At 47.3% G+C, this 65,000-nt stretch overlaps 3 protein-coding genes across 5 annotated transcripts in view; 1 reads left to right on the top strand and 2 right to left on the bottom strand.

The window, feature by feature from the left end:
- The window catches only part of bcl11bb (BCL11 transcription factor B b), a 36,616-nt gene extending 35,459 nt beyond the window's left edge, over positions 1–1,157 (bottom strand). Inside the window, exon 1 of the mRNA XM_056410984.1 lies at positions 621–1,157. Coding sequence (XP_056266959.1) covers positions 621–684 — 64 coding nt within the window. The 5' untranslated portion in view covers positions 685–1,157. The remainder of the gene's footprint in view (positions 1–620) is intronic.
- An 8,667-nt stretch (positions 1,158–9,824) lies between these two features.
- ccnk (cyclin K) lies at positions 9,825–15,105 on the top strand. 3 transcript variants are annotated; one of them, XM_056410987.1, is made up of 11 exons: positions 9,826–9,940; positions 11,913–12,142; positions 12,211–12,292; positions 12,554–12,685; positions 12,763–12,868; positions 12,953–13,010; positions 13,084–13,253; positions 13,320–13,540; positions 13,624–13,654; positions 13,779–13,856; positions 14,238–15,105. In XM_056410987.1, exons 1-11 carry the CDS (start codon positions 9,932–9,934, stop codon positions 14,750–14,752), a joined length of 1,632 nt encoding a protein of 543 aa, XP_056266962.1. In that variant the 5' UTR covers positions 9,826–9,931; the 3' UTR covers positions 14,753–15,105. The 3 variants fall into 3 exon arrangements, with proteins under 3 accessions (XP_056266961.1, XP_056266962.1, XP_056266960.1); XM_056410986.1 differs by having other exon boundaries at positions 9,825–9,940; positions 11,952–12,142; positions 13,084–13,540; XM_056410985.1 differs by having other exon boundaries at positions 13,084–13,540.
- A 4,565-nt stretch (positions 15,106–19,670) lies between these two features.
- LOC130191283 (coiled-coil domain-containing protein 85C-B-like) lies at positions 19,671–43,483 on the bottom strand. Its single transcript, XM_056410988.1, has 4 exons — positions 43,382–43,483; positions 41,709–41,801; positions 25,327–25,425; positions 19,671–21,492 (listed from the first exon to the last, which is right to left on the bottom strand). Exons 1-4 carry the CDS (start codon positions 43,445–43,447, stop codon positions 21,403–21,405), a joined length of 348 nt encoding a protein of 115 aa, XP_056266963.1. The 5' UTR covers positions 43,448–43,483; the 3' UTR covers positions 19,671–21,402.
- Positions 43,484–65,000: the final 21,517 nt, after the last annotated feature.

Below are 65,000 nucleotides of genomic sequence, written 5' to 3'. Positions count from 1 at the left end.
CTGCGCGTGCGGAAGAGAAGGAGATGTTTTGAATTAAGAACACAAGTCAGCGCGAGCGAAGAGTCTCAGAACAAATAAATAGAAAATTAAATGTGAATAAAAAACTGTTTCAATTGTTCTACATTAATCTGGAGCGACGCGCGCGCGCCGCCACATGTTGAGACACCGGGACGCGCGAGCTGTGATGAAATGTTGTATGCTTCCACATGTACTCACACACACATACACTCACCCACACGCACACACACACACAAACATACACTCACATACACACACAAACACACATTCACACACGCATCCCGACAGTGCCCTGTGTAAATCATAAGATCACCTCGAAGTGTTATTATACACAAAGTGAATTGTGTTGCTCGTCTTTAAAGGTTTAAATTTCATCTCAGATCTGTTCTCCCCGGTAAATATATAAATGTTGTTAACGGTAAATTGTGATTGGATCTGTTGTTCGGCTCATTTTATAACACGCGCACACACACACACACACACACACACACACACACACACACACACACACACACACACACTGCATGGAGCTAAACCCAAATACTCAGATTGTATTTTTCCCGGTAAATTCTAGAGAATGAAACGTGTTTCCGTGAACTCACCGCGGACCGCCTCCTGGTGCGCGCACGATAAGTGCTGCGGGTTCACCTGCTTGCGGCGGGACATGGCCCGGGCATCTACTCTGGCATCGCCCGGGAAACGGCACTTGGAGTCGGCTTGGACCGTGGTGCCGGTGGTGCCGGTGGTGCCGGTGGTGTCGGTGGTGCCGGTGCTCTCGGGCTCGCAGGTGACCGACTCCCCCGCTCCTAAATTCCTCTACTGTTCCTCCGCGCGCTGCGCGCGGAGGGTGAGGCGCCTCCCGGAGCTCCTCGGACCGGGCAGCACCGGAGTGAGGAGTGAGGAGGCCACGGCGGACTTTTAGGGAGCTGCGCGTGGCCGAGGGAACGAGCCGTGGGTTCGATTACCGATCACCGGTTAGATCAATAACAATCCTGGACTGCGCTCCACGGAGCTGACGGGGAGACCTCCACCGGGATGCGCGGGCTGCGCTCCTCGGTGTTAATGATGTGCTGATGTCTCATAGGGGGTCACGCGGCTCCCGGTGCTCCCGGTGCTCCCAAAGTCCCTACAGTCCTCAGTGTCAGCAGCGGAAATTACCCTTTGGCACCGACTCCTGCTGCGCGTTTTGGCATCGGCGCGCGGAACGGCAACTCTTGGCTCTGGTGGCAGAAGCCTCGCGGATAGAGGGGGGGGGGTGGTGGAGAGAGAGAGAGAGAGAGAGAGAGAGAGAGAGAGAGAGAGAGAGAGAGAGAGAGAGAGAGAGAGAGCAGGCGGGCAGACAAGACACCTCCTCCTCCTCATCTCGTCCTACAAGCAGGTCCGAGTGTTCACAGCGAGGAGACACGAGGAGCCGCGCCGGGGCGTCTGTGTGTGTGTGTGTGTGTGTGTGTGTGTGTGTGTGTGTGTGTGTGTGTGTGTGTGTGTGTGTGTGTGTGTGTGTGTGTGTGTGTGTGTGTGTGTGGCGGGGGTTGCCTCTGTGTCGTGGAACGGGATTCAAGTTCAAGTGCGACTAGTGGACGCGCCCGCTCCGCGCGGCTGGCAGCGCGCTGCATGCAGACTGATTAATACGTTGTTACAAATCAATCAATTAATCAATCAATCAATATCTTCGTTTTGAATCAGTCCCAGTCCTCCGTTATTTCCCCTTCACGTGACGTCAGAGCATCTCATCCCGTTTATTGTTTTGTGTTTTCTTCCTTCACGTTTCCAGAAAGACATTTTAAATATGAGCTGGAACACAACCTGCTGCTCCTGACCTCTCACATGACCCCTCATGACTGAGGCAGGAGGTCAAGGGTCACGGGTCAAGGGTCAAACACACGGACAACAATAACAGACCGTTCATGAACCGAGTGGAACTCAGTTTCATGATCGTTTAGTGACAGAATAAATCATGAGAAACATCAGGGGAACGGACATTAAACCACTAGATCACTAGACCACCAGATCACTAGATCACTAGACAACCAGACCACTAGATCACTAGACCACCAGATCACTAGATCACTAGACAACCAGACCACTAGATCACCAGACCACTAGATTACTAGATCACTAGATCACCAGATCACTAGACCACCAAATCACTAGATCACTAGACCACCAGATCACTAGACCACTAGATCACTTGATCACTAGACCATTAGATCACCAGACCACTAGATCACTAGACCACCAGATCACTAGACCACTAGATCACTAGACCACCAGACCACTAGACCACCAGATCACTAGATCACTAGACCACCAGATCACCAGACCACTAGATCACTTGATCACTAGACCACTAGATCACTAGACCACCAGACCACTAGATCACCAGATCACTAGACCACCAGATCACTAGATCACTAGAACACTAGACCACCAGACCACTAGATCACTAGACCACCAGACCACTAGATCACTAGATCACTTGATCACTATAACACTAGACCACCAGACCACTAGATCACTAGACCACCAGACCACTAGATCACTAGATCACTAGACCACTAGATGCCTAGATCCCTATATCACTAGACCACCAGACCACAATATCACTAGATCACCAGATCACTAGACCACTAGATCACTAGACCACCAGACCACTAGATCACTAGATCACTAGATTACTAGACCACTAGACCACTAGATCACTAGACCACTAGACCACTAGACAACTAGACCACTAGATCACTATACAACTAGATCACTAGACCACTAGATCACTAGATCACTAGACAACTAGATCACTAGACCACTAGATCACTAGACCACTAGACCACCAGACCACTAGATCACTAGATCACTAGACCACCAGATCACTAGATTACTAGACCACTAGACAACTAGATCACTAGATCACTAGATTACTAGACCACTAGATCACTAGACCACTAGACAACTAGACAACTAGATCACTAGATTACTAGACCACTAGATCACTAGACCACTAGACAACTAGATCACTAGATCACTAGATCACTAGACAACTAGACAACTAGATCACTAGATCACTAGATTACTAGACCACTAGATCACTAGACAACTAGATCACTAGATCACTAGATCACTAGACCACTAGATCACTAGACCACTAGACAACTAGATCACTAGACCACTAGATCACTAGACCACTAGACAACTAGATCACTAGACCACTAGAAAACTAGATCACTAGATTACTAGACCACTAGATCACTAGACCACTAGACAACTAGATCACTAGATCACTAGACCACTAGACAACTAGATCACTAGACCACTAGACAACTAGATCACTAGACCACTAGACCACGAGACAACTAGATCACTAGACCACTAGACAACTAGATCACTAGACCACTAGACCACGAGACAACTAGATCACTAGACCACTAGATCACTAGACCACTAGATCACTCTCACCACACCAGGCCCTCAGTCTGGGGTCAGAGGTCACCGCTAATTCAAATGTGTGTTTATGTTATTCGGACATTATTGAATAACATGACTGTAAAGATGACGCACCTCTTGTCTTTCAATAGGGGGGCGGGGCATACAGGCACGCTGCGAGGCAACAGCGCCCTCTGCTGGCCCAGAGGTGTATGAAACATGGCGTTGAGGAGGTGACGTGTGTGTGGTGTGTGTGTGTGTGTGGTGTGTGTGTGTGTGTGGTGTGTGTGTGTGTGTATGATACCTGTGAACATGGAGCGGTGGAGGTGGTTCTGGTTCTGGGCGGGTCCGGTCGTGCATTTCACATTCCTTCATTAATAAAACATGGAGGACATTTTCAGAGCATTACTTCGTTTCTCAATTCAAAGAACACGAGTCCAGACCTCCCGTCCTCCGGAGTCTGGACTTGGGAGTCCAGACTCCGGAGGACGGGAGGAGGTCTTTCTGCGATTGGAACAGCAGCTGACTTGATGACGTCACCACATCAGCTGTTCTTGCTCCTGAGTTTTACTCTAATTGTTCACTGTACATTATTTTTTACAGTCAAATAAACAAAACATCCTCACATCACATTCCTGACTCAACAACAGTAGTATTTATAAAAAGTCAACTGTCAGTAGTTTATTTTCTCCTCCGCTACTGTTTCCGGTTGATGGTGAAATGCATTCTGGGATATCTGCTGGCCAGAGTACGCACAAGTCTCCTCTGATGCATTCTGGGTAAAGTGGGAGGATCAAGTCACATCCTGGCATTTTGACCGTGCTTTGAGAGAAGAGAACTTTGAATGTGAACATGTCCTCAGAGACTGTGACGAGACACGAGTCACGAGGAGAGGAAAGTACACACAAGAACGCTGATTGAGAAACGCGTTAGAGTCTGATCGCTCGGGGGAGTGGCCTCAGGGGGGGAGGGGCCACGGGGGGGGGGCACTAATTATTAATATCAATGAAATGTCGTCTCAGCTCGAGTCGGGATGAACTCCACCGACATGGAGGGCTGGTTTGCGGGCCGAGCACCACCACCAGCACCACCAGCACCAGCACCACCACCAGCACCACCACCATCAGCACCATCAGCACCAGCACCACCACCAGCACCACCACCATCAGCACCAGCACCACCACCAGCACCACCAGCACCAGCACCACCACCAGCACCACCACCATCAGCACCACCACCATCAGCACCATCAGCACCACCACCATCAGCACCACCACCAGCAGCACCATCACCACCACCACCACCATCAGCACCACCACCATCAGCACCACCACCACCATCAGCACCACCACCATCAGCACCACCACCACCATCAGCAGCACCACCACCATCACCACCACCACCACCATCAGCACCACCACCATCAGCACCACCACCACCACCACCATCAGCACCACCACCATCACCACCACCACCACCATCAGCACCACCACCATCACCACCACCATCAGCACCACCACCATCACCACCACCACCACCATCACCACCACAACCACCATCAGCACCACCACCATCACCAGCACCACCACCACCACCATCAGCACCACCATCACCACCACCACCATCAGCACCACCACCAGCAGCACCATCACCACCACCACCACCATCAGCACCACCATCACCACCACCACCACCATCAGCACCACCATCAGCACCACCACCACCACCACCATCAGCACCATCACCACCACCACCATCAGCACCACCACCACCATCAGCACCACCAGCACCACCACCACCATCAGCACCACCACCATCACCACCACCACCACCACCACCATCACCACCATCACCACCACCACCATCAGCACCATCACCACCACCACCACCATCAGCACCACCACCATCAGCACCACCACAATCACCACCATTTTTGTCATCTGATGTACTGTCCATTCATCTGGGCAGTGGCTGCTAAGAAGGACATACACAAACTACAAATGGTTCAAAACAGAGCTGCCAGATTAGCACTCCAGTGTTCAATTAGAACTAATACTGCATATATGCATCTCGCCTGTCATGGTTCTCAGTTGAAACTCAACTTCACTTTTGTCTTCTCATGTTTTTCAGGAAAGTAGTATTTAATCAGACACCGGTATATTTCTTCAATCAGTTACAACACACATTTAACAGACATAACCATAACACTAGGAATGCTAGTTTAGGTCAATTGATACCGCCAACCCCAAGAACTAACCTCCTCAAACGTACTGTGATCTATCGTGCAATTACCGCTTGGAACCTACTGCCTCCTCGTTTAACTCACATGAGTAACAATTTATCATTCAAAAAACAATTAAAGGCGCACCTAAGAACATTCACCACTTGACGTATTCTATTGCTTTTTAGTCATCTGATTTTCCTTTTCTTATTCTTTGTATGACTTAAGTTGATCTGCACAACATAACATATATATTATCCTTTAACTGTACTGAGCATCTGACTGCACTATTTTTTCTTTTTCTTTTACTTTGTTGTACTATTTTTAACTGTTGGATTCACGATATGTTTTGTATGTTTTTGTATGTATTGTATTTTGTCCTTTCTGTGGACCCCAGGAAGATTAGCGGTCGCTAAGGCGTCAGCTAATGGAGATCCAATAAATAAACAAATAAACCACCACCACCACCATCACCACCACCACCACCATCAGCACCACCATCAGCACCACCACCATCACCACCACCACCACCATCAGCACCACCATCAGCACCACCACCACCACCATCAGCACCACCACCATCACCACCACCACCACCATCAGCACTACCACCATCACCACCATCAGCACCACCACCATCAGCACCACCACCATCACCACCACCATCAGCACCACCACCATCAGCACTACCACCATCACCACCACCACCATCAGCACCACCCCACTATCAGCACCACCATCACCACCACCACCACCATCAGCACTACCACCATCACCACCATCAGCACCACCACCATCACCACCACCACCACCATCAGCACCACCACCATCACCACCACCATCAGCACCACCACCACCATCAGCACCACCACCACCACCATCAGCACTACCACCATCAGCACCACCATCACCACCACCACCATCAGCACTACCACCATCACCACCACCACCATCAGCACCACCACCACCATCAGCACCACCATCACCACCACCACCACCATCAGCACCAGCACCACCATCAGCACCACCACCACCAGCACCGGCAGCCTCCGGTGTTGCTCATGGGCTCCTCAATAATACATCACGGCTCGTAGCGGCGGCCCCCGGCTCCGGCTGGTGACACAGGGCCGCACGGGGCCAACGCCCCGCGATGCCTTGCTCATGGACACGGGAAAGGTTTTAAGACCAAGCCTCTGAGGAGACGAGGAGACGAGGAGACAAGGAGACATGTATCCCGTGTGCTAAGTGCCATCAGACACACCTACACACTGCAGGGAGACACACATACACACACATATATACACACACAGATACCACACACAAACACACACACACCACACACACACACACACATACACACACACCACAAACACACACGCGGGGGAGGACCGGCTGCATGAGAGTTGTTCCCGTGACACGGGACTCAGGACTCATAATAATAATGATCTAATGTAATTTATGTAAACAATAAGCAGGAGGCCTGTAGGTCTCGTCACAGCCCCGCCCCCCTGGCCCCCCGGCCCCCCCGGGGTCTGACAATAGGAGAACACACCCAGGAGAACAATGCACTGAGCACAATAGAGTGTGTGACAATAGAGTGGTGATGAAGTGTTGAGGTGAAGAGCAGAGAGGGCCATGAGCGCCATTATGCAACGTTAATATTCATACAGAAGGATTCATTATTCATACGCTGATTTACTGTTGGTGTGTGTGTGTGTGTGTGTGTGTGTGTGTGTGTGTGTGTGTGTGTGTGTGTGTGTGTGTGTGTGTGTGTGTGTGTGTGTGTGTGTGTGTGTGTGTGTGTGTGTGTGTGTGTGTGTGTGTGTGTGTGTGTGTCTTGGGGCAATACGAGATGAGTATCTCACTTTTTCTCCAGGACGCATCCTGACAAATCCTCCCACATTTGGACGATTTGTTCCGAGCGCTCCTGAATATATGATGAGTCGACTCTTTTTCCTGAGAAAGCTTCGATCCTTCAACGTGTGCAGCAAGATGCTGGAGTTATTCTACCAGTCGGTTGTCGCCAGTGTGCTGCACTTTGCCATTGTCTGCTGGGGGAGCAGCATCGGAGCCGGTGACACCAGCCGTCTTAACAAACTGGTTAGGAAGGCTGGCTCCATCATCGGCTGCCAGCTGGAGCACCTGGAACAGGTGGTGGAGAGGAGGTCGTTGAAGAAACTGGTGTCCATATTGGACAACCCGGACCACCCTCTCCACCACCTCCTACAGGGACAGAGGAGTACTTTCTCCAGACGTCTCCTCACGCTCCGCTGCCACAAGGAGAGATACAGGAGAACATTCCTGCCGACGGCTATGAGGCTCTACAACAGTTCACCTCTTGCCAGATCACCCTAACCCTTCTTATATTTGTGTTTTGTTTTTTTATTCTTGTGTGTTGCTGCTACTGACTCGACAAATTTCCCCTTGGGGATTAATAAAGTATATATCTATCTATCTATCTATCTATATATATATATGTGTATATACATATATATGTATATATATATACACATATATATATATATGTGTATATATATACACATATATATATATGTGTGTGTATATATAATATATAGATATTTAATTCAAGCGGATTCCACATATATATGTATATATATATACACATATATATATATGTGTATATATATATACACATATATATATATATATATATATATGTGTGTGTATATATAATATATAGATATTTAATTCAAGCGGATTCCACATATATATGTATATATATAATATATACATATATATATGTGTGTATATATACAATATGTAGATATTTAATTCAAACGAATTCCACATTTTAATTGCAGGCAGTAAATGATTTAAATGATTTAAATGAATTAAATTATTTAAATGATTTAAATGATTTAATGTTCCTCAGGAGTGAAGCTTGATACTTTAAAATCCTCTCCAACTAAAGTCAAGATGAATAATTACCTCTGAGCTCTCCTTCATGTCCAATAATAAGTAATAATAGTAATAATATGTTTTCTTATTTCTCATAAAAGGCAATCATTAAATCCATATTCCAGGAGGAGTCACGGTGTTTAACTTTATAGGTTTGATGCATTTCACTTGTATTTAAAGAATGTTGATTTGACAGATGAATAAAATCCTATAATAATGTTTTAACAACTCAAAGCTACTCGTTTTATTTAAAGGTCAGTAATAACTTGTAAAACAAGGCAACACTTTGTGGAATTCCTTTTATGTAAAACTCTCATTTAAATTCATCACATTTCTGTAATAAGACAAATTAAAATGTGTGAACATTAATAACCCTGTTGTTGCATCATCTCAGAAATGTCCGATGTATTTAATTTCTAAATATAATAAGGTTGTTTATGTTCTGTAAACACGCAACCGAAAGAGGGAAGTTGCATTTAAAGAGCTAACTTGATCACATCTCAAATGATATCTGGTCTCCATTATACCATTTAAATATAAGACAAATACGTATTTAGTAGCAGATTTTATTTCCTTTTTGTGATGCTGCTTTTAATATTTCATTATTATCCCTCATGCTTTTCATCATGTTTTTTCTTCAGACTTCCACAAATGACTTGCACTGCGGCATATGTGTATTAATTATATGTTTCTTTATATTGTTACCTGCTCAAACCAATTAAGTGAAGTCTTTTTAAACATGTGACAAAGGAGGCATCAGATCAATCATTCAATATATTATCTTTACGTTGTCATATAATAATAATAATAATTAAAACTTATATAGCGCTATTCTAAATACACAAAGACGCTTTACATGGGGACAAGAGACAGTGAATTAATATATAATATACAATAAAATTGTCTCGATGTTTTTTATGTATGTATAAATGTGTTATATTTGTCAAAGACATTGTAGTTATTGTTGAATCGGGTCCAATCATAGCCTGTCAAATCTGTTGTGCCCAAATCTAAGAGTGGTTCATTGTCTCCCTCTAGTGGACACTTTGGGGATAACACATTAAAAATATACTTAAAAGAAAACGTGAATTATTCACACGTATAATGTAGTTCGCGGTACCCCAGCAGCATAACTGTCACAATGAAGCGTTTAATTAATCAATTAATTAATTCAGAAGAGGAAAGATAAACGCGAACACAGCGAACATCGGAATCAGACGTCGTGCGTGATGACGTCAGCAAGAAGTCTGTGACGTCGTCCATAATGGCGGCGCGCTCGTGTGTCGCTCGTTAGCGTGAAGAGCTGCGGACTCATCTCACGGCCGCTTGTTCCCGGCGGCTCACTCTGGCGCCTCCATGTTAAAGGTGAGACGTGTGTGCGTCATTACGAACAGTTAGCCCACCCTGCAGCGGGATTATGGGATGTTCTGACGGCGCGAGACTCCCGCCTCGAGAGAAGCTGCTACCTTAGCGTTAGCTGCTCGACTAGCATCACCCAGTTGGCTAGTTGACGTCATAACGTTTGTCTCTGCGCGTGTTTAACGGACCTGATCGGCGTGACGTCACCTCCCGGTCCATACAGAACCACTCGGTCCTCTCCGGTACCGGCTCGGTACCGTTTAGCTCAACGAAGCGAACTTGTAGGTTCACATTCTCGCTAGCTCGGCTAACACTCCTGAATGCTAGCTAGGACTTAGCAATATGCTAATGTGGGGAAGTTCTCCCCTCGTTGAGTTTCATCAGTTATTTAAAGACACGTGTTTTAAAGTCTTACTCTAAATGTTGACTGTAGACCCGTCTGTAGATCCGTCTGTGGATCCGTCTGTAGATCGTCTGTAGATCCGTCTGTAGATCCGTCTGTAGATCCGTCTGTAGACCCGTCTGTGGACCCGTCTAGATCCGTCTGTAGACCCGTCTGTGGATCCGTCTGTAGACCCGTCTGTGGACCCGTCTGTAGATCTGTCTGTAGACCCGTCTGTAGATCTGTCTGTAGACCCGTCTGTAGATCTGTCTGTGGATCCGTCTGTAGATCCGTCTGTAGATCGTCTGTGGACCCGTCTGTAGATCCGTCTGTAGATCCGTCTGTAGACCCGTCTGTAGACCCGTCTGTGGACCCGTCTAGATCCGTCTGTAGACCCGTCTGTGGACCCGTCTGTGGATCCGTCTGTAGACCCGTCTGTAGATCCGTCTGTAGATCTGTCTGTAGACCCGTCTGTAGATCTGTCTGTGGATCCGTCTGTAGATCCGTCTGTAGATCGTCTGTAGATCGTCTGTGGATCTGTCTGTGGACCCGTCTGTGGATCTGTCTGTAGACCCGTCTGTAGATCCGTCTGTGACCCGTCTGTGACCCGTATGTGACCCGTCTGTGACCCGTCTGTGACCCGTCTGTGACCCGTCTAGATCCGTCTGTAGACCCGTCTGTGGACCCGTCTGTGGACCCGTCTGTAGACCCGTCTGTAGATCCGTCTGTAGACCCGTCTGTGGACCCGTCTGTGGACCCGTCTGTAGATCCGTCTGTAGATCCGTCTGTAGATCCGTCTGTAGACCCGTCTGTAGATCCGTCTGTGGACCCGTCTGTGGATCCGTCTGTGGATCCGTCTGTAGACCCGTCTGTGGACCCGTCTGTAGACCCGTCTGTGGATCCGTCTGTAGACCCGTCTGTGGACCCGTCTGTAGATCCGTCTGTAGATCTGTCTGTAGATCCGTCTGTAGACCCGTCTGTAGATCCGTCTGTAGACCCGTCTGTAGATCCGTCTGTAGATCCGTCTGTAGACCCGTCTGTAGACCCGTCTGTGGACCCGTCTGTAGATCCGTCTGTAGATCTGTCTGTAGACCCGTCTGTAGATCTGTCTGTAGACCCGTCTGTAGATCCGTCTGTAGATCGTCTGTTCGTCTGTAGATCGTCTGTGGATCTGTCTGTGGACCCGTCTGTGGATCTGTCTGTAGACCCGTCTGTAGACCCGTCTGTGGACCCGTCTGTAGATCCGTCTGTAGACCCGTCTGTGGACCCGTCTGTAGACCCGTCTGTGGACCCGTCTAGATCCGTCTGTAGACCCGTCTGTGGACCCGTCTGTAGACCCGTCTGTGGACCCGTCTAGATCCGTCTGTAGACCCGTCTGTGGACCCGTCTGTAGACCCGTCTGTGGACCCGTCTGTGGACCCGTCTGTAGGACCGTCTGTGGACCCGTCTGTGGACCCGTCTGTGGACCCGTCTGTGGACCCGTCTGTGGACCCGTCTGTGGACCCGTCTGTGGTCCCGCCTGTGGACCCGTCTGTAGACCCGCCTGTAGGACCGTCTGTGGACCCGTCTGTGGACCCTTTGTGTCTGTGCCTCCAGTCCGGCGCAGCGGGTCCATCCACCGTTGCTTCTCTTCAGCCGATGAAGGAGTTCAAGGAGAACTTCTCTGGCCAGGTGATCCTGGACCACATCAAGCCGTGCTGGTACTGGGACAAGAAGGACCTGGCCCACACGCCGTCGCAGTCCGAGGGCCTGGACCCCGGCACGGAGGCCCGGTACCGGAGGGAAGGAGCCCGCTTCATCTTCGACGTGGGCACCAGGCTGGGCCTGTATCCTCTGAAGCTGAGCGGTGGATGACTGTGCAGAGAGGTTCTGTTTGTTTCTTGACGGTCCCCAGACACTACGACACGCTGGCCACCGGCATCATCTACTTCCACCGCTTCTACATGTTCCACTCCTTCAAGCAGTTTCCCCGATACGTACGTTGAGTTGTTCCTCTTCTTAAAAACACTATTTAAATGTGTAATAACCCAACCGGCCTCATGCGTGACGTGTTCTTATGTCTGTGATTCAAACACACGACCTGCCTCCTGGAAGTGTTTCCTTTTCTTTCCTGTATTGTTTCTTTGTTGTTCTCAAGCGCTGACTGAGCCCTGCTCTCGGTGGCCAGCGGGTCTGGACCGTCTGTAGAACCCTGAACCCGGGTCTAGGTGTGTTCATGTCGAGGCGTGTCCCAACAGGTGACGGGCGCCTGCTGTCTGTTCCTGGCAGGGAAGGTGGAGGAAACCCCGAAGAAGTGTAAAGACATCATCAAGACGGCCCGCAGCCTCCTGAACGACGTGCAGTTCGCCCAGTTTGGAGACGACCCCAAGGTGCTCCTCTAATCTGACGGTCCTGAGTCACATGCGGGGGTCACCCCCTGGTTCTCACCAGCAGGCTGTGTCTGCAGGAGGAGGTGATGGTGCTGGAGAGGATCCTGCTTCAGACCATCAAGTTCGACCTGCAGGTGGAGCACCCGTACATGTTCCTGCTGCGCTACGTCAAGCAACTCAAAGGTGAGCGGTGCGCGCCCTACAGGCGGCTTGGTGTACTGCTCCGTCAGTGCAGGCGGCTTATGACTCGCCTTCTGCTCGTTGAAGGCGACAAGAACAAAGTGTGCAAGGTGCTCCAGATGGCGTGGACCTTCGTCAACGACAGGTGAGCCGTGAGCCTTCCTCCGTGGACTCTGGTATGAAGAGGCCCGTGACCCCGTGACCCCGTGCCCCCGCAGCCTGTGCACCATGCTGTCTCTGCAGTGGGAACCGGAGATCATCGCCGTGGCCGTCATGTACCTCGCCGGCCGCCTCTGTAAGTTCGACATTCAGGAGTGGACGGCCAAGCAGTCGTCTCGCCGCTGGTGGGAGCAGTTCGTCCAGGACGTCCCGGTGGAGTTGCTCGAAGGTACGGGTCAGACGGCCGCGCCCGCCTCCACGTCTTCAGCTCGCGTGACACTTCCTCTTTGTCCAGACATCTGCCACCAGATCCTGGACCTGTACTCGCAGGGGAACAAGCCCATCCCCCAGCAGATCCAGGAGAAGGAACGCGCCGCTCCCCAGGCGCCCGTTCCCCAGGCGCCCATTCCCCCGATGCCTCAGGGACTACCGCCGGCACCCACCCCCCCGCCCCCCCCGCCCAAGAAGACCTCCCCCCAGGGGGGCAGCCCCGCCCGCCTGGTCAAACGCTCGCATGTGAGTACGCTTACCGACATGAGGCCTTCATTCAGGCTCCTCCCCTCAAAGATGGAACTGAGTATTCCTGTTTCTTCTTCCAGACATCCCCCAAAGAGGAACCCAAGGCTCCAGGTACGACGGCGGCTCTCTCATGATGTGTGGAGAGCTGCTGAGGATGATGAGCTGCTATGAATATTCAAGCAGCAAAGTCCACGACGTCATCCACGGGACTGAAACGACTGTTCTCTCGTTTCAGTCACAGAACAAGTGGGAGCCAAGATCCCCCGACTGGAGAGCCCCATGCCCCCTCTGCCCACATCGCTGCCTCCCCCAGGTAAGAGAGGCCGGGACTCAGAGGGAACAGCTCGAGGAAGAGGAGGGGACAGGTAGAGGAGGAAGAGGAGGGTACGTGTAGAGGAAGAGGAGGGGACAGGTAGAGGAGGAAGAGGAGGGTACAGGAAGAGGAGGCTACGTGTAGAGGAAGAGGAGGGTATGACTCCTCCAGTCCCATAATGAGCAGGTCTTGGGTCTTACTTGTAATCCAGTCGTCGTCTCGTGTGATGACATCATCAGCAGCTCGTCTCCTCAGACCAATCAGATTAGTGCTTGAGCTCATAATGAGACCTCCTGTGGGAACGGAGCCTAGGGGGCGGAGCCTAGGGGGCGGAGCTTCGTGGCCTCACAGGAGATGCTGACGTGTTGTTTACCTCCTCAGAGCGCAAGGCCCCGGCTCCGCCCACGGAGGCCGAGCCGTTCACTGAAGCCGCCCCTCCTCCGCCGCCACACGCGCCCCCCCCCCTGCCCCACCGCCCTCCTCCCCCGCCGCCCTCCAACTACATCATGTCCACCACCAGCTCCTACATGTCGGGCGAAGGCTACCAGAGCCTGCAGTCGCTCATGAAGACGGAGGGTCCCTCCTACGCCCCGATGCCCCCCAGCTACGCCCCCCCGTTGCCGCCGTACCACCCCCACGTCTACCCGCCGCCTGCGGCGCCCCCTCCTGGCCCGCCGCCGCCTCCTTCCAGCTACCCGCCGCCCAACTTGGCGCCCGCGTACCCGCCGCCGGGCTACAACAGCTACCCGCCGCCGCCGCGCATGCCGCCGGGCCACGCGCCCCCTCCGGTCATCGGCCTCCCGCCCGGGGGGTACCCCCCCCCCCCAGGACAGTCCCAGGTGCCCCTCCCCCCTCCGCCCGGCATGCCGATGAACCACGGCGGGTGGATGAGATGAGGAGGGTCTCACCAGGAAGTAGACCGGACTATGAGGCCCTGCTGGTGGTCAGGTGACCAACACGGCCACTTCTGATTGGTCGTCACATGTCGGCGTAATACATGTAGTTTAGTGACTGAAGACGAAGAGGAAGAGCAGCTCCACACGTCACCTGGGACCTCTGGTCTCTGGTCTCTGGTCCTGGTCTCTAGTCCCTGGTCCTGGTCTCTGGTTCTGGTCTCTGGTCTCTAGTCCCTGGTCTCTGGTTCTGGCCTCTCCTCTCTCCTCTCTGTACATACATGTTCTTCTTTAGTTCCTCGTGGAGCTTCTTTCTGTCTGTTCAGTCGCCCGTGAATAAAGACTTTCTGCTTTGAGCTGCTGTGTTCACTGGTTACCTCCCTCCTCTTCCTCAGGGACAGGGTCCTCCTGCAGCTCCTCAGGAGGAGGTGTCACATGACCTCATGAGGTCTCCTCCCAGACGTGGTCCCTCCAGGGGGTCCTGGTCTGAACCACATGTAAATGGTTTGATACTAAATAAGATATATTTCTCCATCCTCTGAAGCCCGTCTACGGATGTTTTACATTAAAATAAGTTAATTTAAAGTTACTGTGAGGAAGTTTAACTCGTGAAACAACTTAATGCTGAAGATGTGAAGAAGACTTCTTTTAAGTTAACTGGCCGGCCGGCGTTTCTGAGCTTGGAGTGAGACACGGAGAACACTGACATCGGTACAGTCAGGATGAAGCGACAGAAGGAGCTGTTTGCTTAGCATAACAACTAATAACACATAAACAACCCGCGCCCACTTCCAAGTTGTTTCTTGGTGTAAAACATAAGAACGATGAAGCTTCAGTAAGCTCGCGAAGAGGCGGGAGAAACAGCTGTAGAGAAGGTAAGTAACGTCCGCTCGCTTTGGGGTGCTGTGTGTTGATAGAAGTGTGTCGGAGTTAAAGAGAAAACAGTTCATGAAGGCTCGCGCCGTTTAGCTGGCGGACAAGACATTCTCCGTGACGTCACTGAGTCACCATGGAAACATTGTCTGCGCTTTGATGTCGTGACGTCACGGAGCAGAGTTAGTATATAGCCGTGATTCCCAGCAGAGCAGCACCGTGATGTGAGCCTCAGGAGGAGTGGGGGGGTGGTCCCCTCGTCCCAGGCGGAGTTGACTCCTTAAGTCTTGTGGCGTTTCGCTGAGTCACCTCGTGTGATTCTCCTACATTAGCTGCATCCCTCGGGTGGGGGGGATCCTGGCGGCCTCACAGAAAGCGGTGGGATTGACTTGTGGATCCCACAGAAGGAGCGGGGGGGGGTCGGCCCCCCTCCCGGGATGGGGCGGTTTGGTGGGAGTCACCTCGTGTGGTTCTCCTACACCTCATCCCGGGGTGGGGTGGGGTTCACAGAAGGGCGGATCGGCTCGGAGAGCCGGTCATTCAACAAAAGCAGCCTGAACTCAGATTATATATATAATATATATATGTGTATATATATATATATATATAATGGGCTGTGTGTGTGTTTCAGTGTTTCAAAGCCAAGGGGGTTTCACCTCAAACACACATCTGTAAAGTTATGTAACTCTATAATTGCTCACACTGAATTCTGGTCTCGTGGTAGTATCATGATATGGCAGGTATTGTCTCACAGATCGTGACAACCAGGTAGAGGAGAACAGACTCCAGGCTCACAGCACAAGACTTGAAGACTTGTTCAGGCCAAGAAGTTGGTTCATGAATGACCATATTATATATCATGACAGTTTATATTTATAACTATTATTATAGGGCCCGATCACTGACTTAGTGACAATGGTGGACCTATTGTTCTCTTATTTATTTTCATATAGATTTGTGGTCAGAACAATCAACTGACCGTAGTTAATACGTGGCGACAAAAAAGTCACTAGCACCCCCCCCCATAAACATTAATTCAAAATCACAGCTATTAAAAAATAAAAAATCTATTAGCATCGAGCTGTTCATTAGAATCATAAGACAAAGACTTGGGCTCACCTTCAGAACACTAAGGCACAGATCTGCAGGGCTCAAGTTGTGAAGACAGGCAAGCGTGACATTTCCATCAGCACCCGATGCTCACCTGTGCGCGCATCGCAGCTGAGCGTTGCGCGCGCCGGCATCGAGCCGAGAAGAGTTGTTGGGGGGGGGGGCGGAGGGGGCTAGTGACTTTTTCTTTGCTCTTTCCCGATGCGCGCAGACCGGCGTCGGAGCTCTGCAGCGACCGCGATCGACCAATCGATCACGATCGGCGTATTGAGCACTCCTGCATTCAAATATTAAATAGCCGAGTTTTTTTGAGCGTGAGAAATACGATGTGTGGCGGGAGTGCGTGAGTTAAGACCGAAATGCGTGAGTCTCACGCTCAATGCGTGACACTTGAGAGCCCTGGGTCTGTAATAGAGATGTGGTAAATGGACCAGAACCACGTCAGGTTCTAGGAGGAAGCGACCAATGAGAGACGAGGATGCTCCCGCATCACAGGACCAGGTTCCTCCGGTCGGCCGTATGATCTGCTGACGTCACACTTCTCCGCGTGTTCCCTTGTGTTGGTGAATCTCTCCACCCGGTGGCCCCCGGAGGCCCCTCGACCTCCGAGAACATCGTCTCCTCTTGTCGTTCCAGTGCAGTGCCAGCAGAGGGCAGTCTAACTCAGGGGAGAAAACAACACGCACAACTCTTTGAAATAAAGACACATCAAATTACTCAACTTCATTTATTTTCTCTCAATTTGTTCTAAAAGTGATTCCATGTTCTTTCTTCAATACTCATCCGCTCAGTGAACGCTCAGCAGGTTTTAGTGAACACGAAGACTCAGACGAATTAAAACACCGTGCAGAAGAAGAGTGGCATATTTAAAAATCAAAGTTTTCAAAATTGCTTCAAATCAGTTCCTAGAAATAAGGACACTTTGTTGTTTGAGCCCATTGAGAGAACCGAGGCCCTCAGAGGGTCTGGACCAATAGCACGAGAGGGAGAGCCGGAGCGTCACCAACCAGCTGTCAGATAACCCTCCAGCTCCACCTCCAGCTCCACCTGACAACACTCTGACCAACAGCGTTTGTTCATCTGACATCAAGAAATACTTTTTAATGTTTCAATGTTTTCATAAAAGACATCAAAGGGAAGACGTCAAGATCTCGTGTTCTAAGAAAAAAGAGTAAGAAACATGCGGCGCGTGAAAACAGCTGCTGAACCCAGAGGGACCCTAACCCTGACCCCCTGACCCTAACCATCTAACCCTACCCCTCTAACCTAACCTAACCTACCCCTAACCTCACCCAGAGACACACGGAGAACCAGGAGCATCCGAGAAGTTATGAACTGAACTCGTTTCAGAGTTTCACAGTTTTTGCAACGGGTCGAGGCTTCAAGAGGATTCAGCCAATGCCTCTAGCTGAGGTCAAAGGTCAGAGGGAGTCACGGGTAGATGCTACAGCAGCAAGAAAAGCATTCACTCTCACTCACCCACCCCCTCCCTCCCTCACTCCCTCACCCACCCTGAGGGTGAAGCTGAAGCCTCTCACCCTGAGACGTGATTGTCGACATGCACTCGGCATAAAGTTTGATTCAGTTCCAGAGACGGTTTGATTCATGACCTTGAACATGTTCAGAGGTCACAGAGAGAAGAAGAAAAGAAACTTTCCAAACTAAGTAATTGATCACATGGCCACTAGAATACTAAATAAAGTAAAGTAACTGGAACAATGGAGCAGTGCTCTGGTTTATACATCATATACACATCAGAGACCTCAACGGGTCTGAGGTCACACTGGGTTCACACCGTCACGTTAGAATGCTAATGCTCATCAAACTGGATGACCACTAGGGGGCGATACACGTGACAGCAGCTATCGGCCTCTCTAGGAGGTCCTATCATAAACGCATCTGAAGAGAGAGACATCTTGTGGCCTTCATGTCCACCAGCAACACATCGCTCTGTGCTTGAAACCATGAAACATGAAGCATGAAACCATGAAGCATGAAACATGAAACCATGAAGCATGAAACCATGAAGCATGAAACCATGAAACATGAAAGCATGAAACATGAAACCATGAAGCATGAAACCATGAAACATGAAACCATGACACGAAGCATGAAACCATGAAGCATGAAACCATGAAGCATGAAACCATGAAACATGAAGCATGAAACCATGAAGCATGAAACCATGAAACATGAAACCATGAAACCATGAAGCATGAAACATGAAGCATGAAACCATGAAACATGAAACCATGACACGAAGCATGAAACCATGAAGCATGAAACCATGAAAACTAGGGCTGGGCAACGATTACAATTTTTAATCGCAATTAATCGCATGATTTCCCTGATTAATCTCGATTAATCGCATTTGTATACGCAAAATCCAATAATTAATTCAAAAGTAGTGTATAGCGCACTTCTATTTGAAATGTTCTGCCATATGAATGAAAGTGCCATAACATGTGTTGTCCCTGTTAGAGACACCAGAAAACACTTTCAGTGCAGTTTGTCAATTCCTAGAACTTGACACTTATTTTAAATGTTCTGCCATATGAACTAAAGTGCCATAAAATCTGTCAGGACATTGTCAAATGCACTGTTATGCAGAGACACTGTGACAGAACGCTGGAGACTGAAGCAGGGACATGATCAAAGGCAGTCGTCTCGCAGCAGCGATCATCTCTGGTGCTCTATCTGCTCAGTGTGGTGACTTTATGTGACACATTCCACTGCTGTGCAACTTCAGTAAAGTGTCCCGCACACGTTTCAGCATCATGTGTCTCCTCTGTTTTCATCAGTCAGGGCATGTGAATGCAGCGCCCACTTCTCATCAATATAATGCACAGTCACTCCGAGGTCATTGTGGTTACAGAGTGATGTCCAGTAGGGTGACCAGATTTGAGTTTGTGAAAAAGAGGACACTTTGTCTGGGGGGGGGGCTGAGATTAAACATCTCTCTTGTTCTGCCTGTTTTGTGATATACATGCCTAAAAGGTGCCTAATATTTCTAGACTGAAATAATATCGGCATTATAATTATTATAACTATGAGGATTTTTTAGTTGCCTATTTTGTGGAGCCCCCTCAGGACTTTGTGCCCTACGCACAGCGCGTAGTGCGCTATGGGAGCGGCGGCGCTGGTTGTAGTGTATAGCATGCCGCACAAACAACAATGAACTAGTGGAGGCGGCGAGGTGCTCCGTGTTGCCAGGTTGGAGACGGTGAAGTATCGTACCAAAGGCTCAACATGGTTGTATTTGGAGGATAATTATCGTGTATCTGGCAACCCTGAGATCGGTCGACCAATGACTGCTCTCTATACTGTCAGAGCTCACGTAAAGAAGGTGGAACGTAAGGGAGATATCATTTCCAAAACTTGTCAGGGGTAAATACGAGTTTATGAAAATCCAGAGAAAAACAAATATCCGACGAAGCAAAATCCCGGACGTTTTTGGAATCCCTGCCGGACGCATTTTTTAGGGCTCAAAAGCAGGACATGTCCGGGGAAAACTGGACGTCTGGTCACCCGATGTCCAGTCGTCCCCAGTGAGAGCAACAGGGTGCACGTTGTGAAGCTGTCGCTTTGCAGTCCTCTCCTTTTCATACAGCTCGTGTATTCTCCGTGTGACGTGTGTCTTGAGGGCGTCTCATACCTGCCGTCATTTGTTGAGATTCTTTTTCCCCCACAAATACTCTGACTTTATGATGTTATGTCCATAGTTTTGTCGTCTGCATTGTTTATAGTCCTCTAGGTTTTATGTCTATGTATTGTCTTTTGTCTAAAAAAAATTATTATAAAAAAAAATTTAATAATAATAAAAATAAAAAATAAAAAAAACATGCGTTAATGCGCGATAAAATAATTGTCGGCGTTAATTAAGTGCTGCGTTAACGCACGATTAACGCGTTAAGGTGCCCAGCCCTAATGAAAACATGAACCATGAAGCATGAAACCATGAAGCATGAAAACATAAACCATGAAGCATGAAACCATGAAGCATGAAAACATAAACCATGAAGCATGAAACCATGACGCATGAAACCATGAAGCATGAAACCATGAAACCATGAAGCATGAAACCATGAAGCATGAAAACATGAAAGCATGAAACCATGAAGCATGAAAACATAAACCATGAAGCATGAAACCATGAAGCATGAAACCATGAAAACATGAAACATGAAACCATGAAGCATGAAACCATGAAGCATGAAACCATGAAACCTGAAACCATAAACATGAAACCTGAAACCATGAATCATGAAACCATGAAGCATGAAACCATGAAACCATGAAACATGAAACCATGAAGCATGAAACCATAAACCATGAAACCTGAAAACATGAAACATGAAGCATGAAACCATGAAACCTGAAACCATGAAACCTGAAACATGAAACCATGAAACCATGAAACATGAAACCTCGTGGTATCGCTAGCTGACGGTGGCGTGTGATTGGAGCTCGTCGCAGCTGGAAGCCTCAAAGCGACGAAGAGGAGGAAGAGGAGCGTCACAGGAGGGTTGATGTGAACTGAGTTACTGCTGGAGGGGGAGGGGCGCCCAGCAGGAGGGCCGTGCAGCGCAGGTACTACGAGGGTCTTTCAGGTGAGGGGCGGTTCTGTGCATTCTGATCTCCTCCTCCTCCTCCTCCTCCTCCTCCTCCTCCTACAGTGGCCCTTTGAACTGGCTCCCAGAGAGGTGCTGTCTGATGGACAGCTTGGATCCGGCTGCGTCGCCCAGCTTCCTCCAGACCACCTGCAGAGACAGGTGAGACACGCAGTGAGACATGTGAGACACGCAGTGAGACAGGGTGAGACACATGAGACACGTGGTGAGACACGTGAGACATGTGGTGAGACACGCAGTGAGACATGTGAGACACGCAGTGAGACAGGGTGAGACACATGAGACACGTGGTGAGACACGTGAGACAGGGTGAGACACATGAGACATGTGGTGAGACACGCAGTGAGACACGTGAGACATGTGGTGAGACACGCAGTGAGACACGTGAGACAGGGTGAGACACATGAGACATGTGGTGAGACACGTGAGACATGTGGTGAGACACGCAGTGAGACACGTGGTGAGACACATGAGACATGTGGTGAGACACGCAGTGAGACACGTGGTGAGACACGTGAGACATGTGGTGAGACACGCAGTGAGACACGTGAGACAGGGTGAGACACATGAGACATGTGGTGAGACACGCAGTGAGACACGTGAGACAGGGTGAGACACATGAGACATGTGGTGAGACACGTGAGACATGTGGTGAGACATGTGGTGAGACACGCAGTGAGACACGTGAGACAGGGTGAGACACGTGAGACACGTGAGACATGTGGTGAGACACGCAGTGAGACATGTGAGACAGGGTGAGACACATGAGACATGTGGTGAGACACGTGAGACATGTGATGAGACATGTGGTGAGACACGTGAGACAGGGTGAGACACATGAGACACGTGGTGAGACACGTGAGACATGTGGTGAGACACACAGTGAGACACGTGAGACGTGGTGAGACACGCAGTGAGACACGTGAGACAGGGTGAGACACATGAGACATGTGGTGAGACACGCAGTGAGACAGGTGAGACACGCACACACACCTCAGTAGAACCATCTCTGTATGGAGGGCTGGTGGGTGGAGGGGTAGAGGGTGGATGAGTGGTGGGTGGAGGGGTATAGGGTGGTGGAGGGTAGAGGGTGGTGGAGGGGTAGAGGGTGGTGGGTGGAGGAGTGGAGGGGTAGAGGGTGGTGGGTGGAGGGCTGGTGGGTGGAGGGGTAGAGGGTGGTGGATGGAGGGTAGAGGGTGGTGGGTGGAGGAGTGGTGGGTGGAGGGTAGAGGAGTAGAGGGTGGAGGGTAGAGGGTAGACTAGAGGGTGGAGGACTAGAGGGTGGTGGGTGGAGGGTAGAGGGTAGACTAGAGGGTGGTGGAGTGGTGGGTGGAGAGGGTAGAGGGTAGACTAGAGGGTGGTGGAGTGGTGGGTGGAGGGTAGACTAGAGGGTGGTGGAGTGGAGGGTAGAGGGTGGTGGGTGGAGGGTAGACTAGAGGGTGGAGGAGTGGAGGGTAGTGGGTGGTGGGTGGAGGGTAGAGTGTAGACTAGAGGGTGGTGGGTGGAGGGAAGAGGGTAGAGGGTAGACTAGAGGGTGGTGGAGTGGTGGGTAGAGGGTAGACTAGAGGGTGGTGGGTGGAGGAGGGTGGTGGGTGAGGTGAGGGTAGACTAGAGGGTGGTGGAGTAGTGGGTAGAGGGTAGACTAGAGGGTGGTGGAGTGGTGGGTAGAGGGTAGACTAGAGGGTGGTGGAGTGGTGGGTGGAGGGTAGAGGGTAGACTAGAGGGTGGTGGGTGGAGGAGTGGAGGGTAGAGGGTGGTGATGTGGTGGGTAGAGGGTAGACTAGAGGGTGGTGGAGTGGTGGGTGGAGGGTAGAGGGTAGACTAGAGGGTGGTGGGTGGAGGGTAGACTAGAGGGTGGTGGAGGGTGGAGGTAGAGGTGGACTAGAGGTGGTGGAGGTAGGAGGGTAGACTAGAGGGTGGTGGAGTGGTGGGTGGAGGGTAGAGGGTAGAGGTGGAGTGGTGGAGAGGGTGGGTGGAGGGTGGTGGGTGGGTGGAGGGTAGACTAGAGGGTGGTGGAGTGGTGGGTGGAGGTGGTGGGTGGAGGGTAGTGAGGGTGGGGAGTGGGTGAGGGTAGACTAGAGGTGGTGGAGTGGTGGGTGGAGGTGAGGGTAGAGGGTGGTGGGTGGAGGGTGGTAGAGGGGGTGGAGGGTGGAGAGGGTGACTAGAGGGTGGTGGGTGGAGGGAGGGTGGGTAGGGTGGAGGGTGGAGGGTAGAGGTGGAGTGGTGGGTGGAGGTGGAGGGTGGAGGGTAGGGTGGAGGGTGGAGGGTAGAGGGTGGTGGGTGGAGGGTAGACTAGAGGGTGGAGGGTGGTGGGTAGAGGGTAGACTAGAGGGTGGAGGGTAGACTAGAGGGTGGTGGAGTGGTGGGTGGAGGGTAGAGGGTGGAGGGTGGAGGGTGGAGGGTAGACTATAGGGTGGTGGAGTGGTGGGTGGAGGGTAGAGGGTGGAGGGTAGAGGGTGGTGGGTGGAGGGTAGAGGGTGGTGGGTGGTGGGTGGTAGAGGGTGGAGGGTAGACTAGAGGGTGGAGGGTACTAGGGTGGAGGAGGGTAGGGGGGTGGAGGGTGGAGGGTGGAGGGTGGAGGGTAGAGGGTGGAGGGTAGAGGGTGGTGGGTAGAGGGTAGACTAGAGGGTGGAGGGTGGTGGGTAGAGGGTAGACTAGAGGGTGGAGGGTGGTGGGTAGAGGGTAGACTAGAGGGTGGTGGAGGGTAGAGGGTGGTGGGTGGAGGGTAGACTAGAGGGTGGAGGAGTGGTGGGTAGAGGGTAGACTAGAGGGTGGTGGGTGGAGGGAAGAGGGTAGAGGGTAGACTAGAGGGTGGTGGAGTGGTGGGTGGAGGGTAGAGGGTAGACTAGAGGGTGGTGGGTGGAGGAGTGGAGGGTAGAGGGTGGTGGGTGGAGGGTAGTGGGTAGAGGGTAGACTAGAGGGTGGTGGAGTGGTGGGTAGAGGGTAGACTAGAGGGTGGTGGAGTGGTGGGTGGAGGGTAGAGGGTGGTGGGTGGAGGGTAGAGGGTAGACTAGAGGGTGGTGGGTGGAGGAGTGGAGGGTAAAGGGTGGTGGGTGGAGGGTGGTGGAGTGGTGGGTGGAGGGTAGAGGGTAGACTAGAGGGTGGTGGGTGGAGGGTAGAGGGTGGTGGGTGGTGGGTGGAGGGTAGACTAGAGGGTGGTGGAGTGGTGGGTGGAGGGTAGACTAGAGGGTGGTGGAGTGGTGGGTGGAGGGTGGTGGGTGGAGGGTAGAGGGTGGTGGGTGGAGGGTAGACTAGAGGGTGGTGGAGTGGTGGGTGGAGGGTAGAGGGTGGAGGGTAGAGGGTGGTGGGTGGAGGGTAGAGGGTGGAGGGTAGAGGGTGGTGGGTGGAGGGTGGTGGGTAGAGGGTGGTGGGTGGAGGGTAGACTAGAGGGTGGTGGAGTGGTGGGTGGAGGGTAGAGGGTGGAGGGTGGAGGGTAGAGGGTAGACTAGAGGGTGGTGGAGTGGTGGGTGGAGGGTAGAGGGTGGAGGGTAGAGGGTGGTGGGTAGAGGGTAGACTAGAGGGTGGAGGGTAGAGGGTGGTGGGTAAAGGGTAGACTAGAGGGTGGAGGGTAGACTAGAGGGTGGAGGAGTGGTGGGTGGAGGGTAGAGGGTGGAGGGTAGAGGGTGGTGGGTGGAGGGTAGAGGGTAGACTAGAGGGTGGAGGGTAGAGGGTGGAGGGTAGAGGGTGGTGGGTGGAGGGTAGAGGGTAGACTAGAGGGTGGAGGGTAGAGGGTGGAGGGTAGAGGGTGGTGGGTGGAGGTAGAGGGTAGACTAGAGGTGGAGGTGGGGTGGAGGGTAGAGGGTAGACTAGAGGGTGGAGGGTAGAGGGTGGAGGGTAGAGGGTGGTGGGTGGAGGGTAGACTAGAGGGTGGTGGGTGGAGGGTAGAGGGTGGAGGGTAGACTAGAGGGTGGAGGAGTGGTGGGCACCGACTCCTCCACCCTCCAGGCGGAGCGCTGCACTTACGTTGCACATCTCCCTCACGATGGCCTTCTCCTTCTCGCTCAGGTCGTCCTCGTTGGCCTCCGGCGGCGGCTTGTCCAGGTTCTCATGGACCTGCAGCACCTGGAGACGGACAGGTCACTTCCTGTTACTTCTTCTATTGTTACCATGGCTAGTGATGGTCACTTCCTGTTTCTTCTTCTATTGTTACCATGACTAGTGATGGTCACTTCCTGTTTCTTCTTCTATTGTTACCATGACTAATGATGTTCACTTCCTGTTTCTTCTTCTATTGTAACCATGACTAGTGATGGTCACTTCCTGTTTCTTCTTCTATTGTTACCATGACTAGTGATGGTCACTTCCTGTTTCTTCTTCTATTGTTACCATGACTAATGATGTTCACTTCCTGTTTCTTCTTCTATTGTAACCATGACTAGTGATGGTCACTTCCTGTTTCTTCTATTGTTACCATGACTAGTGATGGTCACTTCCTGTTTCTTCTTCTATTGTTACCATGACTAATGATGTTCACTTCCTGTTTCTTCTTCTATTGTTACCATGACTAGTGATGTTCACTTCCTGTTTCTTCTTCTATTGTTACCATGACTAATGATGTTCACTTCCTGTTTCTTCTTCTATTGTTACCATGACTAGTGATGTTCACTTCCTGTTTCTTCTTCTATTGTTACCATGACTAATGATGTACACTTCCTGTTTCTTCTTCTATTGTAACCATGACTAGTGATGTTCACTTCCTGTTTCTTCTTCTATTGTTACCATGACTAATGATGTTCACTTCCTGTTTCTTCTTCTATTGTAACCATGACTAGTGATGGTCACTTCCTGTTTCTTCTTCTATTGTTACCATGACTAGTGATGGTCACTTCCTGTTTCTTCTTCTATTGTTACCATGACTAATGATGTTCACTTCCTGTTTCTTCTTCTATTGTAACCATGACTAGTGATGGTCACTTCCTGTTTCTTCTTCTATTGTTACCATGACTAGTGATGGTCACTTCCTGTTTCTTCTTCTATTGTTACCATGACTAATGATGTTCACTTCCTGTTTCTTCTTCTATTGTAAACATGACTAGTGATGGTCACTTCCTGTTTCTTCTTCTATTGTTACCATGACTAGTGATGGTCACTTCCTGTTTCTTCTTCTATTGTTACCATGACTAGTGATGGTCACTTCCTGTTTCTTCTTCTATTGTTACCATGACTAGTGATGGTCACTTCCTGTTTCTTCTTCTATTGTTACCATGACTAGTGATGGTCACTTCCTGTTTCTTCTTCTATTGTTACCATGACTAGTGATGTTCACTTCCTGTTTCTTCTTCTATTGTTACCATGACTAGTGATGGTCACTTCCTGTTTCTTCTTCTATTGTTACCATGACTAGTGATGTTCTCCTCCACCAGGACAGAGTAAACATGTCGTGCTCCACACGGCGGAACACGGACCAGCTGATCCACCTGGAGCCTCACAGGTGGTCAGAGATCACATGACATGTCTGATTGGTCTAATGTTGCTGTTCGGCCAATCAGAGTGAGCCCTCAGCTTCATGTACAGCTAGCTACAATAACACACACAGACATATAGAACAGGTAGTAACAGGAACAACTAGTAACAGGAACAACTAGTAACAGGAACAACTAGTAACAGGATCAACTAGAAATAGGAACAACTAGTAACAGGAACAACTAGTAACAGGAACAACAAGTAACATGATCAACTAATAACAGGAACAACGAGAAACAGGATCAACGAGTAACAGGATCAACTAATAACAGGAACTAGAAACAGGATCAACTAGTAACAGGATAAACTAGTAACCGGAACAACTAGTAACCGGAACAACTAGTAACAGGAACAACTAATAACAGGATCAACTAGTAACCGGAACAACTAGTAACAGGGCCAACTAGTAACAGGAACAACTAGCAACAGGAACAACTAGTAACAGGAACAACTAATAACAGGATCAACTAGTAACCAGAACAACTAGTAACATGATCAAATAGTAATCGGAACAACTAGTAACAGGAACAACTAATAACAGGAACAACTAATAACAGAAACAAATAGTAAGAGAAACAACTAGTAACAGGAACAACTAGTAACAGGAACAACTAGTAATAGAAACCACTAGTGTCAGGATCAAGTAGTAATATAACCCACTAGTGTCAGGATCAACGAGTAATAGGAACACCTAGTAATATAAACCACTAGTGTCAGGATCAACGAGTAATAGGAACAACTAGTAATATAAACCACTAGTGTCAGGATCAACGAGTAATAGGAACACCTAGTAATATAACCCACTAGTGTCAGGATCAACGAGTAATAGGAACACCTAGTAATATAACCCACTAGTGTCAGGATCAACGAGTAATAGGAACACCTAGTAATATAAACCACTAGTGTCAGGATCAACGAGTAATAGGAACACCTAGTAATATAAACCACTAGTGTCAGGATCAACGAGTAATAGGATCAAGTAGTAATATAACCCACTAGTGTCAGGATCAACGAGTAATAGGAACCACTAGTAATATAACCCACTAGTGTCAGGATCAACGAGTAATAGGAACACCTAGTAATATAAACCACTAGTGTCAGGATCAACAAGTAATAGGAACAACTAGTAATATAACCCACTAGTGTCAGGATCAACAAGTAATAGGAACAACTAGTAATATAAACCACTAGTGTCAGGATCAACGAGTAATAGGAACAACTAGTAATATAAACCACTAGTGTCAGGATCAACGAGTAATAGGAACAACTAGTAATATAACCCACTAGTGTCAGGATCAACGAGTAATAGGAACACCTAGTAATATAAACCACTAGTGTCAGGATCAACAAGTAATAGGAACAACTAGTAATATAAACCACTAGTGTCAGGATCAACGAGTAATAGGAACAACTAGTAATATAAACCACTAGTGTCAGGATCGAGTAATAGGAACCACTAGTAATATAAACCACTAGTGTCAGGATCAACGAGTAATAGGAACAACTAGTAATATAAACCACTAGTGTCAGGATCAACGAGTAATAGGAACACCTAGTAATATAACCCACTAGTGTCAGGATCAACTAGTAACAGGATCAAGTAGTAATATAACCCACTAGTGTCAGGATCAACGAGTAATAGGAACCACTAGTAATATAAACCACTAGTGTCAGGATCAACGAGTAATAGGAACAACTAGTAATATAAACCACTAGTGTCAGGATCAACGAGTAATAGGAACACCTAGTAATATAACCCACTAGTGTCAGGATCAACGAGTAATAGGAACACCTAGTAATAAAAACCACTAGTGTCAGGATCAACTAGTAACAGGATCAAGTAGTAATATAACCCACTAGTGTCAGGATCAACGAGTAATAGGAACCACTAGTAATATAAACCACTAGTGTCAGGATCAACGAGTAATAGGAACAACTAGTAATATAAACCACTAGTGTCAGGATCAACGAGTAACAGGATCAAGTAGTAATATAACCCACTAGTGTCAGGATCAACGAGTAATAGGAACACCTAGTAATATAAACCACTAGTGTCAGGATCAACTAGTAACAGGATCAAGTAGTAATATAACCCACTAGTGTCAGGATCAACGAGTAATAGGAACAACTAGTAATATAAACCACTGGTGTCAGGATCAACTAGTAACAGGATCAAGTAGTAATATAAACCACTGGTGTCAGGATCAACTAGTAACAGGATCAAGTAGTAATATAACCCACTAGTGTCAGGATCAACGAGTAATAGGAACACCTAGTAATATAAACCACTGGTGTCAGGATCAACTAGTAACAGGATCAAGTAGTAATATAACCCACTAGTGTCAGGATCAATGAGTAATAGGAACACCTAGTAATATAACCCACTAGTGTCAGGATCAACGAGTAATAGGAACACCTAGTAATATAAACCACTGGTGTCAGGATCAACTAGTAACAGGATCAAGTAGTAATATAACCCACTAGTGTCAGGATCAACGAGTAATAGGAACACCTAGTAATATAACCCACTAGTGTCAGGATCAACGAGTAATAGGAACACCTAGTAATATAAACCACTGGTGTCAGGATCAACTAGTAACAGGATCAAGTAGTAATATAACCCACTAGTGTCAGGATCAACGAGTAATAGGAACACCTAGTAATATAACCCACTAGTGTCAGGATCAACGAGTAATAGGAACACCTAGTAATATAAACCACTGGTGTCAGGATCAACTAGTAACAGGATCAAGTAGTAATATAACCCACTAGTGTCAGGATCAACGAGTAATAGGAACACCTAGTAATATAACCCACTAGTGTCAGGATCAACGAGTAATAGGAACAACTAGTAATATAAACCACTAGTGTCAGGATCAACTAGTAACAGGATCAAGTAGTAATATAACCCACTAGTGTCAGGATCAACGAGTAATAGGAACCACTAGTAATATAAACCACTAGTGTCAGGATCAACTAGTAACTGGATCAAGTAGTAATATAACCCACTAGTGTCAGGATCAACGAGTAATAGGAACAACTAGTAATATAACCCACTAGTGTCAGGATCAACGAGTAATAGGAACAACTAGTAATATAAACCACTAGTGTCAGGATCAACGAGTAATAGGAACAACTAGTAATATAAACCACTAGTGTCAGGATCAACTAGTAACAGGATCAAGTAGTAATATAACCCACTAGTGTCAGGATCAACGAGTAATAGGAACCACTAGTAATATAAACCACTAGTGTCAGGATCAACTAGTAACTGGATCAAGTAGTAATATAACCCACTAGTGTCAGGATCAACGAGTAATAGGAACACCTAGTAATATAACCCACTAGTGTCAGGATCAACGAGTAATAGGAACAACTAGTAATATAAACCACTGGTGTCAGGATCAACTAGTAACAGGATCAAGTAGTAATATAACCCACTAGTGTCAGGATCAACGAGTAATAGGAACACCTAGTAATATAAACCACTGGTGTCAGGATCAACTAGTAACAGGATCAAGTAGTAATATAACCCACTAGTGTCAGGATCAACTGGTAATAGGAACACCTAGTAATATAACCCACTAGTGTCAGGATCAACGAGTAATAGGAACACCTAGTAATATAAACCACTGGTGTCAGGATCAACTAGTAACAGGATCAAGTAGTAATATAACCCACTAGTGTCAGGATCAACGAGTAATAGGAACACCTAGTAATATAACCCACTAGTGTCAGGATCAACGAGTAATAGGAACACCTAGTAATATAAACCACTGGTGTCAGGATCAACTAGTAACAGGATCAAGTAGTAATATAACCCACTAGTGTCAGGATCAACGAGTAATAGGAACACCTAGTAATATAAACCACTAGTGTCAGGATCAACGAGTAATAGGAACCACTAGTAATATAAACCACTAGTGTCAGGATCAACTAGTAACTGGATCAAGTAGTAATATAACCCACTAGTGTCAGGATCAACGAGTAATAGGAACAACTAGTAATATAACCCACTAGTGTCAGGATCAACGAGTAATAGGAACAACTAGTAATATAAACCACTGGTGTCAGGATCAACTAGTAACAGGATCAAGTAGTAATATAACCCACTAGTGTCAGGATCAACGAGTAATAGGAACACCTAGTAATATAAACCACTGGTGTCAGGATCAACTAGTAACAGGATCAAGTAGTAATATAAACCACTAGTGTCAGGATCAACGAGTAATAGGAACACCTAGTAATATAACCCACTAGTGTCAGGATCAACGAGTAATAGGAACACCTAGTAATATAAACCACTGGTGTCAGGATCAACTAGTAACAGGATCAAGTAGTAATATAACCCACTAGTGTCAGGATCAACGAGTAATAGGAACACCTAGTAATATAACCCACTAGTGTCAGGATCAACGAGTAATAGGAACACCTAGTAATATAAACCACTGGTGTCAGGATCAACTAGTAACAGGATCAAGTAGTAATATAACCCACTAGTGTCAGGATCAACGAGTAATAGGAACACCTAGTAATATAACCCACTAGTGTCAGGATCAACGAGTAATAGGAACCACTAGTAATATAAACCACTAGTGTCAGGATCAACTAGTAACTGGATCAAGTAGTAATATAACCCACTAGTGTCAGGATCAACGAGTAATAGGAACAACTAGTAATATAACCCACTAGTGTCAGGATCAACGAGTAATAGGAACAACTAGTAATATAACCCACTAGTGTCAGGATCAACGAGTAATAGGAACAACTAGTAATATAAACCACTAGTGTCAGGATCAACTAGTAACAGGATCAAGTAGTAATATAACCCACTAGTGTCAGGATCAACGAGTAATAGGAACCACTAGTAATATAAACCACTAGTGTCAGGATCAACTAGTAACTGGATCAAGTAGTAATATAACCCACTAGTGTCAGGATCAACGAGTAATAGGAACACCTAGTAATATAAACCACTAGTGTCAGGATCAACGAGTAATAGGAACCACTAGTAATATAAACCACTAGTGTCAGGATCAACGAGTAATAGGAACCACTAGTAATATAAACCACTAGTGTCAGGATCAACGAGTAATAGGAACCACTAGTAATATAAACCACTAGTGTCAGGATCAACGAGTAATAGGAACACCTAGTAATATAAACCACTAGTGTCAGGATCAACGAGTAATAGGAACACCTAGTAATATAAACCACTAGTGTCAGGATCAACGAGTAATAGGAACCACTAGTAATATAAACCACTAGTGTCAGGATCAACGAGTAATAGGAACCACTAGTAATATAAACCACTAGTGTCAGGATCAACGAGTAATAGGAACCACTAGTAATATAAACCACTAGTGTCAGGATCAACGAGTAATAGGAACACCTAGTAATATAAACCACTAGTGTCAGGATCAACGAGTAATAGGAACAACTAGTAATATAACCCACTAGTGTAAGGATCAACGAGTAATAGGAACCACTAGTAATATAAACCACTAGTGTCAGGATCAACGAGTAATAGGAACAACTAGTAATATAAACCACTAGTGTCAGGATCAACGAGTAATAGGAACAACTAGTAATATAAACCACTAGTGTCAGGATCAACGAGTAATAGGAACAACTAGTAATATAAACCACTAGTGTCAGGATCAACGAGTAATAGGAACAACTAGTAATATAAACCACTAGTGTCAGGATCAACGAGTAATAGGAACAACTAGTAATATAAACCACTAGTGTCAGGATCAACTAGTAATAGGAACAACTAGTAATATAAACCACTAGTGTCAGGATCAACGAGTAATAGGAACACTAGTAATATAAACCACTAGTGTCAGGATCAACGATTAATAGGAACCACTAGTAATATAAACCACTAGTGTCAGGATCAACGAGTAATAGGAACAACTAGTAATATAAACCACTAGTGTCAGGATCAACGAGTAATAGGAACAACTAGTAATATAAACCACTAGTGTCAGGATCAACGAGTAATAGGAACAACTAGTAATATAACCCACTAGTGTCAGGATCAACGAGTAATAGGAACCACTAGTAATATAAACCACTAGTGTCAGGATCAACGAATAATAGGAACAACTAGTAATATAAACCACTAGTGTCAGGATCAACGAGTAATAGGAACAACTAGTAATATAAACCACTAGTGTCAGGATCAACGAGTAATAGGAACACCTAGTAATATAAACCACTAGTGTCAGGATCAACTAGTAACAGGATCAAGTAGTAATATAACCCACTAGTGTCAGGATCAACGAGTAATAGGAACAACTAGTAATATAAACCACTGGTGTCAGGATCAACTAGTAACAGGATCAAGTAGTAATATAACCCACTAGTGTCAGGATCAACGAGTAATAGGAACACCTAGTAATATAAACCACTAGTGTCAGGATCAACGATTAATAGGAACCACTAGTAATATAAACCACTAGTGTCAGGATCAACTAGTAATAGGAACAACTAGTAATATAAACCACTAGTGTCAGGATCAACGAGTAATAGGAACACCTAGTAATATAAACCACTAGTGTCAGGATCAACGATTAATAGGAACCACTAGTAATATAAACCACTAGTGTCAGGATCAACGAGTAATAGGAACAACTAGTAATATAAACCACTAGTGTCAGGATCAACGAGTAATAGGAACAACTAGTAATATAAACCACTAGTGTCAGGATCAACGAGTAATAGGAACAACTAGTAATATAACCCACTAGTGTCAGGATCAACGAGTAATAGGAACCACTAGTAATATAAACCACTAGTGTCAGGATCAACGAATAATAGGAACAACTAGTAATATAAACCACTAGTGTCAGGATCAACGAGTAATAGGAACAACTAGTAATATAAACCACTAGTGTCAGGATCAACGAGTAATAGGAACAACTAGTAATATAAACCACTAGTGTCAGGATCAACGAATAATAGGAACAACTAGTAATATAAACCACTAGTGTCAGGATCAACGAGTAATAGGAACACCTAGTAATATAACCCACTAGTGTCAGGATCAACGAGTAATAGGAACACCTAGTAATATAAACCACTAGTGTCAGGATCAACTAGTAACAGGATCAAGTAGTAATATAACCCACTAGTGTCAGGATCAACGAGTAATAGGAACAACTAGTAATATAAACCACTGGTGTCAGGATCAACTAGTAACAGGATCAAGTAGTAATATAACCCACTAGTGTCAGGATCAACGAGTAATAGGAACACCTAGTAATATAACCCACTAGTGTCAGGATCAACGAGTAATAGGAACACCTAGTAATATAACCCACTAGTGTCAGGATCAACGAGTAATAGGAACACCTAGTAATATAACCCACTATTGTCAGGATCAACGAGTAATAGGAACACCTAGTAATATAACCCACTAGTGTCAGGATCAACGAGTAATAGGAACAACTAGTAATATAAACCACTGGTGTCAGGATCAACTAGTAACAGGATCAAGTAGTAATATAACCCACTAGTGTCAGGATCAACGAGTAATAGGAACACCTAGTAATATAAACCACTGGTGTCAGGATCAACTAGTAACAGGATCAAGTAGTAATATAACCCACTAGTGTCAGGATCAACGAGTAATAGGAACACCTAGTAATATAACCCACTATTGTCAGGATCAACGAGTAATAGGAACACCTAGTAATATAAACCACTGGTGTCAGGATCAACTAGTAACAGGATCAAGTAGTAATATAACCCACTAGTGTCAGGATCAACGAGTAATAGGAACAACTAGTAATATAACCCACTAGTGTCAGGATCAACGAGTAATAGGAACAACTAGTAATATAAACCACTAGTGTCCGGATCAACGAGTAATAGGAACACCTAGTAATATAAACCACTGGTGTCAGGATCAACTAGTAACAGGATCAAGTAGTCATATAACCCACTAGTGTCAGGATCAACGAGTAATAGGAACAACTAGTAATATAAACCACTAGTGTCAGGATCAACTAGTAATAGGAACAACTAGTAATATAAACCACTAGTGTCAGGATCAACGAGTAATAGGAACACCTAGTAATATAAACCACTAGTGTCAGGATCAACGAGTAATAGGAACCACTAGTAATATAAACCACTAGTGTCAGGATCAACGAGTAATAGGAACAACTAGTAATATAACCCACTAGTGTCAGGATCAACGAGTAATAGGAACAACTAGTAATATAAACCACTAGTGTCAGGATCAACGAGTAATAGGAACAACTAGTAATATAAACCACTAGTGTCAGGATCAACGAGTAATAGGAACAACTAGTAATATAAACCACTAGTGTCAGGATCAACTAGTAATAGGAACAACTAGTAATATAAACCACTAGTGTCAGGATCAACGAGTAATAGGAACACCTAGTAATATAAACCACTAGTGTCAGGATCAACGATTAATAGGAACCACTAGTAATATAAACCACTAGTGTCAGGATCAACGAGTAATAGGAACAACTAGTAATATAAACCACTAGTGTCAGGATCAACGAGTAATAGGAACAACTAGTAATATAAACCACTAGTGTCAGGATCAACGAGTAATAGGAACAACTAGTAATATAACCCACTAGTGTCAGGATCAACGAGTAATAGGAACCACTAGTAATATAAACCACTAGTGTCAGGATCAACGAATAATAGGAACAACTAGTAATATAAACCACTAGTGTCAGGATCAACGAGTAATAGGAACAACTAGTAATATAAACCACTAGTGTCAGGATCAACGAGTAATAGGAACAACTAGTAATATAACCCACTAGTGTCAGGATCAACGAGTAATAGGAACCACTAGTAATATAAACCACTAGTGTCAGGATCAACGAGTAATAGGAACAACTAGTAATATAAACCACTAGTGTCAGGATCAACGAGTAATAGGAACAACTAGTAATATAAACCACTAGTGTCAGGATCAACTAGTAATAGGAACAACTAGTAATATAAACCACTAGTGTCAGGATCAACGAGTAATAGGAACACCTAGTAATATAAACCACTAGTGTCAGGATCAACGAGTAATAGGAACCACTAGTAATATAAACCACTAGTGTCAGGATCAACGAGTAATAGGAACAACTAGTAATATAACCCACTAGTGTCAGGATCAACGAGTAATAGGAACAACTAGTAATATAAACCACTAGTGTCAGGATCAACGAGTAATAGGAACAACTAGTAATATAAACCACTAGTGTCAGGATCAACGAGTAATAGGAACAACTAGTAATATAAACCACTAGTGTCAGGATCAACGAGTAATAGGAACAACTAGTAATATGAACCACTAGTGTCAGGATCAACTAGTAATAGGAACAACTAGTAATATAAACCACTAGTGTCAGGATCAACGAGTAATAGGAACACCTAGTAATATAAACCACTAGTGTCAGGATCAACGATTAATAGGAACCACTAGTAATATAAACCACTAGTGTCAGGATCAACGAGTAATAGGAACAACTAGTAATATAAACCACTAGTGTCAGGATCAACGAGTAATAGGAACAACTAGTAATATAAACCACTAGTGTCAGGATCAACGAGTAATAGGAACAACTAGTAATATAACCCACTAGTGTCAGGATCAACGAGTAATAGGAACCACTAGTAATATAAACCACTAGTGTCAGGATCAACGAGTAATAGGAACAACTAGTAATATAAACCACTAGTGTCAGGATCAACGAGTAATAGGAACAACTAGTAATATAAACCAATAGTGTCAGGATCAACGAGTAATAGGAACAACTAGTAATATAAACCACTAGTGTCAGGATCAACGAGTAATAGGAACACCTAGTAATATAAACCACTAGTGTCAGGATCAACTAGTAACAGGATCAAGTAGTAATATAACCCACTAGTGTCAGGATCAACGATTAATAGGAACCACTAGTAATATAAACCACTAGTGTCAGGATCAACGAGTAATAGGAACAACTAGTAATATAACCCACTAGTGTCAGGATCAACGAGTAATAGGAACACCTAGTAATATAACCCACTAGTGTCAGGATCAACGAGTAATAGGAACACCTAGTAATATAACCCACTAGTGTCAGGATCAACTAGTAACTGGATCAAGTAGTAATATAACCCACTAGTGTCAGGATCAACGAGTAATAGGAACAACTAGTAATATAAACCACTGGTGTCAGGATCAACTAGTAACAGGATCAAGTAGTAATATAACCCACTAGTGTCAGGATCAACGAGTAATAGGAACACCTAGTAATATAACCCACTAGTGTCAGGATCAACGAGTAATAGGAACAACTAGTAATATAAACCACTGGTGTCAGGATCAACTAGTAACAGGATCAAGTAGTAATATAACCCACTAGTGTCAGGATCAACGAGTAATAGGAACACCTAGTAATATAAACCACTGGTGTCAGGATCAACTAGTAACAGGATCAAGTAGTAATATAACCCACTAGTGTCAGGATCAACGAGTAATAGGAACAACTAGTAATATAAACCACTAGTGTCAGGATCAACGAGTAATAGGAACACCTAGTAATATAAACCACTGGTGTCAGGATCAACTAGTAACAGGATCAAGTAGTAATATAACCCACTAGTGTCAGGATCAACGAGTAATAGGAACAACTAGTAATATAAACCACTAGTGTCAGGATCAACTAGTAATAGGAACAACTAGTAATATAAACCACTAGTGTCAGGATCAACGAGTAATAGGAACACCTAGTAATATAAACCACTAGTGTCAGGATCAACGAGTAATAGGAACCACTAGTAATATAAACCACTAGTGTCAGGATCAACGAGTAATAGGAACAACTAGTAATATAAACCACTAGTGTCAGGATCAACGAGTAATAGGAACAACTAGTAATATAAACCACTAGTGTCAGGATCAACGAGTAATAGGAACAACTAGTAATATAAACCACTAGTGTCAGGATCAACGAGTAATAGGAACAACTAGTAATATAAACCACTAGTGTCAGGATCAACTAGTAATAGGAACAACTAGTAATATAAACCACTAGTGTCAGGATCAACGAGTAATAGGAACACCTAGTAATATAAACCACTAGTGTCAGGATCAACGATTAATAGGAACCACTAGTAATATAAACCACTAGTGTCAGGATCAACGAGTAATAGGAACAACTAGTAATATAAACCACTAGTGTCAGGATCAACGAGTAATAGGAACAACTAGTAATATAAACCACTAGTGTCAGGATCAACGAGTAATAGGAACCACTAGTAATATAAACCACTAGTGTCAGGATCAACGAGTAATAGGAACAACTAGTAATATAAACCACTAGTGTCAGGATCAACGAGTAATAGGAACCACTAGTAATATAAACCACTAGTGTCAGGATCAACGAGTAATAGGAACAACTAGTAATATAAACCACTAGTGTCAGGATCAACGAGTAATAGGAACTAGTAATATAAACCACTAGTGTCAGGATCAACGAGTAATAGGAACAACTAGTAATATAAACCACTAGTGTCAGGATCAACGAGTAATAGGAACAACTAGTAATATAAACCACTAGTGTCAGGATCAACGAGTAATAGGAACACCTAGTAATATAACCCACTAGTGTCAGGATCAACGAGTAATAGGAACAACTAGTAATATAAACCACTAGTGTCAGGATCAACGAGTAATAGGAACACCTAGTAATATAAACCACTAGTGTCAGGATCAACTAGTAACAGGATCAAGTAGTAATATAACCCACTAGTGTCAGGATCAACGAGTAATAGGAACAACTAGTAATATAAACCACTGGTGTCAGGATCAACTAGTAACAGGATCAAGTAGTAATATAACCCACTAGTGTCAGGATCAACGAGTAATAGGAACACCTAGTAATATAACCCACTAGTGTCAGGATCAACGAGTAATAGGAACACCTAGTAATATAACCCACTAGTGTCAGGATCAACTAGTAACTGGATCAAGTAGTAATATAACCCACTAGTGTCAGGATCAACGAGTAATAGGAACAACTAGTAATATAAACCACTAGTGTCAGGATCAACGAGTAATAGGAACCACTAGTAATATAAACCACTAGTGTCAGGATCAACGAGTAATAGGAACCACTAGTAATATAAACCACTAGTGTCAGGATCAACGAGTAATAGGAACACCTAGTAATATAAACCACTAGTGTCAGGATCAACGAGTAATAGGAACAACTAGTAATATAAACCACTAGTGTAAGGATCAACGAGTAATAGGAACAACTAGTAATATAAACCACTAGTGTCAGGATCAACGAGTAATAGGAACAACTAGTAATATAACCCACTAGTGTCAGGATCAACGAGTAATAGGAACAACTAGTAATATAAACCACTAGTGTCAGGATCAACGAGTAATAGGAACAACTAGTAATATAAACCACTAGTGTCAGGATCAACGAGTAATAGGAACAACTAGTAATATAACCCACTAGTGTCAGGATCAACGAGTAATAGGAACACCTAGTAATATAAACCACTAGTGTCAGGATCAACGAGTAATAGGAACAACTAGTAATATAAACCACTAGTGTCAGGATCAACGAGTAATAGGAACAACTAGTAATATAAACCACTAGTGTCAGGATCAACGAGTAATAGGAACAACTAGTAATATAAACCACTAGTGTCAGGATCAACGAGTAATAGGAACAACTAGTAATATAAACCACTAGTGTCAGGATCAACGAGTAATAGGAACCACTAGTAATATAAACCACTAGTGTCAGGATCAACGATTAATAGGAACCACTAGTAATATAAACCACTAGTGTCAGGATCAACTAGTAACAGGATCAAGTAGTAATATAACCCACTAGTGTCAGGATCAACGAGTAATAGGAACAACTAGTAATATAAACCACTAGTGTCAGGATCAACGAGTAATAGGAAGAATTAAAGCTGCTAGCAGCATTGAGCGGGCCCTCGACAATTCACGCACGTCGAGCGTACTTGCCGGTCGTCCGTTCGCCGGACCGAGAAGGTTTGCGACCTTCAGACCGAGCGTCAAAGAGTTAGACGTTTTCTTCTCCGAACGCAATGACATATCGACGAGATCTTCGGTAGTTATGATGACAGCGAACCAATAATGGATCCCAGAAATTTTCGGATGAATCGGAGAAAGCGTTTTGGAAAAAAGCGGAAAAAATGTTTTTTAACAAAATTCAAAATGGCGGAAAATCTAAGTGGGTGGAGCTCATGGTCACAATGTAATTTTCGTTAGAGCAGGTCCAAGCGGACACGTATGATGAATTACGAGGTAATCGGTCATTGGGGGCAAATACCGTGGCCCAAAGAAAGAACTATTTGTGTTCCCGTTACCAGTAGGTGGCGCTACGACTAAAACAAATTAGACTGCAGAGGTCTTCAGGCCTGGAGTCTCATCACACATGTGGAGTTTGGATTGGATCCGATGATGTGGAGTCGAGTGACATTGGTTTATTCGCTCACGGCGAAGGACCATACTTTGACGCTATACCGAGGTCCCAATGTTCAACGTATCGTTACGAGCTTCGCAGGGGAGCATTACCAAGGTATTAGGTCTATTTTGGGAAATTTTGAGTGGGATCTGACTAATCTGTGAGGAGCAGGGTATAAAAGAATAAAACATGTAACTTCATGGTGCCACTAGGTGGCGCTTTGACCATAATAAAAAATGTGCATATTAATCTCTTCAGGGTCAGTATGTCATGATATCTGAGAAATATGGAGCAGATTACATGATGTATGGGCAAGTTACATCAACTTGGATTTTTATGGCGAATTGTGTTTTTTTAAAGTTCGACCCACCTCTCAAAGTTTAATATTTTTTAAATCTTTCAAAGACTTAAGAGGAAAAAGGTCTCAAGATCATATAGGGCGAGTTTGGAATGAATCGGGTGTACGCTCTAGGAGGAGTTTACTGTTTTACAACTTACAAAAAACATCAAAAATGGGCAAAAATGGCCAAAAATGCAGATATTGAGGGATTAATTGCAGCGCCCCCTAATGTTCAAATATTATGCAAAAAATAGGGTAGGTTAAGGGATGCCATATGGACATATGATAGAAATTTGGTGAGGCTAGGCCAAAGGATTTGGAAGTTATGTAACTTCAAATATTAGGCCACACCCTTTAAATGTTCATTGGTCCATATCGTCTGAACGCAATAAGATATCAACAAGATTTTCACAGATTATGATGACATTGACCCAATAATGGACCACAGAAATTTTCGGGTGAATCGGACAAAGCGTTTTGGAAAAAAGTGAAAAAAATATTTTTTTACAAAATTCAAAATGGAGGAAAATCTAGTCAGGCGCATTTGATTTTCACCAATGAGTAATTTGTAGAGCAGGTCCAGGTGAACCTTTAGCTCAAATCTCAAGTCAATCGGTCATTGTCGGGAAAAAATATTAGCTTTCTACCTCAAGGGGGCGCTAGAGAGCTAATTCTTTGCACTTTTTCCCGAGATCTCAAAATTATCGAATTTTTCGCCGATTCTGATATGTTTGGAAATTTTGAACGTTGTCGTGGCAGTCCGAGACACTCGTATCTCCATGCTAAGGCGCGCGTGAATAATAATAATAAACAGAGCAATAACAATAGGTCCTCGTCGGACGGACTACGTCCTTCGTCTCGGGCCCTAACTAGTAATATAAACCACTAGTGTCAGGATCAACGAGTAATAGGAACAACTAGTAATATAAACCACTAGTGTCAGGATCAACTAGTAACAGGAACCACTAGTGACATGAGTTGGATGACCGGGTGCATGGCCCTCTTTCTGGTGGGCCGCGTGAGGCCGGGTCTGAAGCAGTGAATACCTTCATGGCGTGCACCACGGCCTCAGGCTTCTGGACGCAGGACAGGTAGCCTGAGGCGGGGGAGGACTCGCTGGTGGGGAGACGGCCGGTACCCTGGAGGGGGGGGGGGGGGGAGAGAGAGAGAGAGAATGAATATGAGACACTAGGGGTGACCAGTAACAGAGGAGCTCTCCTCCTCAGTGGGTGTTTGCTTCTGACCCATCACCAGAGAGATGCCCCCCCCTCTTCAGCTCCCAGCAGCTCTGCTACCTGCACCGTGACTTTAACCTGGTGTGATGGGAGCAGGGAGAGGACCAGGGGGGAGAGGACCAGGGGGGAGAGGACCAGGGGGGAGAGGACCAGGGGGGAGCTGGACTCACCCCCCCACACAGTGGCTCTCTGTTCCAGGGACACAGAGACCTCCGGGTCACACAATGGCCCCATTCATGGTGCCCTGGCGTCGGGGCATTAGACACGGCGCCGTGGCTTCAGACCTCCGCCCGCCGCTGATGCGTTTGTCAGCTCCTCCACCCGCTGACCCGTTTAGAGGCCTGCACCACCTGCACCACCCAGATCACAGAACCACCCCCACGCAGCCGAGAGATGCTCCGTGAGACCAACAGTCAAGGAAAAGAGGTTCTCTGAGGTTTGTTTCCTCTGTAGACGGATGCTTTAGGACACGTATGTTTCAGGTGTGTGGAAGACCGTCAACACGCCTAGTGACGGCCAACTGAACCACGGCGGTGGTTTGACCTTTGTTTGACCCTCACACAGGGACGGGACTCATAGTCTCACGTCATGGACACACAGAGAAGGTTCACGGGAATCTGGCACCCTCCAGTCTCCTGTGTCCTTTGAATGCACAACAACAACAACTACTCAAAATACTCCCTATTCGCCATTTATCAGCCCAAGAATTATTTTTGAATAAAAATGATGACAAAAGAAGCCAAAGTTTCAAAATGTATTCAAGCGTTTTGCCTAAACGATATACGTCCTGGGTCCCCTCCTCTTCCTCTCACTATGGAGTTCATCAAGGCTCCGTCCTGGGTCCCCTCCTCTTCCTCTCACTATGGGGTCCCTCAAGGCTCTATCCTGGGTCCCCTCCTCTTCCTCTCACTATGGAGTTCATCAAGGCTCTATCCTGGGTCCCCTCCTCTTCCTCTCACTATGGAGTTCATCAAGGCTCCGTCCTGGGTCCCCTCCTCTTCCTCTCACTATGGAGTTCATCAAGGCTCCGTCCTGGGTCCCCTCCTCTTCCTCTCACTATGGAGTTCATCAAGGCTCCGTCCTGGGTCCCCTCCTCTTCCTCTCACTATGGGGATCCTCAAGGCTCCGTCCTGGGTCCCCTCCTCTTCCTCTCACTATGGAGTTCATCAAGGCTCCGTCCTGGGTCCCCTCCTCTTCCTCTCACTATGGGGATCCTCAAGGCTCCGTCCTGGGTCCCCTCCTCTTCCTCTCACTATGGGGATCCTCAAGGCTCCGTCCTGGGTCCCCTCCTCTTCCTCTCACTATGGGGTCCCTCAAGGCTCCATCCTGGGTCCCCTCCTCTTCCTCTCTACACTAATTATCACTGCTCTGTCATTCGCTCGCACGGCTTGACTTGATTCCAATGTGGAGGCCCTGGTGTGTGTATGTGTGTCCCTGTGTGTGTGTCCCTGTGTGTGTGTGTGTGTGTGTGTGTGTGTACTGACCGTGTGCGTGGCGTCCTGGCGTTGGGGCAGCGAGGACAGCTGGGACTCTGAGTGGTAGAGGGTCATTCCCTTCCTCAGGACCCGAAGGTCACCTGGGTTGGGCTGCTGACACACACACACACACACGTTAGATCCAACTCAACATCAGGACTCTTTTGAGTGCAGCGTCAATTAAAAATATGTTAATTAGTCAAAATTGTTTATCCAAAATCTGATGAAGGGGTTAATGCAGCTACGTCCATAAACATGATGTATGTCGTGTATATAACCTATAGTGTTCTATGTGTCAGAACCATAGGAGATTTTTGAGGCAGATTATTCAATTAAATTCAGTTTATTTTGTACATCTCACAGTCAACAACCTCACTTAGCATTTAGCATATTCAGAGTCCAGACACATGTTGACCAATGGGCTTCCAGGACTTCAACCCAAATATCCAGGACCCAACGTTGTGTGAAATCTCGATGTGCACATGAAATTGTGAGAACATTTTGTATTTAAACTAACTATGTGAATTACAAAGCATACAGTATGTATACCATGTGAATTAACACATGAATATATATAGAACATTTCCATGACTTTTCCAAAACCTTTGGGATTTTATTTTTTTCAGTGACTTTTCCAGGCTTGGAAAGAAAACGTTAAACATTCCAGGGCTTCTCCAGGTTCTCCATGAGCGCACGAACGCTGACCGTACGCTGTCTGGTGACTTACTGACCAGCAGGTCCATCAGCAGGGATAAAGAGAAGTGCAACACGGCGTGGTGAACATGAGAGGCCGTGACCAGAGACTCGAGGACCCAGACGTCAGGCTGTGATCTCTCGCTTAACGCTCGGCAGCAGGAGGCAGCTGACGCTCACACACACACAGCTGGAGTCGTGGTCGACCTCCCGCCTCCCAGTGATCATTACAGTCCCACGGCCTGTACTTAGGTGAAGCATCTGCATAGCTTCACACAATAGTAGTTATTCTTTAAAGTATACGTAATGATAAACCCTGTAAGTGTTGCAGGTCTGTTGTTATTATTGTTATTAACAGTTTCCCCACACACAGTCCATAGGAAACAGATGTTTGATTGGATTCTCTTTCTTCTTTGGATACGGTTCATTCCTCTAACACCTGCACTCCGACACGTTGCTTCAAGCACATATCCAGAGCTTTGTAGTTTTTTTTATATAGCATCTCTCTGGAGGAGGTTAGCAGCCTATAGCGTCTCTCTGGAGGAGGTTAGCAGCATATAGCGTCTCTCTGGAGGAGGTTAGCAGCCTATAGCGTCTCTCTGGAGGAGGTTAGCAGCCTATAGCATCTCTCTAGAGGAGGTTAGCAGCCTATAGCGTCTCTCTGGAGGAGGTTAGCAGCCTATAGCGTCTCTCTGGAGGAGGTTAGCAGCCTATAGCATCTCTCTGGAGGAGGTTAGCAGCCTGTAGCGTCTCTCTAGAGGAGGTTAGCAGCCTATCGCGTCTCTCTAGAGGAGGTTAGCAGCCTATAGCGTCTCTCTGGAGGAGGTTAGCAGCCTATAGCATCTCTCTAGAGGAGGTTAGCAGCCTATAGAGTCTCTCTGGAGGAGGTTAGCAGCCTATCGCGTCTCTCTAGAGGAGGTTAGCAGCCTATAGCGTCTCTCTGGAGGAGGTTAGCAGCCTATAGCGTCTCTCTGGAGGAGGTTAGCAGCCTATAGCATCTCTCTGGAGGAGGTTAGCAGCCTATAGCGTCTCTCTAGAGGAGGTTAGCAGCCTATAGCGTCTCTCTAGAGGAGGTTAGCAGCCTATCGCGTCTCTCTAGAGGAGGTTAGCAGCCTATAGCGTCTCTCTGGAGGAGGTTAGCAGCCTATAGCATCTCTCTAGAGGAGGTTAGCAGCCTATAGCATCTCTCTGGAGGAGGTTAGCAGCCTATAGCGTCTCTCTAGAGGAGGTTAGCAGCCTATAGCGTCTCTCTGGAGGAGGTTAGCAGCCTATAGCATCTCTCTGGAGGAGGTTAGCAGCCTATAGCGTCTCTCTAGAGGAGGTTAGCAGCCTATAGCGTCTCTCTAGAGGAGGTTAGCAGCCTATCGCGTCTCTCTGGAGGAGGTTAGCAGCCTATAGCATCTCTCTAGAGGAGGTTAGCAGCCTATAGCATCTCTCTGGAGGAGGTTAGCAGCCTATAGCATCTCTCTGGAAGAGGTTAGCAGCCTATAGCGTCTCTCTGGAGGAGGTTAGCAGCCTATAGCGTCTCTCTAGAGGAGGTTAGCAGCCTATAGCGTCTCTCTGGAGGAGGTTAGCAGCCTATAGCGTCTCTCTGGAGGAGGTTAGCAGCCTATAGCGTCTCTCTGGAGGAGGTTAGCAGCCTATAGCGTCTCTCTAGAGGAGGTTAGCAGCCTATAGCGTCTCTCTGGAGGAGGTTAGCAGCCTATAGCGTCTCTCTGGAGGAGGTTAGCAGCCTATAGCGTCTCTCTGGAGGAGGTTAGCAGCCTATAGCGTCTCTCTAACCTTTGTGGTTGCAGAGACACGCCCTTTTTAATTTGGGTTTGTTATTTTGAGCAGAAAGCTCAAAAACAGGGCGTTTTTTAAAAAGTTAATTTGAGACGCTTCATTAACACGCTAGCTAGAGCCGATAGTCGTCATGAGAATTGAGAGACCTGCTGTTGTCCACCTCTGACCTCAAAGACATATTGATTTAAAGAATGAAGAATTGCAAGATGTGTAAAGTGCGTTCTGTGACCTGGAGAGGAACTAATACGACTCACACGACACACGAGTCACATGAGTCGTATGAGTACTCATACGACTCATGTGACTCCTACGAGTCACACCAGACACCTACGTGTTCATGGTAAAGTGGAAGTGAGCTCGGAGCTCCAGTGAGTTGAAAGACACGCGGCGATCCGAGTGGGCGAGAAGAGCCAAGTGTGCACTCGCAATGCGCCGCAGCATGTTCGAGTGCAATGTGGGCGTGCACGTGTGCATGTGTGAGTGCGTGCATGTGTGTATGTGTAAGCGTGTGCATGTGTGAGTGTGTGCATGTGTGAGCGTGTGGATGTGTGTGTGTGCATGTGAGCGTGTGCATGTGTGTGCGTGTGTGGGCGTGTGCATGTGTGTGCGTGTGTGGGCGTGTGCATGTGTGCATGTGTGAGCGTGTGTGAGCGTGTGCATGTGTGAATGTGTGAGCGTGTGTGGGCGTGTGCATGTGTGAGTGTGTGCATGTGTGAGCGTGTGTGAGCGTGTGCATGTGTGAATGTGTGAGCGTGTGTGGGCGTGTGCATGTGTGAGCGTGTGTATGTGAGCATGTGTGTATGTGTGCATGTGTGTATGTGTGAGCGTGTGCATGTGTGAGCGTGTGTGAGCGTGTGCATGTGTGAATGTGTGAGCGTGTGTGGGCGTGTGCATGTGTGAGTGTGTGTATGTGTGTATGTGTGAGCGTGTGTATGTGTGCATGTGTGTATGTGTGCATGTGTGTATGTGTGAGCATGTGTGTATGTGTGCATGTGTGAGCGTGTGCATGTGTGTGCATGTGTGAGCGTGTGCATGTGTGAATGTGTGAGCGTGTGTGAGCGTGTGCATGTGTGAATGTGTGAGCGTGTGTGGGCGTGTGCATGTGTGCATGTGTGAGCGTGTGTATGTGTGCATGTGTGAGCGTGTGTATGTGTGCATGTGTGAGCGTGTGCATGTGTGCATGTGTGTATGTGTGAGCATGTGTATGTGTTTCAAGATTCAAGATTCAAGATGTTTTATTTGTCACATACACACACAGGGTGTGCAGTGAAATGAAAGTGGCAATGCTCAGCAGGAATGTGCAAGGGCAACAAGTACACACTATTTACAAATAAAAAACAACACAATATTTACAGTAAGTGTGTGTGTGTGTGTGTGTGTGTGTGTGTGCCTAAGAGGGGCAGTTGTGTGGGTCTATGTGGGGGTCCTGGTGAGGTCGGAGTTCACAATCCTGATGGCCTGAGGAAAGAAACTCCGTCTCAGTCTCTCTGTTCTTGCAGCGTGACTACGGAGGCGCCTGCCTGACCGCAGCAGCTGAAACAGTCTGTTGTTGGGGTGGTGAGGATCCTTCATGATCCTGCCGGCTCTGGTTCTGCACCTCCTGGTGTACAAGTCCTGCAGGGTAGTGTAGTTCCAATAGTGCGTTCAGCCGAACGCACTACTCTGCAGAGCCTTCCTGTCCTGAGCGGAGCAGTTGCCAAACCAGGCTGTGATGCTTCCTGTCAGGACGCCTCACAGCTCCAGAGTAGAAGGACTGAAGGATCCTCTGGAAACTTTAAATTTCCTCAGCTGCCTGAGGTGGTAGAGGCGCTGCCTTGCCTTTCTCACCAGAGTGTCTGTGTTTGTTGACCATGTCAGATCCTCGGTGATGTGGACTCCCAGGTATTTATACCGCTCACCCTCTCCACAGTAGTCCGTTAATCCCCAGTGGTGAGTACGTCCTCTGTTGTTGTGCCTCCTAAAGTCCACAATCAGCTCCTTAGTTTTGGTGACATTCATGATGAGGCTGTTGTCCTGGCACCAGAGTGACAGATCAGCAACTTCCTCCAGGTAGGCCTTCTCGCCGTTGTCGGAGATCAGGCCCACCACCACTGTGTCATCCGCAAACTTGATGATGGTGTTGAGCTGAACCTGGCCACACAGTCATGTGTGTACAGGGAGTACAGTAGGGGCTGAGGACGCAACCCTGGGGATCCTGTGTTCAGGGTGAGGGATTTGAGGTGTGTCTGCCCACCCTGACCACCTGTGGCCTGGCGGTCAGGAAGTCCAGGATCCAAGCACACAGGGGTGTTCAGTCCCAGCTCAGTCAGCTTGCCGCCAGTCTGGAGGGACTATGGTGTTGAAAGCTGAACTATAATCAATGAACAGCAGTCTCACATAGCCCCCTCTGGCTGTCCAGATGAGAGAGTGTGGTGTGCAGTACCTGGGAGACAGCATCATCCGTGGATCTGTTTGGGCGATAAGCAAACTGCAGCGGGTCCATGGAGGAAGGGAGGAAGGCGCAGATGTAGTCCTTTATCAGCCTCTCAAAGCATTTCATGACCACCGAGGTGAGGGCCACCGGTCGGTAGTCATTCATACATGCTGGAGAAGCATTCTTGGGCACAGGGACAATAGTGGATCTCTTGAAGCAGGCGGGACCACGGACTCAGCCAGGGAGAGGTTGAATATTGTGGTGAACACTGGAGCTAGCTGGTTAGCACAGGTCTTCAGTACTCGCCCAGATATGCCATCTGGACCTGCAGCTTTCCTGGTGTTCACCCTCAACAGAGCCCTCCTCACACTGTGCTCGGTCACAGAGAGTGTGTGTTCATCCCAGCGGTAGAACTCACCTGCTACGCTTAACGGTGTTGTTGTTAGCCGGCGAGCTAGCGCTGTTGTTGCTAGCCTCAAACCGTGCATAAAATGAGTTCAGGTCGTCCGCTAGGGATGCGTCGGCACTCACCATTGCGCGGGTCTGCTCTGGTAGTTTGTAATAGTCCGTAGCCCTGCCATAGGCGCCTGGTGTCGCGCTGCTCCATCTGTGATTCCACTCTGTCTCGGTACTTCCTCTTGGCCTTCTTCACCGCCCTCCTCAGTCCATAGACCGCTGCCTTGTACTCGTCCATGTTGCCGGATACAAGACCGGAGTTATAGGCAGCAGTACGGGCGTTCACAGCTTCACGGATGGATCCATCAACCCACGGCTTTTGGTTAGGAAAGACCCTAACTTTTACCGTGGGGCGATGGTGTCGTAAGTTGCTATGAGGCTCATTGCTACTTCCGCAAACTCGCTGACGTCACTGGAACTGGATTGGATCATGTCCCAGTCGACAATACGCAGAGCGTCCTGTAGCTCAGCCTCTGATTGGTCAGACCACCGCATTACGTTCCTCGTCACTACCGCTTCCCGCGCGATCCTTTGTTTATACTCGGAAGCAGAAAAATGGCGGCATGGTCTGATTTCCCTAACGGAGGAGAGAGACAGCCTTGTAGCCTCTCTTGAATGGCGTATAGCAGTGGTCCAACGTTCTTTCCTCTGGTAGCACACGTAATGTGCTGGTGAAAGTTCGGCATGACTTTTTAGGTTTGCCTTGTTAAGTCCCCAGCCACCACCACAGCCGCGTCGGGATACTTGTTCTGATGCCGACATAACACATCATGTAGGTCCGATAGTGCTACGTCGGTGTCCGCTTGTGGTGGAATGTAGACGGCTGTGGTGATGACCGAGCTGAACTCCCGGGAAGGTAGAATGGACGGCATGAGATCGTCAGATGTTCCAGGTTCGGCGAGCAGGAACGAGAAAGAGTCTTAATGTTCTTGGGTGCGCACCACATGTTGTTCGTCATGAAGCAGACCCCTCCACCCTTAGATTTACCAGACTCTTCCGTTCTGTCTGCACGGAAAACAGAGAAGGACTCGGTTGGGCATATGACTCGATCCGCACCAGCGGGTCAGCCAAGTTTCCGTCAGACAAAAGATGTTACAATCCCGCATGTCCCGTTGGAATCTGATCCTTGCCCTAAAATCATCCATCTTATTTTCCAGAGACTGGACGTTAGCAAGAAGGATGCTGGGCAAAGGTGAACGGTGGGCTTGAACTCTCAGTCTGTTCAATTCCGCTCCGTTTCCCTCGATGTTTTCGCGTCTCCCGTAGTAGCGGCTCCACTGTTGTTGTTGCGGTTCGCTTTCACAATCTCCGCCCGGCCACGCTGGATCGATGGAAAAAGTGGACAAAACCCTTGTTTTGCGCAAAAGTTTATGTCCAAAAGTGTGCTGCGGTCGTATGTTGTTAGTGCCGATGTGTTTGTGGCAAAGAAAATATTAAAAATAAACACAAAAATAAAGAGCGCACAATCTCCGCGGAGCTGCCGCGACGGCGACTGGACACTGCCGCGCCATCTAAGTGTGAGCGTGTGTATGTGTGCATGTGTGAGCGTGTGTATGTGTGAGCATGTGTGTATGTGTGCATGTGTGTATGTGTGAGCGTGTGCATGTGTGAATGTGTGAGCGTGTGTGAGCGTATGTGAATGTGAGCGTGTGTGGGCGTGTGCATGTGTGTGTGCATGTGTATGTGTGAGCGTGTGTATGTGTGCATGTGTGAGCGTGTGTATGTGTGAGCATGTGTGTATGTGTGCATGTGTGAGCGTGTGCATGTGTGAATGTGTGTGAGCGTGTGCATGTGTGAATGTGAGCGTGTGTGGCGTTATGTGTGCATGTGTGAATGTGTACATGTGTGAATGTGTGAGCGTGTGTATGTGTAGCGTGTATATGTGCATGTGAATGTGAGCGTGTGTATGTGTGCATGTGTGTATGTGTGCATGTGTGTATGTGTGTGTGCATGTGTGTATGTGTGCGTGTGTATGTGTGTATGTGTGCATGTGTATGTACATATGTACATGTGTATATGTATGTATGTGTGCATGTGTGAGCGTGTATGTGTGCATGTGTGAGCGTGTGCATGTGTGAATGTGTGTATGTGTGCATGTGTTAGCGTGTGCATGTGTTAGCGTGTGCATGTGTGCGTGTGTGAATGTGTGAGCGTGTGCATGTGTGAGCGTGTGCATGTGTGCGTGTGTGAATGTGTGAGCGTGTGCATGTGTGCATGTGTGTATGTGTGTATGCGTGCATGTGTGCATGTGTATGTGTGCATGTGTGCATGTGTGTATGTGTGAATGTGTGAGCATGTGTGCATGTGAGTATGTGTGAGCATGTGTGAATGTGCATGTGTGTGTGTGCATTTGTGTATGTGTGTATGTGTGAGCATGTGTGTATGTGTGCATGTGTGCATATATGTATATATGAATATGTACATGTATGTGTACATGTGTGCATGTGTACATGTGTATATGTGTGCATGTGAGTGTGTATGTGTATGTGTAGCGTGTATGTGTGCATGTGTGGCGTGTGTATGTGAGCATGTGTATGTGTATGTGTGTATGTGGAGCGTGTACATGTGTGAATGTATAGCGTGGAGCGCATATGTGAATGTGTGAGCGTGTGTGGCGCATGTATGTGCATGTGAATGTGCATGTGCATGTGAATGTGTGCGTGTATGTGTGAGCGTGTGTGCGTACATGTGAATGTGTAGCGTGTATATGTGCATGTGTATGTGTGCATGTGTATGTATGTGTGTATGTACATGTATGTGTGCATGTGTGTATGTGCATGTGTGTATGTGTGCATGTGTGCATGTGTGTATGTGTGTATGTGCATGTATGTGTGCATGTGAGCGTGTGGATGTGCATGTGAACGTGCATGTGAGCGTGTGAAAAATGTGGTGTGAAAGGGTGAGTTGGGTGAGCATTTTGATGTGAATGTTTTGGGTTTTAGCTGTGAAAAGCAGTGGCGTGTGGCTTCCATGTGGGGTTTCATGTGTTTTAGCTTTTGGTGTTTTGAGATGGTGGGGAATGTGTGAGCATGGTATGTGTTTTTGTGGCTTTGGATGGGGTGTTTGTAGCATTTTGTGGGTGTGAGGGGAAGCTGTTAGCATGTGGGTGTGGTATTTTAAAACCATGTTGGCCATATGTGTTTTGGGAATGTGGAATTTTGGGGTTTCATGTATAGGGCATGTGGTATTTTTGTGCATGTTGATGTTGGATGTGGGTGCATGTTGAACATGGTTGGTGCTTTGATGTGTGAATTTTGGATTGTGCTGTTGTAAAAGGACCATGTGCATGGGTGTGTTAAAAAATGTGAATGTGTTATGGGGGTTGTGCATGGGGATGTTGGGTAAGGGTTGAAATTGTGAGTGTCATTTTGGCACTTTTAAAAATGGCATGTTGATGTGCATTTTATGTGTATTTTCGTTTGGTTTTTAAAATGTGACATGTTGTGTGTTTAAAATTGAAAATTGTGGTGATGGGGAAGTGAATTTAAATGTTTTGGTAATTGTGAATGTTTCAAACTGTGTGTTAAATTGGCTTTGGAGTTTTTGAATGTGGGCTTTGTTGTTTTGGGGTTTTAAAATGTGTGATTAAATGTTTTATGTAATTTAAAAAGGGGCCAGTGAAATGGTGCTGAGGGCCCTGATGTAAACGGGGGTGAATGTTCCTTTGGGGTAACATGTTTTCAGAGGGCCAAAAAACCAAAATTTACATGTTTTAAACTGTGCATGTTGTGTTTATGAAGCTTTGGGAATGTTATGTTTAATGTGTGGTTTCAAATTGTTGGGTCTTTGGAAATTCTGTTTTCTTAATGTCTGCGTACTGGGGAAACGTGTGAATCAGCATGTGGTGAAAATGTTGGGGTCATTTGTGACCAAAATCTTGAAACTTGGCCCTTGGTAGTATAATGAACAGGGATAAAAGTAAAAGGATGTTTAAATGTGCAGCATGTAATTATTCCCTGGGGTGTCATGTTACAACAGTTGTGAAACCAGGCTTTTTGGGCCCTTTGTAAAAAGGAAATTTTGTTATACACCCGTGATTTTGAAAAGGAAACTGTGCGGATACGTGGTGGAAATTTTAAATTTATTTAGTTTGAAATGTTAGAAAACTTGTTGCAAAAAATTTCTGTTTTGGGGTGAATGTAAAACCCATGTGGGGGTGTGGTAAAAAAGATTTACAGTTTTATGGAGAGGTCTCCTTTTTGTTTTATTAAATGGGTGATGCGCCTCATGGTTGTGAACTTAGTTAATGTGATTGTTTTTGGTGACCTTTTGGGTGTGCTGTTTTTGAAGGAAAATCCTGCATGGTAAATTTAAAAGTGGGCCCTTTCGGAAAGTGGTTATTGGGGGGATGGTCCGTGAAATGTCTAAATTGGTGTGGGGGCTTGGGCTGTAAATGTGCATGTGTAAAATGTGTCTAGATATAATGGGGCAGGATGTGTGATGTGTGGGGCATTTGGGGGTTTGTTGGCATGTTGGGGCCCTGGTTTTGGCGGGAATGGTAAAACAACAGGGGTGTTGGGGTGTAGAATGTGTGGCTTTAGGCAGTGGTAGTGACAGGGTGCCATGTGTATAAAATTTAAATGAGCAGCTGTTTTATGGCTTTTCGAAAAAAGTTAAATGTGCAGGAGACTCTGGGGACATGTGTGTTGTTCCAAGGGGGGTTGGGTTTAACGTTTGTTTTCCATGTGAAAAAAGTTTGGGTGTGGCGAAATGGGGGTTTTTGGGACGTGTTGTGTGTGAATGTGTGGCGGGAGGGTGTGACTTTTATTTTCTAATCACACAGGGTGGCTGTGAAGCGTCTAGTGCAGTAGTGCAGAAGTGCTTGTAGTTAGTGCATGCTGCATGTTGCAGGGCTGCCCCTCTGCTTGCAACTCTCTGCTTTCAGCTACCCCCAGCTCCCCCCAAGGGGGGGAAAAAGGGGCCGAGAGCTGAGCCCCCTGCCAGTCCAGAGCCCCCCCCAAGACTCCTGCAGTGCCTCCTCGTGGCCACACATGGTAACTGGGTACCCCCGCGGTCCCAGGCTAAACTGGGGGGTCTCGGAGCAGCAGTGGGCCCCAGAGATGCGGTGTGCAGGCCCACCACAAGGTGGACAGCCCCGGCACCCATCAACCACTGCCCCAGCTATGGGCAAATAGCCCCACTGCCTTGTGGGTTAGCCTCTTGAGGCAGGGCTAAGGGGCAGACCCCACAGAAAAGCAATGCGCTGGCGGTGCGCAAATAAAACCCGGACCCGGCAGCCTCCTGCAGCCAGGATGGGGAACTGGGTCCGGGGCACCCATGCCACCAGATTTACCTCACCATGGCGAAGATAGTGCTACTGGGGGTGGGGCCTCCAACGGCACTCTAAATAATTTTTTGCAGGTATCCACCTCTGACCACGGTGAATACTCTGGATCCACATCTGGTTGAAGACTGGGGGGTTGGGGCAACTGGCGGCGGGGCAGGGAATAGACTGGGAGCTTCTGGGCAGAGCCCTGCACGTCAGCGGCACAGGATATTGGGCACCCCTGGGACTGAGTGGGCTGATCTGGGGAGCACCCCGTGTGACTGAGCAGCCCCTATTTAGGGACCACACTGCTCACCTCAATCCGAGGAGGGCCTGAAAAGGTGGGCCCCCCCCACCTGGACAGGCTACCCCACCTGTCGGGTCATTCCACTTCTGCGGGAAAAAACCCAAAACCTAAAACTGGCAACATGGAACGTAAGAACCCTCCTGGACTCCTATGGCAGAACCGAAAGACCTCACAGAAGAACAGCACTGATTGCGGCCGAGCTGAGGCGTTACAACATCGACATCGCCGCTCCTTGATGAAGGGTCGCTGATAGAGGAAGGGTCTGGTTACACCTTCTTCTGGAAAGGCTATCCCCCAGGTGGACAACATCTGCACGGTGTGGGACTGGCCATCAAGAACACACTGCTACCAAGACTCACTGAAACACCTGTGGGCATCAGTGAAAGACTGATGACCCTCCGTATCCCCCTGGCGAAGAACCGCTTTGCTACACTTCTTAGTGTGTATGCGCCAACACTGCCATCCGACACTGAGGTTAAAGACTCATTCTATCAGTCACTGGATGAGGCTCTCCACCGGATCCCCAAGCCCAAGATCCTCCTTTGGGGACTTCAATGCTCGTGGGGCAGAGTGACAGGATATGGAAAGGAGTGCTTGGCAGGCATGGTATTGGTCAGGCCAACTCAAATGGCATGAGATTACTTACTCTGCTCTGAGCACAACCTGACCATAACCAACACCATCTTCCAGCAAAAGACCAAATATAAAACATCATGGATGCACCCACGCTCTAAACATTGGCACCTGATTGACTATGTCATCGTGAGACGTTGTGACATCAAAGACGTTCTCATATGCCGGGCCATGAGAGGTGCAGAATGCTGGACAGACCACAGGATGATCGTGGCCAAAGTCCACATGAGCGTACGCCCCCCCATGCGGAAACGTGGGGTCAGTGGGAGACGCTTAGACTGCCCGTCTGAAAGATACCAGCACAAGAAATGAGTTCCGATGCTCCCTGGCTGAAAAACTTGAAGAGCTTGAACTCACCTTGAGAGGAGAGAATGACAGACCTACAGTGGACCGCTATCAGCTCAGCCCTTCATTAAGCAGCAGCCCACACAATCGGCTATAAGACCAAAAACCACCAGGACTGGTTTGACAATAACTCAGACACCATCCGTAACTCACTGAACGTCATGCACAAAGCACACCAGGCAACCCTGAAACCCCTCATTGAGCACCGCCAGACAGCAATGGCAGAGGGCGAGGCGTGAAGTGCAAAAGACCCTACGGACAATGCAAAACAAGTGGTGGACAGAGAAGGCACAGGAAATCCAATCTTTCGCTGATAGAAATGATATGCATAACTTTTACAATGCAGTCAAATCTATCTACGGCCCAACAAACCACTGCATCACTCCTGTTAAAACCGCAGATGGGCTCAGAGTCCTAAAAGACCAGAGCAGTATACTGGAGAGGTGGGCTGAACATTTTAATACCCTGCTTAATCAGGACTCTAAAGCAGACCGCACCATCCTGGATCAACTGCCTGAACTTCCACCGATTGACAACCTTAACCAAGACCTTCCTGGAGGTCCTGTCAGGGCCGCCTCTGAAGAACAACAAGTCTCCTGGCATGGACAATATCCTGGAACTGCTTAAACATGGTGGTTACCTCTGTACAAGAGCGCTACATCAACACATCACTAAAGTATGGGCTGATGAAAACATCCCACAGCAATGGAGAGATGCCAAAATTGTCACTATATATAAAAACAAAGGTGACAAGACCATCTGTGGCAACCACAGGGTATAGCACTCCTTGCTGTTGCTGGTAAGGTCCTGGCCAAGGTGCTGCTGCAGAGGCTACTCAACAACATCACAGAGGCATTGCTCCCAGAATCACAGTGTGGCTTTAGGAAGAACAGGAGTACAGTCGACATGGTCTTCACAGCCCGGCAGCTTCAGGAAAAGTGCAGGAGCAACATCAAGACCTGTTTATGGCTTTTGTCGACCTCTCCAAAGCCTTCGACACTGTGCAGAGAGACCTACTGTGGGACATCCTGCTCCCGGGTTTTGGGTGCCCTAACAAGTTTGTCAACATCCTCCGACAGTTTCATGATGGTATGAATGCTAGGGTGACAATAGGAGGACAAGAGTCTGCCTCCTTCCCCGTGTGCACAGGGGTCAGGCAGGGGTGTACTAGCACCAGTGCTCTTTAACATCTTCCTCCATGCGTCACCCAGCTTCTCCATAAGGAAATTGAGGACAACAGCGGGTGACAGTAGTCTATAGGCTCGATGGCAACCTCTTTAACATCAGGAGGCTGCAGGCCACCACCAAGCTGCACAGAGTGAGGGTCCTTGAGCTGCAGTATGCAGATGACTGCGCTCTGGTGGCTCACACTCCACAAGACCTCCAGGCTGTCCTGGATGCAGCTGTGAAGGCTTACAGCAGGATGGGGCTGACCATCAACATCACCAAAACAGAGGTAGTCTGTCAGTGGAGCACCAACATCCCACCCACGCCACCCATCTTCAGCATCAATGATAAGCATCTATCTGTAGTACCATCATTCAAATACCTCGGGAGTATCCCTCTGAGGACAATAACATCGACAATGAGGTCCAGAACAGAATCAAACAAGCATCAGCTGCCTTTGGGAGACTCAGGCGCGGGTCTTTCAAAACAAGAACTTATATCTCCATACAAAAATCTCTGTGTATCAAGCAGGGGCATCACCACCCTCCTGTACAGTTGTGAAGCCTGGGTCACTTACAGGGCCCTGTGAAGTCCCTGGGGCATTTTCACATCCGCTGTCTCCAGCGAATGCTAGGAATCACTTGGCGTGACCGAGCCACACCGAGATCCTCAGGAGAGCAGGCTGTAGGAGCATGGAGGCCACCATCACCCACTACCAGCTACGATGGCTGGGGCACGATAAGGATGCCCTCAATCGGCTGCCTCACAAAGTGCTGTATGGCCAGCTCGCCCCAAAGGGCCCGCGCCTGCTGGAGGGCAGAAGAAGCGCTATAAAGACCAGATAAAAACAGCGCTAAAGAAATATAAAATCAGACCAGGGGACCTGGAGGCTGCTGACCGTAACACCTGGCGTCAGATGTGCCAAGACGGGACCAAAGCACTGGAGGAGGACAGGACAGCCAGGAGGCAGGAAAGAAGGCATACAAGAAAAACAACCAAGGTTGCCAGTACCACCACTACTACATACGCATGTCCCACCTGCGACAAGACCTGTGGATCCAGGATGGGACGACACGGCCACCAGAGACTCACCGCTGAAAGTGTCATGTGATGGGCATGTGTGATGATGTAGCATGTGTATGTGTGCATGTGTAGTGTGCATGTGCATGTGGGGAGTGCATGTGATGTGTGTAGCGTGTGTGTGCATGTGTGTGAATGTGTGAGCGTGTGCATGTGTATGTGTGTGCATGTGTGTATGTGTGCATGTGTGTATGTGTGCATGTGTGTATGTGTGTATGTGTGCATGTGTGTATGTGTGCATGTGTGTATGTGCATGGTGTGTGAAAGTGTGAGTGTGCATGTGTATGTGTGAATGTGTGAGGGATGTGTGATGTGTGTGCATGTGAGTGTGAGCTGTAGTGTGCATGTGTGATGATGTGTGATGTGTGAGCGTGTGTGTGTGCATGTGTGATGTGTGAGCGTGTGATGTGTATGTGTGCATGTGTGATGTTTATGTGTGCGTATGCTGTTGTGTGCATGATGTGTGATGGTGCAGGTGTATGTGCATGTGTAATGTGTGAGCGTGTGTAGTGTGTAGTGCGTGTGTGATGTGTGATGTGTGTGTGTGCATGTGATGTGTGCGTGTTTTGCATGTGTGTGTGCATATGTATGTGTGAGCGTGTATGTGAGCGTGTATGGTGTAGTGGTGATGTGCATGTGAGCGTGTGTATGTGTGCATGTGAATGTGTGAGCGTGTATGGGCATGTGTGAATGTGTGAGGGGTGATGTGAGCGTGTGTATGGTGATGTGTGATGTGTATGTGTGCATGTGTGCATGTGTGATGATGTGAGCGTGATGTGTGTGTGAGCTGTGGTTATGTGTGCATGTGTGCATGTAGTAGTGTGCATGTGTGATGTGTGTATGGATTTGGCTACGAAGGCGGTCGATTTTCTCCTCTCCTCCCCATGGCCTTCCCTCCTGCTTGGCTTCTCTCGTCATGTCTTGTCTGTCTCTATACTTGAGAGACTCTCTCCGCATCTCTTGAACTAAAACCATGGACGTAATCAACTGGTCCTAAACGCACTGACACCATCTTCTCGACGAGAAGCTCGGGTTTGGGGAACCTGCCTGTCCTGCCGGACGTTGCAGCTGGTTACACGATGGACGGTCGTGTGCCCAGCAGCCCTTTCCGTGGAGGACGAGAAGACATCTACCTATTCGGAACTTTGATTACAGGATTTCTGCTGTTTGATTTGGCGCCGCCTGGTTTCCCCAGCCTCAGGCTGAGGTTGAAGAGGCGCAGCAGGACATCAGACAGCTGGGTGGCGAGGTCTTAGGACCCTGGGGCTGATGCCATCAGGACCTTCAGCTCTGCGCTGGTGTAGTTTCTCCAGCTGTCTTCCCACGTGGTCAGTCGTCACAGTGAGTGGGGAGAGGGTGGAGGACCCCATTGTTATTGAGGGCTCGTGGATGTGCAGCTCAGGGGGGACAGAGGGGAGGAGGGTTGGGAGGTGTGTGGAGGAGACGGGAGGGCTGTGAACTGAACCTATTGAAAAACAGTTCAGCTGTTGGCCTCCAGGAGCCCCTGGCTGTCTCCTCCCACCTTGAAGCCAGTTATCTGCTTCATGCCAGACCACACCTCCTTGTGTTGTTCAGCTGGAGTTTGGCCCAGCTTCCTCCTGTAGGAGTCCTTGCCTCCTGAGCTTCACCTTTAGGTTGCGCTGGGCTTCTCAGCTCATCCTGTCTCCAGACCTGAAAGCAGCTTTCATGTTAAGAAGCGCTCAGGTCCCTGGTGATCCAGGGCTTGTTGTTGGGAAGCAGCACAGTCCGTGATGGGATGGTGGTGTGTCACAGAACTTGATGTATTCCGTGATGCAGTCGGTCATACTGTTGATGTCCTCCGGTCCACACAACACATCCCAGTCCGTTGACTCAAGCAGTCCTAGAGCGTTTAGCCTCCAGAGACCACCTCCTCACAGTCCTGGTGGTCACCGCAGCCTCTTCACCAGAGGAACATACCTGGTGCAGCCGGACCAGGTCATGATCAGACCTGCGGGGGAAGGGCAGTGGCGCTGTATGCGCCCCAGTATTAGCATACAGCAAGTCCAGAGTTTTATTGTTCGTTGGGCAGTCTATGTATTGATGGAAGGTTGGCAGAGCTTTATCCTGTGGTGTGGTTAAAGTCACCAGTGATAGCCATGAATGCTCCAGGCTGATGATTCAGCAGAGCAGACCACCATCACCCACTACCAGCTACGATGGCTGGGGCACGTATAAGGATGCCTCAATCGGCTGCCTCACAAAGTGCTGTATGGCCAGCTCCAAGGCCAGCGCCTGCTGGAGGGCAGAAGAAGCGCTATAAAGACCAGATAAAACAGCGCTAAAGAAATGTAAATCAGACCAGGGACCTGAGGGCTGACCGTAACACCTGGCGTCAGATGTGCCAAGACGGGACCAAGCACTAGGCAGGAAGCAGAGGCAGGAAAGAAGGATGAAAACAACCAAGGTTGCAGGGGGGGGGGGGGGGGGCGTGGCATGTGTATGTGTGCATGTTGGTTGTAGTGTGCATGTGTGAGCGTGTGTATTGAGCATGTGTGTGTGCATGTGCATGTGTGAGGTGCATGTGTATGTGTATGTGGCTGATGTGTAGTGTGCATGTGTGTATGTGTGTGCATGTGAATGTGTGAGTGTGTGAGCGTGGCATGTGTGAATTGTGAGCGTGTGTGTGCATGTGTGGCGTGTTATGTGTGGCATGTGTGGTGTATGTTGTGCATGTGAGATGAGCGGTGATGTGTCATTGTATGCATGTGTGAATGTGTGAGCGTGTATGTGTGCATGTGTGATGTGTGAGCGTGTGTTGTGTATGTGTGCATGTGAGTGTGAGGTATGTTGTGCATGTATGTGTGCATGTGTGCGTGTGTGAATGTGTGAGCGTGTGCATGTGTGTGTGTGTGAATGTGTGAGCGTGTGTATGTGTGTATGTGTGCATGTGTGTATGTGTGTATGTGTGCATGTGTGCATGTGTGTATGTGATGTGCATGTGTCATGTGTGAATGTTGAGCGTGTATGTGAGTGGCTGTGTATGTGCCTGTGTGCATGTGTGAGCGTGTGTATGTGTGCATGTGTGCATGTGTGAGCGTGTGTATGTGTGCATGTGTGAATGTGTGAGCGTGTGTATGTGTGCATGTGTGAATGTGTGAGCGTGTGTATGTGTGCATGTGTGAGTGTGTGTATGCGTGTATGTGTGCATGTGTGCATGTGTGCGTGTGTATGTGTGCATGTGTGCATGTGTGAATGTGTGAGCGTGTGTATGTGTGAGCGTGTGTATGTGTGCATGTGTGTATGTGTGCATGTGTGTATGTGTGTATGGATTTGGCTCTCGACGAAGGCGGTCGCATTTTTCTCTCCCTCTCCTCCCCATGGCCTTCCCCTCCCTGCTTGGCTTCTCTCGTCATGTCTTGTCTGTCTCTATACTTGAGAGACTCTCTCCGCATCTCTTGAACTAAAACCATGGACGAATCAACTGGTCCTTAAACGCACTGACACCATCTTTCGACGAGAAGCTCGGGTTTGGGGAACCTGCCTGTCCTGCCGGACGTTGCAGCTGGTTACACGATGGACGGTCGTGTGCCAGCAGCCCTTTCCGTGGAGGACGAGAAGACATCTACCTATTCGGAACTTTGATTACAGGATTTCTGCTGTTTGATTTGGCGCCGCCCTGGTTTATCGGAAAATTAAGGGAAAAGGTGACAGCCGTTAAAGCTAAGCTGCCCGACATGATTGACGTTGGCAGAGTTGTTGGCACTCAGACTTTGGCATTAAACCGTCAGAATGATAACATCGTGAGAAGCTGACGGCTCTGCAAATGAAATTGGATCGATTTGAAATCCTATTGGCAAACGGAGGAAAATGGAGGAATAGTGGTGCAAAATTGAATTGCAGCTACTGGAAGACCAAACAATCCCAATCTTATCTGCTTTTCCCTCTACCAGGACGGCCTTGGCCAAGGCCGTGACTGGAACAACAACTCTCAAGATCACTGAAGCGAGACTCTCTCATTCCTTCCCCTATCCACAGACACCTGTGGTTGTTTTCTCCCCAGGACCCTTCAAGGCCATCTCCATGGCAACGACCATCTTGTGGACTGAGAACTTTGTCTGTTGTGGACTGGGGGAGGACGATACATCAGCCACTCACACACGAACTTCAACAAACTGAAATGCACTCACTACCCCCATCCCACGCCGCCTGCTTTGCCCCAGGGTGACAGGACGGGTTTTGCGTCCGCGCCGTGACGGGCGAGGACCGGGCTGGCTGCTTGTCGGTGCTGGTTACCTTCTGCCCCAATGGCGGGCTATCACCCAGTCTTTGGATTACCTCCTCCCCTTCCTACTCTGCAAGTCATGTCTAAGATGTATGTGCTTATGTGCAATGGTGTTTTTGTTTCTCCTGCTCCCACACTGTACCTCTAGGGGCATAGTCGGGGTGGCTTTTTCTTTCTCGCCTCTTCTCATGTTATGCTGTCATCTTTCATCCACCTTTTCTAGATGGCGCCATGGACGGCGCCGGTGTCTTGTGCGCATTCTTGCACCTTCCGCCAAAAAGTTCTCGCTTGTTGTGTGCATGTGTGATGTGCATGTGTATGTGTGATTTGATTGTGATGTGTGTATGTGTGCATGATGTGTATGTGCATGTGTGCATGTGATGTTGTGTGTCATGTGTGATTGTGCATGTGTATGCGTGTGTGTGTGGCTATGTGATGTGTGTATTGTGATGGTGCATGTGTGATGTGTGTGCATGTGTATGTGATGTGCATGTGGATGTGTGATGTGTGCATGTGATGTGTGATGTGTGCATGTGTGTATGTGCATGTGTGCATGTGTGATGTAGTATGTGTGCATGTGTGATGTGCGTGTATGTGTGTGCATGTGTGTATGTGTCATGTGTGTATGTGTGATGTGCGTGTATGTGTGTAGCTGTGTGCATGTGATGTGATTGTGCATGTAGCGTGTATGTGTGATGTGCAGTGTATGCATGTTGTGTATGTGCATGTATGTGTATGTGATGTAGTCTGTGTGCATGTGTGATGTGCATGTATGATGTGATGTGTGTAGTGCATGTGTGCATGTGTGCATGTGATGTGTGCAAAGTGATGTTTTTGATGTATGTGTTGTGTGCATGTGTGCATGTGTGCATGTATGCATGTGTATGTGTATGTATGTATGTGCATGTGTATTGTGAAAGTGTCATGTGTCATGTGTGCATGTGTGATTATTGTGTGATTTGCATGTGTTTGTAATGTGCATGTATGTGTGCATGTGTATTGTGCATTGTGTTGATGTATATGTGCATGTTTTTGTATGTAATGTTTTGTAATGTGCATGTGTGTAAAGTGATATTTTTATATGTAGTGTATTGTGCATGTGTGAGCATGTGTATGTGTGTGATGTTTTTATTTTTGTGTATGTGTGCATGTGTGTATGTGTGTATGTGTGCATGTGTGTGTATTGTGCATTTTGGGATGTGTGAAAGTGTAGGTGTATTTCATGTGTGTGCATGCATTTTATTGTTGTGCATGTGTCATGTGCATGTGTATGTGTATGTGCATGTGTGTGTAGTGCATGTGATGCTGTGTGATTGTGCATGTGACATTGTGTGGATGTGAGCATGTGTATGGTGATTGTGTAGATGTGTTATGTGAGCATGTGATGTGTGCATGTGATGTGTGCAATGTTAGTGCATTGTATGTGTGCATGTGTGATTGTGAGCATGTGGGTGTATGTGTACATGTGTGCATGTGTGCATTGTGTATGCGCATCGTGGCGATGTGCATTGTCATGTGTGTTGTGTGAGCATGTGTATGTATTTTGCATGTGTTGTGTACATGTGTTGCATGTGTGTATTGTGTATGTGTGATTGTGAAAGTGTTTTTGGTGGCATGTGTGTATGTGTGAATGTGTGTATGTGTGAGCATGTGTGCATGTGTGCATGTGTGCATGTGTGCATGTGTGCATGTGTGCATGTGTGTATGTGTGTATGTGTGTATGTGTGAATGTGTGAGCATGTGTGTATGTGTGCATGTGTGTATGTGTGCATGTGTGCATGTGTGTATGTGTGAGCATGTGTGTATGTGTGCATGTGTGCATGTGTGACATGTGTGCATGTGTGTATGTGTGAGCATGTGTGCATGTGTGCATGTGTGCATGTGTGCATGTGTGCATGTGTGCATGTGTGCATGTGTGCATGTGCACCTGTACACTGTGTGCACCGTGCTGTGAGGCCCTGGTTCCTCCTCTCACACTGTGGTGACTCCCTTCTCCTTGGAGCACGGCTCCCTCAGCCGAGCTGCTCTGGGTCGACATTCCAGGGATAAGAGGCCGTTGTTTCCTTGAGGCCGGAGCCGCCCACAACACAGGAAGTTACGCAACGCGTCCGTCGAGGCAAACAATCCACTGAACACGCCTGCTGCTCAGACTCTCGGACTCACCGGAGCACACGGCTGCTTCATCTACAATCTTACAGTTTATTGATTAATGACCACCATCGAGGTCGGAGTTCCAACTCCAGACATGACTTCGCTCTTCAGTTGAACGCCATGCATTATGGGTAGCTGATCTACCCGTGGTGCCCCCCGTATCTTAAAGGAAATGGCTTTCTAGCCACAAGAGACCACACACAAGCAGAGCCACCTGTGCTTATTCATTAGCTTAGCATCCTAGCAGCGCAGAGCAGCGACACAGAAGCAACATCTCCATCGTGGAATATGTCGACTATGAACTATTCATCCACTCTGTCACATTCATTGAATGTATTTTAACTCTAAATCTGTCCTTCTGGTCACATGACATCTATTGTTCTGTCCATCCTGGAGAGGGATCCTCCTCTGTTCTCTCAAGGGTTCTGACCTTCTTCCCCCTGAAGGGTTATTTGGGAGTTGTTCCTGATCCGATGTGAGGTCAAAGGTCAAAGGTCAGGGATGTCTATGTGTACAGATTGTAAAGCACTCCGAGACTAATTTGTAATTTGTGAAATTGGGCTATACAAATAAAGTGAATTGAATTGAACACATCTCTAAGGTGATGCAATCAAACTGCGTTCGGCCTCTAACACCGGCACTGAGATGCAGTTCTGAGGTCCTGTTTGAGGCAGCACTGGACCTGGCAGGCCTGTGTGGCCTTCGCCATTTTGGGAAATGAGCTCATTCACGTGCCGAGAGTTAGACGAGAAGATCAAGACCACACATGTCCGTTCAATAAATATAAAGCTATAGCCAGGGTTCTTGCTGCATAGAGAACATGTGGGCGCGCGCCTAAGCCGTTTTCCCGAGCGCCTAAGGCAAAAAAATGTCTGCGATGGAAAAACAAAACAAAACAAAACAACCAGTGTTCATCACGTCAGCGAATATGTTCTCACTAGTGTGTTCAAGTCGGCTCCAGCAGAACCCTCGTTCTGTTTGGATCAATAGTCATGGAGTTGATAAGCGAGTCTTCTTGTCTGATCAATGCTGTGAGGTGAATGGACAGAGTGATATAGACCGCAGCACGCCAAACACTTTTTTGGGAGC

The sequence above is a fragment of the Pseudoliparis swirei genome, unplaced genomic scaffold, assembly GCF_029220125.1.
Source record: "Pseudoliparis swirei isolate HS2019 ecotype Mariana Trench unplaced genomic scaffold, NWPU_hadal_v1 hadal_31, whole genome shotgun sequence".
NCBI classification, from domain to species: domain Eukaryota; kingdom Metazoa; phylum Chordata; class Actinopteri; order Perciformes; family Liparidae; genus Pseudoliparis; species Pseudoliparis swirei.
The sequence above is the reverse complement of the archived record's forward strand: the minus strand, read 5'-3'. Positions and strand labels throughout refer to the sequence as shown.

What these genes read in the sequence shown, in the direction of transcription:
- LOC130191283 (XM_056410988.1), bottom strand. Translation starts at nt 43,447, where the DNA reads ATGACCCTCTACCACTCAGAGTCCCAGCTGTCCTCGCTGCCCCAACGC. An exon ending in CCGTGGTGCACGCCATGAAG is followed by an intron (nt 25,426 to 41,708) that starts GTATTCACTGCT and finishes GTCCGTCTCCAG; the next exon opens with GTGCTGCAGGTCCATGAGAA. An exon ending in TCGTGAGGGAGATGTGCAAC is followed by an intron (nt 21,493 to 25,326) that starts GTAAGTGCAGCG and finishes CTGTCTCTGCAG; the next exon opens with GTGGTCTGGAGGAAGCTGGG.
- ccnk (XM_056410985.1), top strand. An exon ending in GTGGGCACCAGGCTGGGCCT is followed by an intron (nt 12,143 to 12,210) that starts GTATCCTCTGAA and finishes GACGGTCCCCAG; the next exon opens with ACACTACGACACGCTGGCCA. An exon ending in TCAAGCAGTTTCCCCGATAC is followed by an intron (nt 12,293 to 12,553) that starts GTACGTTGAGTT and finishes GTGTCCCAACAG; the next exon opens with GTGACGGGCGCCTGCTGTCT.